Source organism: Aythya fuligula, chromosome 4 (genome assembly GCF_009819795.1).
Source record: "Aythya fuligula isolate bAytFul2 chromosome 4, bAytFul2.pri, whole genome shotgun sequence".
NCBI classification, from domain to species: domain Eukaryota; kingdom Metazoa; phylum Chordata; class Aves; order Anseriformes; family Anatidae; genus Aythya; species Aythya fuligula.
Window position 1 is genome coordinate 31356155 of NC_045562.1, and position 64950 is coordinate 31421104.

The 64950-nt window shown below is 36.1% G+C and overlaps 1 protein-coding gene across 1 annotated transcript; it reads right to left on the minus strand.

Annotated features, from left to right (window-relative positions):
* Positions 1 to 1306: 1306 nt before the first annotated feature.
* On the minus strand, positions 1307 to 57460 carry LOC116488587. The gene is made up of 20 exons (XM_032186245.1): positions 57298 to 57460; positions 57086 to 57186; positions 56728 to 56797; positions 55840 to 55970; positions 54634 to 54722; positions 51864 to 51963; positions 50540 to 50583; positions 49283 to 49360; positions 40412 to 40608; positions 37395 to 37459; positions 35645 to 35751; positions 33483 to 33594; positions 29141 to 29240; positions 17536 to 17575; positions 17247 to 17298; positions 14141 to 14252; positions 9554 to 9637; positions 7916 to 8039; positions 3063 to 3153; positions 1307 to 1920 (listed from the first exon to the last, which is right to left on the minus strand). The coding sequence occupies exons 1-20, from the start codon at positions 57458 to 57460 to the stop codon at positions 1846 to 1848; spliced, it is 1935 nt and encodes a 644-aa protein (XP_032042136.1). The 3' UTR covers positions 1307 to 1845.
* Between the last annotated feature and the right edge of the window lie 7490 nt (positions 57461 to 64950).

Sequence of the window (64950 nt, forward strand, 5' to 3'; positions counted from 1 at the left end):
AATACATTTTTATGTTTTGCTAAACTAACAGGCTTCCAAATTATTAACAAGTTTTCTGTATGAACAATGAATGTAAACATGATAAAAACAGCACACCCTTTTCCCTTTAAAATTATAAAGTTGGATATTTTTCTGCAATGAAGTACTGACTCATTTTTCGTGACAAATAGACTGAACCGTGATGATTACACAGGTAGAACTTTCAACTGGCTAACAGAGTAACATGTTTAGATGGATAATGCTTTCACTTATACCTTCAAGTCAAATGAACAAGACCACAGAAAAAGGTGGGAACAATTCCTTGTGCAGTCCTCATTAAAATCAAAAAGCAAGGAAATGAATAATAATAGCACAGACTGAGATTTACTAAAACTGAAGCGTTTTGGTGAAGTTTACAAAATACTTATCTTCATATTTTTTCCACGATATTAATAATAACACCTCATTTTGTCAGCACTAAACAAGTAATACAGTCTCCCCAAAATAAAGGGAAAGATTAACTTCTGAATAAAATACATCTGAACATACGGAGTAATATTCATATGGCTTTTGTGGAGGAAATACAGACAGCTATTAGGAGAGAAGTTGCATCCAGATATTGCCATAAGCAGCATGACGAGGATCTCAGAGTTTCTGCTTGCTTATTTAAGTGAAATGGTCTAGGAGTACCCTAGTTTGAGCATGGTAGTAATATTTTGCTGCTATGGAGAAGGTTGGATGCAAAAAAGGAAATGGTGGTAACCGGCAGTCAGAACAGAAACAAGAGTGCACTTCATTCAGCACAGGACTCCTTCACAGCAGGAGACAAACCTTTCTGTAGAAGGCTTGCAGACCATTCTGTGGGAAATGCAATGCAAATGACAGCCAAATAGACTTAATCCAGACAGGGCTCTGGTACACAAAATAAAGACTTAGCAGGCCTGAAAGAAAACAAGGCACACCTGCACTGCCTGGTCCCCCCTTCTCCCTGCTAGAACTACCTCATCACAAGAGAGAGCGAGCAGATAGCGTAGCTCACACCGTTCTCCTGTCTGCATTTTCCAATTGATTCCCTTACCAAGGATCACAATTTGTTACTGGTTAGTGCTTTTCAACTGATGGATTCATCACTGAGATGTTGGGAATAGTAAAGAAATCTGTCATTAATGGGACAAAGTGCTGGCAGTTCAGTGAATCACCAGCAAAGGTCAGTATTTACCATCAGTCAATATGTAATTGTTACCATTACATTTCTTTACTGCCCTATACTGCCCTTGTGCTTAGGGACATGGTTTAGTGGGTAACATCAGTGGTAGGGGGACAGTTGGACCAGGTGATCTTGGAGGTCTTTTCCAACCTTAGTGGTTCTGTGATTCTATAGGGAAAGCTGTTCTCCAGTGCTAACTTCTTAGCGACGCACATCAGCTTACCTAACTTCGCTTTATGTGCAGGTCAAATACAGTTGACAGGAGTTCAACTATATCAGTCCATTTAGTTTTTAAATAAAGATTTAGAGAAGGAAAAGAGATGAACGGAACAGGAGGCAATTTTCATCTTGGAACAAAGATTATCTTGTCTCATAATTAAATGTTGCAATTTGTTTAATTCTATTTTACAGGAAATAAATTAATTCTTCATCCAATGTATTATCTAGACAGGAAATGTTATCAGTCACAGACAAAGCTATTAGTCTGCTATTACTCAAAACAGTTGCTAATCTGTGCCATTTAAGCTAAGCCTCAGAGAGAATTGTCACTACTTTATCCTCTGTGACTTTTATAAGTCTGACTTAAGAAGCCAGTTCTTGCTTATAGTATTTTTATACTGCTCAGTGTTAAAAAAAAATATATATGTATCAAACACCTGTTATTCTATCAGTGATTTTAAATCAGGAACATTTTTAATCTGGAAATCCAGCAGCATCTGCCCGAGTGCTTTGCCCTGTAAGAAAAAAAAAAAAAAAGATAAGCAACACATCATCATTCTATCTAAATATATAACCTTCGTAAATCAAAACTGTTTCATATGGGATTTATTTTTTTTCCTATCAGTGTAAGAGTCCTTTCATCAGTGTAAGAACTCAGAATGTTTTGTATGTTTAATGTGTATTTACCTCTATATACCTTTATACAGATTTTGGGTGAGTTCTTCATCGAGACTTGGATTATATATTCACTCAAATTACACTTTTTTCCATATGCTACGTTTACCTTTTCATTTTATTACATTAATTCACAAGTGAGGCAAATAAGTAAGAAATACTACACAGTTGAGTCTTCAAGCATTTAATCCTTAAGACTGAATAGTTCTTTCAATTTGTTACCTACTGCTAAAATCAATTTATTGATTATTATTCAGCTCTGCTGTCCAATTCATACCTAGCATCATCTCACTTTGTGAACAAACCTATTGACTATCCTATTTGTACACTTGAGCATTTCTCAGCCTGTAGTGGCAGAACTATGCTTTACTGTAGCTATAGGACTGCCATGTTAAGAGATCTCATCATCAGGTTCAGATGTCTCAAATATTTAATAATCAAAATGTACACCTGCAAAAAAATAATTTGCATAATAATCCGCATAATATGGTCAACACAAAAGATCTATGTATCTATTTCAGATACGTATCTATATATCTGTATCTCTTTCAGATTTATATTAATAATAATTTAACTATATTAATTATGGTTTAAGCTAGAGGAGTCAGTGCATAGCTGATGGTTTCTGTGTACTAGGAAACACCATCAGAATTGTGCAGTAAATTTGTATTCTCCAAAACAGCCTTTTGAAAAGCTAATTTACTTGGTCCATCTAAAACCACAGGTAAGGACAAACTATTAAGAGAATCTTCAGATCAGTTATCTTGTACGTACCTTTTTCACCAGATATTCTACATCAACTCTCTACTTCACTATGCTGTTTTCAAACCTTAAAACAATGATGTAGATAATGTACACTAATAGGAAATGAATAGGAACTACAGAGTCAAAAACAAAAGCTTACAGTTCCAGCTCATAAAGCTGGAAGAGACTGTGTGATACCTAGTCACAGAAGATAAAACTGCATTAAATCAATACATGCCTGTGGGTCACTTCTCAGGGATGCTATGCCACCACCACCAAGGGAATTCTTCAGAACAAAATTTAATCCATGGACTCCTGGCAACTCGTACCTGTAAAATAAAGTTTACTTTTTTCTTTTCTTTCTCTCCAGGAGATTTTGGAGGAAAAAAACCAAGAAAAACAAACAAACAAAAAACCACCACCACCAACAACAACAAAAAAAACACCCCCCAAAAAAAAAAAAAAAACAAAAACAAAAACAAAAAAAAGACAACATGCAAAAGTTTGGATGCTCATGGTAGCATCCTCACTGATGAATCAAGTCTAAAAGTTAACTGATGGTTAACCATGGCTTTCCCTGACTTCTTGTTCCTCACCCTTACCCCAAATCAACTGTATCTGACAGTTTTAAAAGAGGATCATAAAGCAATCAGTCTCTTATTATTCAACTTCAAAACTCAATGATTTCTAGGAAGGTAGTTTCCTGCTCCTTCCCTCTTTCTTCTCCATATAGAAAGTTCCATAGGCAAGAGGTTCAAATCCAGTCAGTGTGAATTAACAAAAATGGACAGAAGGAAGTATTTTTAATATTTCCTACTTCCAATGCTGAAAAATACAATCACGTAGTTCCCAGAACTCAGTTTTGCTGACAATGACTGCCAGCTGATTTGGAAGTCATGCTCTCCATTACTGAGAAATAACTATGAGTCACTAACTCAAACTTGTACAACTAACAACAGAGAATTTTATAACAAACAACAAGTAAAGCTACACTTCAACACTCTGCTGGAGCCATGTGCTTTGTTAAGATAAAATTATTTTATTTTAGTGTAACTGACCCATTTTTCTGTTCCACCGCCACTGTAAGCGTTTTTCCATCCTTGCTTTTGGCTAGTGCAGTTCCAATTCAGAAACTTTTGTGGAAGTTTGTCAAATGGCTTTGTGGTTTCCTAACAAAGCTATTTCAAATTCCATAAATAGGTCTATATCATATTTCTATTTTCCTGTCCCTTCATAGTTTTTCAGTGTTTTGTCTACTTCCTTGTACTCTTCCAGTGCTTCTTGGTTTTTGCCTTCCTGCAATATTTTATTTATCTAAGGACTTGATGGTTTTCCCTTTTTCTCCCTTAGTAAAAGATTTCATCAGAACATCAGCAAGATGAGTGACTGAAAAAAGACCTTATCTGACTCTTACTGTGTCTCTGAACGTTTGACTGCCACAGTTTAAATCATATTTCCTCCAACGCTGCCCATATTTCTTTAGTCATCTATCTGATAATCATCTGTTTGCAAAAGATTCTTCAAAATCTGTGCTCCAAAAGAGATGTAATTTCTTGAAGCTCTATTGTACAGCAGATTCTGTCATTCTGAGGTTTTTCTCCAATCCCTTTTTTAGAGCTGTGAAAATTATTGCTGTTGCTGATACTCACTACTCAGCATGCCCTTGTGTCCTGGGGAGATGCCCTAAACCTTTCATGGAAGCAAATGTGGTCAACCTATGATTCTGTTGAACAGCCTGGCAAACACTTCATTCTCATTATGCTCTTGCAAGCACCAATCAGTATATCTGCACACAACTCCCAGGAAGTGATTTGTCATTGTTCTTTCTACTCTTTCATTCTTATTTATTATTAACATTATTAGCTGTTATTAGCAAGAAATTTGCTGCTCTCATTCTGTTGACCTTCCTTTAAATCTGGTTGCCAGGCAACATTATCATGCGTAAAAGGCATATTCACTGGGAAAGCAGGATTTTATTTTATTTTTAAAAATTATTTTTTAATTATTAATCCAACAGTGCTCTACCAAACAGGCGGATGAAAAATAAAGCAATTTCAACAATAAGTCATCTATGGAACTGATTAAATTTAATAACATAATCAATCACACAGCAAGGATCAGATAACCTTGCAAATTTTTTGGTTAAAAAACCCTATGCAAATTACAAATGACAATATGCTATGAGAACTAGAGGTCTACCAAAACAATAGACTGAAAAGTTTTACCCTGAAAAACCTACAAAGAAACAACCATCATAATAGTCTTAAGCAGCAACAATACACCAATCATACTGCCATGCATTTACCCAACATCATTAAACAATTTAAGTTAAACTGAGTGAGATCTAAAAGGAAAGCTTTTGATTGAATTGCACGATTGCATAATGTTTAAGAGCTGCTTCTTAAGAGCACAGAAAACAAACTTTTCGAAGAATAAGACTGTGACAGAAACCAATAAAATAATGAAAATTCACCGTTGTAGCTAAACTCCTACACTTATTCTCAACAGGGGGGACTGCTTAACTACTTCCCCTAAAGTGCTGTCCATACTAATTCAAAGAAGTTATGTTTCCCTGTGAATTTCCTGTGAAAATACACAGAAATTATAATGTTATAAAAATTGTTTATTGCATTTGTATTGATAAAAAGACATCATTCCTCCTGTATGAAAGAAGCAGAAGCTGAATACATAGACTAAAAAAGATGCTTGCAGATGAAATATACTGTAGAGAGCTACATGAGGTGTTTTTTTCCCCGCATAATAAATACATATACAAAAATCTATTTAAAAGCATCTGTATCCACAGAGAAGTATTTTGTTTCTCAGCTCCTAGTAAAAATATCCCATAGAAAGCAATCAGCTGTCATATTGTTTTTCTGAGCACTAGAATGTTCTCAAAAGACAGAGAAGATAACCATACTTCAGAGAGAGAAGACAAAAGCAGCAAGTTCTGCCATGATAAATGGACAATCTTTCTTAAATAACTGACCTGAGACCAGAAATGAAAAGTTTCTTATTCCGTTTCTTCAAAAATCCTCAAAAAGAAGTGTATCTGTGAGAAGTTTTAATAGAGATACAACCCTATATAATGGAAATATGTAACTGCAGAATTGATGATGAAAGCTGTGTATAATTCCAGTGCTGATAAGAGATGAGCAAGTTATCAGTATGGAAAATGCTATAAAATAAGCTAGTCAAGTTTTATCTATTGAGGAACTTTCCCTTCTCCAATCATAGTCACTCTCTAGTACTTCTTTAGAATGACCACCTCTCCATTTCTGAAGACTCGTATATGCAACACCACACATAACCTAGTCTTAGAAAGAGACTGGGCAAAATGCCTAAAGAAAAAGTCTTTCACATGCATTAAAAAAAAAATGTCTTTCACATGATCTTGTGGCTACCCTGCACCTTACTGTAGCATTGATGTTATTTTTAAAGGCAGTACCTGTCAGAAGACTTGTATGTGCATACGCAGAATTCAAGACTGTCATCCTTTTCTGAATTTAGAGCCAATTTCTGTCTGCATTCAACTCTGTTCCTTAGCTTCACTTAGATTAGTCTAACTTTCCATGCTGAGCTTGCACGTCACTGCTATGCACCAGAAAAACTCTGATTAACTGCTGAGAGGTACAACAGTTACTCTCCATGGGGTGAGGGGGAAGGCAATTGCATAGACTTGTCTTTATCCCTGAATGATTATGTTTTGTTACCTTGTTACCTGAAAACTTGGAAACTTCCAAGCTTTCAGTGATCTCTATCAAAAATAATCTCCTCTTTTACTCTGGTTTGGTATATCTATTTAAATAGCCTTAAGGAAAAAGAATGAAAGGTAACTGGCTGACAATGTCTGGTCTGTACTGAGGCAGAACTGCGGCTGGTATGTTTTTAATATCAAAAATAATACATATTTTTAAGACACTCACACTTGAAATGAAGAAAAATGAAAGAATAGGATAGGCCTTTTTATGACAGTAAAAACTAAAAATAAATAACTCAAAAGCAACTACAGAGTCTGAAGCACGTGAGCATAATCATAGTTCTAAACATTTTCACATAAGGATCTATTCCCCCCCTCAGCATCCCAGCAGTTTTTCAATTCACTCACAGAACTCCATTATCACATCATTAAAGGAAGCCAAAACCAGGAACAGGTTAATTAATTAATTAATCAAAATCAATTGGCTTTACACAGACACAGCAAATTTCAACTTCTATGTATGAACATAAACAGCATTAAGGAACCATAATGTATCAATTTCTGTATGTATAATTAGGAGGCCTAACTTTTTTTCTCCTATCTCCACTCTGTTTCAGAGGAAATTCAATTCTTTCTTGATATTAGAATTCACTAGATCCATAGATTTGTTAGCACTTATGAAACAGTGGGCAAGTGCATCAAGTGCATTGATCTGCTTATCAAGAGAAAGAACAGCACAACTAACAAAATCAAGAATTAAAATAGCACCACACTCTGAACTTTGAAATGCACCCTTCTGACTCAAGCTCTCTGAACAAGCAAAAAGACACTTAATAGTTTCCCAGCACCTACAGAAATACATGATTTTGGCAGAATGTCTATTGTTGCAGAGTAATTGACTCTATATCAAAACAGGTTTTAGAAGACTGGAGAGTTTATTAGAACAAAGTTCTTGTTTGTTTTTAATGAGACACCAAAGTTAAAACCTGTTGACTTTTACTGGACATATATGGATAAGCACTATTACCTCATTCTACAAGAACATAAGTATGTTTTACTTGCCAGTCCCCAGAAAAGATCTGAGCATCATCCCACAGTAGCATGAAAACAAAAATGTTACGTATGCTGTCTACTGGCAGAAGATTAGGATGCGAAATGTGAAATGAACTGTTTTACTCCCTTTGTCCAACTTTAGGAGGGAACTGAATTCATACATTCATTTTCTTTTCCCATGACTACCCCTCAGGTGGTTATTTAAAAAAAATGCAAAGGAAGACACTTAAATGTTAAATATACACAGGTTTGCAAAACTTAAGTTAATATCCTTTAAAATAATTTCTGATACCATCATGTATTTATTTTACAACTGAACTGCACAGCTAGCTACTCACCTTGTTACTAGTTCTTCTTCGGGTTTTTCTCGCTCTAAAAGGTGCTGGAAGTAGTTCTCCAGGGCTTGAGCAGTTAAAGTTTTCTTTAGGTATGGATAGTAGAGGGGATGCCGTGCTATGACACCTGTTAGGTATGATTAGCATGAGTTAGAATATGAGCTATTGAAACCAAATTGAAATTATCCTTTCAAAACTGACTTGAAGTCATCCTCTCAATTGAAACTGTATATATGGATCCTCTTTAATGAGCTCCTGAATAAAGTAGCACAACAGCTTTCCCTCTGTCAGCAGAGAGATTGTGAGGAGCATGATATGGAAGAAGGCTCCAAGACTACATGATAGTAACCATTATTTTTCTGGATGCAAGTGGTCCCAGCCACTGGAAAACACCTGAAGAAAAACCAACAAGATACCAATGAACAACCCACATGCAGTTCTCTTCCCCTAAATGGCTTGTGTGATTTCGAAAAGTAATTGCAATTAACCGTAACAAGGCATAATCTGATCAGCTGTGAGCTTGGTGACTGAAGCTTTGGTTCTTGCCCCACTAATGATTAAGTGCAAGAAATTATAATTAAGTTTTTATTGCTGTAAGTATGCTTTGATAAGTTTCAGATAACTGTATGTTGAAGCCAAGGTTCCACAGCATGGTCATGAAAGCAGATTTGCGTCACAGATCTTTTTATCTGAGAACTTCAAAGTTAATTTCATCTCATAGGTCAAGTTTGCTGTTGTTCTTTAATAAAGGATTAGTTTCTTTGTATCTGGGCAAGTCTATTAGCAATGTATGCATCGTTTATGATTTGCAGATGATATACTGCAATAATGGTCAACTACAAATTGAACAAAAAACAAAAACAAAAAAATCATTTATTCTTCAACCAAAAAAGGTTTCAAAAACAAGGACAAGAGAACTGTATTCCTTAAATATAAATGAACAAACTATCAGTTTTTAGCGTGACAGCTGATAGCAAATCAAATCCCAAACGCACCTTTTAATTCATACTGAGCTTTGAACACCACACGCTCTCATCTTCCAACAAGTAAGAGAGCCAATTGTTGCATGCAGAAGTAAGGAATAGAAGGAATTATTAAATAATGCAAGAAGCACCACAATCAAATGTAAAGACTTCATACTGAAATACACCATTTGGATTAACTTAATTAAACATTCTCTTACATGCAAGAACAACTTTGCTATTTCCTAACACTATTGATGTTTTAGCCATATACATGTTATAAACTTCACATGTAGAGATATTACACATGTTCAGACAACCAAGAGATTACATTACATAACAGATACAGGAAGTAGCAGCAACTAACATGTAAAGGAAACCTTAAAAAAAAAGTCATCTCCTAACTTTGGGATGCTTGATCTTTGCAACCCTAAACGAAGCTTTGAAGTATGATAAAGATATTATTTAATACCCCAGATTTCAAACAGTTACTGAACATAGACCTACAGATATTTCATCATTAAGATCCTTGTTTTATATGGATTACATTTTCTTTGAGTACCGAGGCAATAAAATAATCAAGTTCTGTAAGAGATTTCCCCAAAATTAAGATCACTTGATGCCTAACTCTTATTTGAAAGTCTTACATCACTTTAGAAAGAAAGATAAAGCAAAATACCTATGTTTGCAGAGTTGCCTTTGTCTCCACTTCTAGTATAGGCAAGATCTTCTAAGCGATAAGTATGGGGACCACTTGGCAGATCTATACAATATATATAAAAAAAAAAAAAGGCATATTAATGATAGCTACAAATAATGGTACATTTTGAAGTAATTGCCTTTAAAGTGTTGGCATTCTGCATTGTTTGTAGTATTTTCTTGAGAAAAAAAATTAAAAGCTTTCTTCCTACTGGAACACCTATAGGACAAGTTGTGAAGCTAGGGTGAAAATTACGAAAATTGATCATTTTTGACCTTTCTTCTAAATCCGTTTTACCTTTATACAGCTGAACATTGTGCCATGCATCCCCCCCTTCCACCACTCTTGAATATGAAAATTCCTCTCCATTTTAACAGTGTGGTATCCATGAAGGTGGCTTAGCAGCTACTTATTTCTTGACTAGCTGACAACTGTTGTCCCTTTAACACACAAATCTCTCTGCTTCCAGTACAGATGGAAAACACATGCAGCTACTGATGTCTTGATAATTAGTTGTGTGTAGAAAACTGTCCTAACTTAAAAGACCATTTCAAGACGTGTCTCTCTCACTTTCATACGTGCTGCTATGAAGGGGGATTATTCAGTTGCATAGATGAAAATTTATTTCTCAAATAGCTGATTTTGTAAATATCTTAGTGTTATATAAGAAAAGGTATTTCATGGTCATAAATGCATACGCTAGGAAGGCAGTCTTGAATTTTTATTTTTTAAACTTGTCTGGAACATTACATTTTCAAGTCTTCATGAAGATTGAGTATCATTGTACTTTACTGAACACAAAGTGTTATTTTTATCCATTTATATGAAAATAAAAGCAATCCTACTCATGCCCAAATCCAGAAATTCAATCCTGATGAAACCTTAAACAAGGTTTGATGGTTTAGTTACACACTTACAGACCCCTTGCAATTCTTGATTAGTAACTAGTAGGCTGCCACCACCTCTGTTCTCAAAAGGAGAGAGGTGAAGTGCTTACCTTGCTACCAAGTTTCAGTTATTCACTGATAGCAGCTCAAACACTGAAACTTGAAGCGTAGGTTTTAATATTATATATATCTATAGATATAGATCTATAGATATAAATCTATAGATTTATAGATCTATAGATATATAAAAGCAGAGAGAATCCAGGCATTTCCAACTTGCTTTGCTTCTGATCCAACTTCGTCTGGACGTATCAGCTCTCCTGACACCCCTGTGCCAATATCTGTAATACATTCTACACTCTTGCACGTAGAATTCCCATTAGAGTGAATATTCATGCAACAGAAGTGGCATCCTTCCTGCTTTCTGTCACAGTTTCTGGTGAAACAACTGTTGGTAGCAGCCACAAGAAGAAACTGACAAACATCTAAAACTGTCTTTTATCTGTTGTTTTTTGTTTGTTTGTTTGTTTGTTTAAGAAAGGAAAATTTAGCCCAGGGCACACAGTTATCACATTTTCAGTCTAATGCGTTAAAAAATCAAACTTCAAGGAAGTGAAACAATGGTCTTGAAAATCAAATATGCTGGATAACCTTCAGTTGTCTGTAATTGTCTGTCAATGCAATTTGAAAATCCGTCAGTCTTCCTTGTCTGTATCATTACTGCTTCTGCTGAGAATAGCAAACAACTGCTGTTTTTTGTTTGTTTAATTTTAGAGAGTAAAAGACCCAATACTAAGATGTTATGCTGTAGGTGTGCCACAGATGGAGTACTGGCCAGAGGCACATTGAGAAATATTCACCAGTGTAACAACACCTGTTAATTTAAATTCATCCTCAAGATACCGATGAATGTTTGAATTATACTTAAGTTTAACACAGCAGTAAGTTCAATTTAAAGTGTACCTACTATTAAGGCATGGGTAAATGTGCACTTTGTGAACTGTGGCAGGTAACGATGTAAAACCAGCCTCAGGCAAACAGTCACCACCTTCAATTCCACTCTGTCTACAGAGAATTACTGAATGCTCACATGAGCTGAAAGTGATTATAGCTTAGTCTAGCATAAGTTTCATGTATTACCAGCAAAGAATCATTGAAATGGTAACAATATACAATAAATGAGTTAACGTAAGAGGTTTGTTAAGAGCTCAATATTTTCCATACTCACTTCCATGAAAAAAGCAAGCAGAGGTGTGCAATGAAGCTTGCCAGGTAATACTAAAGGGTGTATTTATTTAACTGAGGAATATTATTTATGATTAAACATCTACATCAAAAGAGGATCTGAAAGAGTCCACTTAAGGCTCATTCCTTATTTTGAACAAGCCTACCATACTCTGTACACCACAGATATATATTTTAAATAATTGTATTCAATCCGTAATTCAAACAAAAAGTGTTTCTTCAAAGGCTGAAATGTGAATGGCGTTCAAACTATGTAAGATGTAGAAGTCATCAACATTTCACACAGTCTTTGACAGTCTCCATTTAAACAAAACTAGTTCAAGATAGTGTTCTGATGTTCTCATTTATTATTATCCTAATTGATTTATCCTCCATGATCTGTTTATCAGGAAACTGTTTTCATTTAATAAACATCTTAAATCTACAGAAGAATTCTCTTCGAAGCTAGGGCAAACGGTAATTTCAAATTCTGCCCTCCCAGAACCACATCTAGCAGCATTTTTGAAATCCATTTTCGCATATTTCTCTTATCTGTTCAAAGACAACTAACAGTCCCTCACACTTGAGATAACAACAAAACCAAGGAAAATACTTCCCCCCTTACTAAATGCTGACAAAATGTTTTAGCAGAAGTTACTTCTCTCACAGTCTAACCCATCTGTCTATTTCTCATGCATGTTGTCCATGCGTTAAGCCACATAAGCAGGTACTTTGTCACAGGCAGAAAACATTTCTATTTACAACTAAGGGCAAAAGTTTAGAGGTCTTTCTCAGGGGAATCAGAGCTCTGCTGACCCTCAAAACAGGAGTTTTGCCTGAATAAAGCTTGAAGAATTCAGTACTTAAATACTGATGTCAGGCACCTCAGAGAGGTAACTTGAATGGTAAGAAGGCATTTGAGAAAAACAAGGAGTCTAAGAACTTTTTGTTTCTCCAGTATTTAGCAATGCAGTCGCCTTGAGATAAAGAATTAAAAAAAAAGAAAAAAAAAATCAGGAACTTTGTTAACCTTCTGTTAAACACAGCAGTGACTTCCTACTCCTTAACTCACTCAGTCTGATGTTACTCTGCCCTCACTGGACTCCCATTTAGAGATTTCGATACAAACTTTGATTTGCAACAGAAAGAATCAAGAGCTGAAAACATACTGAAGATCTACAATTATTTGTGGGTACACAAAAAACTTCAATGAAGTGATGCGTGAAAAGATCATGCATCAGGAGAAAAAGAATTCACAGGCTGCAGGCAGGCATTCAGTATCAGTGACTTTCAAATTGCAATAAATAGCCACAAATGTATTTGAAAAATTCTCTACATGATACAGAACACCCCCAACTAAGTCACAGTTATCAATCCTATAACAGTTTTGAGAAATACTACTCATCTGGAACAGAGAATAAATTATATGAATGCACCAAAATGCTACAATCTAATTCTTTTAGAAAATATATATTTTTGAGTATACACATAGTTAAATACCTAAATTACTTTCAACATTAATATATTTAACTATTTAGAAAAATAAATCTTTATTTTAAGTCAACTGATTTAGGTTTGAAACTGTCTATTCAGAGCTTTAAATTAATTATGTAATTTCTCTGATGAGCAGGAGTAACAGTTCCCTTTTTGTCCAGCCAGAATCTTTATTAAGAAGTCTGCTATAATGTTAGGAAATACAGTATCTAGCTCTGACATTAGAAAGGATATGGAAAATCTTAAATGTCTAAGTGTCTGTAATTCTTAAACCACCTAATACCTAGCTTCTATGAACAACTCAGAGTGAACACATCCTTTTTGTTGCAGACATTCTCACCTGCTCATTTCAGCTCACCGGTTTACCCTTCAAGTTTTCTCCTTTCCTTCTTTAGAGAAATTGATTAGAAAAGACAAATAGGACCGATCATAAGGGATCATTATCCTAATACGTTTTCTTTTAAAGTTATTATTTCCAGATAGTCCCATTCTCGTTCATTTTTATAACACCTGACTTATGTAATATAGCTGAATTTATTTACCCAAATTACAAGGTTCTGTATGTCTGCCCTCCATTCTGAACACAAGTATATTGATCTAAGAGAAGATCAACTATGTCCTGGATTAACAAAATTAACTTGCTGTGTACTCTGAAGCAATGTTTCAATTTCAAGTAGCATTCACGTGTTTTCTTGGGTCTACGGCTTTGGTGGTTTTTTTGTTTGTTTTTAATTAACAATTTACTTGTTAATTAGTTGTTAGCCCTTTTATAGCCTCAAATACATTTTATATTGCTTGATGCTAATCTTCATCCTTCCTAAACTACTTTTCTTAAGTGTTTTGCAAAACGAATTAAAATGAATATTATAAGGTAAAATATATTTCATGGACAAAATTTAGTACCTGATTTTATAGGACAAAGACTGCAAATGATACATTGACAAAGAGAAGATGAACATACCTTTCAATTCACTGTCAATCTTGGGTGGATTATAAGGAACAGGTTCATCTGATGTAAATGTGAGATCTTCCTCAAATGTCTCAACATGCTGACCATTTAAAAACAAGCTGATCTGGAAAAAATACCCATTTCCAAATTGTCGAATTACACAGAAATCCAATGCAACACACAAATAAAGCATTTTTCTAATGAAATATTATCTAGCACAGTTTTAGTAACAGCTTTGTAGATTAAGGTTTACTCCTGCTTTTTAAAAAGTAAAAACAACAATGATCCATTCTAATCTTAAAAATATCTTTGCACAAGGAAGAAATCGTAAAAATCATGTGCTTTCATAATAGAATAAATTTAACATATTGCTGTAGTAGATCAAAGAAAGATTAAGAAATGTACTTTAAACTGGTAAAGTGACTGTTCTGTATGCTCTGTTGTAAGGAAAAAACTAAAGTGATTCTGTAAGGGAACACATACAATGGCTGAATAGTTATGGCATTCACCTCTAGCTCTGGTAAGTCCATCTGATACAATATTTATAAAGTTTTGGGTAATTTAGCTTTGTACATTTTATTTCTGTGACTGCCATGTTCCAACATTTTTCCCCCCTCAAAATCTATTCCTACACCCCCACACTAAAGAAATAACTTTTCTCCTTCATTTCCTAACAAGGGAGATTTCTCAACCCTGCATCATCAAGCAGGTATGACCTCTATCAGTCAGAAATACAGGTGAATAGGTAGCATCAGAAACAAATTAATACTGGGTGTTTTATTTTTATGTTGAGATGAAACTATGAACTAAAAGACACTGTGCTGTTCATCTTGCATGAACAGAACACAAGAGGAACTCTTCTTCCTCAACACCAAGTAGTCTGAAAAAATACAGCCTGAAGTGTATTTTGTTAGGTGATTGGGCAATTCACACACATTGCAAGCAAAGGTTCCTTTGGTTACATCATACAGCACAACCACGTAGAAAAATTAACTGCATCTATTTCATCTGCATTGGAGGATGCCCAGTGGTAAGTACTCAGACATACAGCCAGGTTATACCGCTACAGCAACCCAGTGCATACCAACTTGTTTGCAGCAGTTTCTACCATTTGTTCTCAGTCCTCAGCAAATGCAAGATCATTTTGCTCAGCAGTCTGAGAAAAATCTTATGAAAGAACACAGCTAATAGCAACAAAGGCCTCCAGTGCTCATCCAAGGAGAAGATAAAAATCAGTATTTCAGAAAAGTTCTTGCCTTCAGTAGGCTTGCTAGGATTCTTCTTCCTGGTGAAAGTTCTAGGTTACATTTTAAACAAGAAAAAAGCACACTTGGAAAATAACTAGTGCTTTCACTGTAAAACCACTAGTGACCTATGGTAAAATCACTGCTCTTATGCAATTGCCCTGAAAACAACACACAACAAATGTAATATTGAATCCAACCTGAAATCCAGAACAGTGTTATCAAACACAAAACAAAAGAACCCACTGTGACAACATTAACATATCTGAAAATCTCCTTACGTGGCATTTTTGGTTTTAGGTCAGATACTAGGTTATTTCAACAGAAATTCCAATCTAGAAAAGCAGTTAATTCATACCTTATTTGCTCTGTAATCTCTAGCTAGACTTTTGCTGTTAATACCCAGCTAAAACTTTGAACCAAGGACTTGAATTACTTACACCATGCTTTTACATAACCTTTGCTGCACTTCAACAGCAGTACGTCACAAATTTTTTTTACTAGCATATCAGTGTGTTCATCAGATTAGTTACTTAGAGCAAGGAATTTGATTTTCTGTATGGAATAAGAGTAAGAGACACCACTTTCTTCCCCTGCTGAATTAGGTTACTATTTAATCTCAGCAGGCATTTTACTAAGTCTGGAACACAGTGCTAATTAATAATTTTACATTTAGTTTGATAAACAAAACAGCAGGCTAAACTTCCATGAAGATAATTACATATTAAACTTGGCAAAGACAAGCCATTCATATAAAGCAAAACATAAACTGCCATAAAAATGACAAGTGCTTGAACTTCACAAAGCTGCACCAGGAAGGTTGGGGCCAGGTATTAGGAAAAACTTCTTTACCATGAGGGTGGCCAAACACTGGAACAGACTTCCTAGAGAGGTGGTTGATGTCCTGTTCCTGTCACTGTTTGAGAGGCGTTGGGATAATGCCCTCAATAACATGCTTCAACGTCTGGTTAGCCCTGAAGTGGTCAGGCTGTTGGACTAGATGATCTTTGTGGGTCTGTTGCTGTCTAACACAGAACAACATTCTGTCCTTTGGTCAGTTTTTCAATTAAGTGAAAGAGTGAGAAAGCTCTTGCATCAATTATTAGGATGCCTTAGCATAAAGATGTACGCAATAACTGAAAGTCAGTTAAAAGCCTCAGAAAAGGAAGGGCATATAACGCATTTTTGCCTGCAGTCTCCCATTAAAATACTTAATTTAATGAATTGTTGGATGAAATTCAGAAAAAGAGGGACTGACGTTTACAAATCCAAACATTTTATATTTTCAGTAAAGCCAGTTTCTGCCTCTGCTTTATCTTGAAGACTTCAAACTACACATAGGTACAAGCATAATGGAAAAGAAGTAGGGCTCTAGCTTAATGTTTCCTCTTACACTGTACTTTCTCACCTAGGATTGCTGTCATCCAAACCAGTGTTTCAGGTTGAAAAAAAAATATTCTTATGAACTGAATAGGGTCATTGGAGAAATTTTACACTTTCTCCAATACAAGTAGAAGTCTACTTCCGTTTTTATAGACAGGGTAGTCAGAAGGAAAAGGTTCAACCAACTCTGTTGATAAAATCTGTGTTAATCAAAGGAAGATCATTGAGTTTAACAGCTACTTCCAGTAGCATATACAAAGAGTAGAATTGCATCAATTACAATGCAAGGTTGGCAAGTTCAACTGTTCTAAAAGAGTGAATAACACTCTGGAAGAAGATCTGGAAAGATATTTTCCAAAGTTACCATTTTATTTTGCAGTTTTAGGACTCAAAGTTGCTGAAAAAAATGCCGAAGTTGGCTTTTTTTTTTTTTTTTTTTTCAAATGGCTTCAAAAGAAACAGAGCAGGCTTTAAAAAGTAGCAAGTCTTACCTGGACATCACTTTTTGGATAATGGAAGAAAAATGGCTTCAAAACTGGAGACCTGGACACACAAAACAAGAATCATAGATGCATCTTATCAGAAATCAATGAAAATATCAGATCATTTACCTTTCAGTTATTCATATACCTGGCAAACACTTGGAAACTTAGAAGCTATTTAGCCATGATTAGCCATCATTTTCTAAACTATTTTGAAAAGTCCAAGAAATGCAGAAATTCCTTAAATTTCATTATTAAGAAAGCAAGACTTTGATTTAAAATTAAAAAAATCACTTACACTCTAGGGCGCCCTCCAACTATTCCAGTGAGGCCGGGTGCTGGAAATTGAAAACAAATTCACAAAAATAACTGTTAGAAACATTTTCAGAATATCGAAGCTTATAGCTTAACATAATTTGAATTATTCCTATAATGCAGATTTAATAAATACTAGACAACATCTGTCAAGTTACAAATAGTATCAAATTAATACAACCAAACATTTTATACAGCAGTGAAAAAGGCAAGATGTGTAAAAACTACTGTGACTTAAAATAAAAATACATGTTTCAAAAGATCAAATCAAACTATTTTGGAAGAACCACCTGAAGATTTTTCCTTTTTTTTTTTTTTAATGCCAATGTCAGTCAGATAGTCTGCATTTGGTAGAAGAACAACGGTCTGGGGGTTGGAGGAGGTGGTGATGGTTTTTTGTTCACTTTAAAGAAAGCGGAGAAACAACTCTGATCCAATCCATATACTTGCTTAGTACAGTTTTATTAGATTTACTATTTTAGATGCATCTCTCAAGCATTTTCACTGGCTAATGTAGCTGGTTTTACAGTACTCTGTACTCTAAATCCCATTCTCTCTTTAATACATAGGCAATTTTGGAGCTTCTGACATTTTTACTGATTTACTGCAAATCTAGGATCGTATGTTGGTCAAACTCATCTATTCTCAACATCAGGTTGCCAGACTTTACTGCCATTAAATCCACCTAACACATCACTATTTCTGAAAGAAACAGTTCTGCTCTCCCTAGTATAGCTTCTGGCCCTTCTGTCTGGCATGAACAATATGCATACATGATACATCAGAAATGCAGAAAAACAGAACTGCAGGGGAAGTGAGTATGGTAAATCTACGAATTAACACCCACGTGGTGCATTTACCCAGCTTAATCCTGGCTAACACAGGTTCACTTTGCTTCATGCTTCTTTCAGGTGTGAATTCTCTCCACCTGGGCTCCAAAGAGACGAAATGCCACATAATTGCACTGTTGGGGTACTAAGTTTGCACCAATAACCTCCACCTCTCAGCAAGCTGCCTTAGCTTGGTTTCAGTGCTGTGGTAATACAGACATATTACAGTGGCAGCCCTGGTTGGTGCAACACAGCATAGGTCCAGAATAGAGAATCTAGCCATATCCACATTCACCGGATGAGTGATTTCCCTGAAATTGTGTTTAATAAGATCCTTTATTGAAGTCTATGGAAAGACATGCAATCACATAGTTCTTACCTTGATTTCACTGTTCTACAATCAGAGACATATTTTGATACAACAAAAATTAAAGTCAGTGCACAACTTGAACGATCTGAACGACTGATTCGGGGATGGTTGATTACAGTATGCAAGTCTTAACAGTTTCAGAAGAGATCTCTTGCCTGAAGCTAGTCCATAGTAGCTCTGCAAGCTTGGCCAGTGTGCTACTGAAGTACTTGCACATTACAACTAGAGTTAGTGAAATATGGTTATCTTGTGAACTATTTTTAGCTAGAGGCTGGAAATAAAAGCAAAACAAAACACACACACACAAAAACAAACAAACAAACAAACAAACAAAAACACAGCAAGCTTTAGGAGGTGATACATGAGAACAATCTGAAGGGATTGGGGGTCAGTATCAACTCCCCTTTCTCCCTCAAAAAAAAATTAGGATTTTTTTCAGCACAGTCTCTTTCAAAAAAAAGCCACAAATAACACCTCTCTACCTAAAGTTCTGCTGCAAAGAACACGGCAGTAGTCAGAATAGGAACTAACCCCTTACGTTACAGTTACATAATGTTAAATGACACAGGGAAGATTCAGCCCTACACATATTACCTTTATGCTCTTTCAAGCAGAAAATAGCCATTCAACATTAAAAACTAACTGGGTTAATTTACTGATGGAGTTATGCTCCTAATTTGTTTATTTAGGTTGCCGAGGGAGGAGGCTGAATATGGTAAGGTCATGTTGAACATAGGTTCAGAAAGTTAATTATCTGTGGATAGTCACATGGCTCACTTCCTGCTAGGCAGCTGAACTGCTCATTAAGGGTACCAGATTTTGCTCCAAAATATATTTCAGCTTCGTGAAAGCTTTCAAAGAAAATTGTTCACTTGCCTGCTCTCAATACAATGGAACTCGGCTTCTACAACGAAACCGTTCTCTAATAACTAATAAGGAAGTGATCCACCTAAAAACATCGACTACTCACACCTTGAGGCTACAATAACCTTGTACTGCTACTTGCTATTATTAGTCTTGCAAACTTTGGCAGCACAAAAGCTTCTGTTACAGCAGATTCCTCTATAAACACATTACAGCTACCTCTGCACATAAATGCAATTTCAGAGCAAAGCTACAACAACATTATTCATTTCTATCTTACAATTATTCAATTCATTGTTCATGTTAGTGTAACTAAGTTGGGAGCATATATAATTTTATTTTTTTTCCCTACATAGGGGTGTATGTGTATATATGCAACACCTCTTCCACTTCTCTTCAGACAAAAGAAGAGGAAACAAATCTTAAATTGATCATGGCCTGTGACTGGTGATTTGTTATTTCTGTAAACAGATTGCACTAGAGCTCAAAACCTCACCTGCATCTCAGGGCTTTGATCCCTATCACGTTTCTCAAATAAGACTGAAAGAAGGTAATGGAAGTTTAAGCACAACTCTGTAAGAGCAGGTTTACTGCTGTGGCCAGACATTTTTCTCCTGAGTTACTTACAAATTCCTCAGATCAACTGTTGTCACAAGACACTTTCCAGTTGGAAAAGGAAAAAAAAAAAAAAAAAAAAAAAGATCTACTTGTGCTGTACTTCATACTTGCTTGGTTGGTTACTTAAGCATCTGTGCAGATGCTCTCCCCTCCTTCCTTTCTGGAGGAAGGTCTATCTCAAATAAAATGAGGTATGACTAATTTGTCATACTTGTAGAGAACATCCATCAGGCTGCACCATCAAGTAGATAAGATCTTCAGCTAAATTGAAGTTGTTGATCTCCTTTCCCAGAAACTTTACATGAGCACCTTCTGTTATCGGAACCCCATTCATTAGTCCCTCAAGGCAAATATCTGGTGGCAGATAAGGTATCACTAAGCATGGTGTCATCCTATCTGCCTCCAGTCATCCACTTGAACAAGACCTTTCACTTGAAGCTGACTAACAACTCACCATCACAATCTGGCTGTCAGCTTCTGTGCGCCTCAGAACAGCACAAAATTCACATCAAAAAGGAGCTGAATGCCTTTCAGTTCACAAAACAGCTGGAGACTTTTTTAATCCATCTATATTCTGTTCATGTTCATCTGTAGGTATAGAATTTGCCTAGTATAACTGTCATACTGAATACGATATTTATTTTGCCTCAAGAGTCTGATCAGGTAGCTTGCCACACCCAGGAGCATTTTCGCTCACATGGCTGAGCACCTAACCTGACACTGCCAATTCCTCAGGTGACTGGACATTTAAAAGCAGTGAGTCAGTATTGGAGATCATGCCACTTAATTCCACTGACTTCATTAACTCCTAAATATATGGCATGATTGGAGAAGTGTCTGGCACTATGTCCACTAAATTTACTTCTTTCTAGGTGACTAAATACTAGTTTAGTACCCTTCCTTTGGGTATCAGTGCTTAAAAAGGTTTGGAGAATCAATTATTATTCAACAGATCCTGCTCTTCTGTTGATCTGTGTAAATCTTTACAGTATTACCATGTATTTTCACTTTGACACCTTCTTCTTAGCCCATGTTCAATTTTATGAATTTTCAGCCCAACTACAGTAGGAAAAAAGTCATCCTCCCTGTGTACCCATATATATTTTATATTTATCAACATTTTTCTTTTGTGTTCATGATTCTCCAGCATACCTGCAAGCTAAATTTTGGGCCCAATGGACAGTTTCTTCCAAATCTGAAGAACCTCGAGTATGTCAAAGTATACTGACGCTCCTTCTCCACCCCTATGTGATTCAGCAGCAGTATGCTGACGGATGTGCATGTAGGGAACACGAGGTGAAGTCCACTTAAGATATACTTCCTAATACAATAATTCCACCATTTCTGATCCCCTGTACATGTTTTCACTCCTCATCTGCCACTGTGTTTACTTTCTCACCCAACAGAACTTACAGAAGGAATGCCTTGCAAATACCAATACTTTTAAAGCTCATGTGTTTGAAGGCAGCAAGTTTCCAACTAATTTCATGAACACTGGTATCACAAAACAAATGCCATGACTTACGAGAATTACAACCATCTGTGGCCACCTTCCTCATTGTTTGTCACATGTTCTTCTCTCTTCCCCTACACCACCTCTAGTTTTCATGCAAGCATTTGAGGGAGTGGATCCACTGAAAACCAGCCATGGCAATAATGAATGCTTAACACAGGCCCAAAGGAACACCTATTTCAACATGTATAACAGCCACGTTCTAAGATATTCTAAATGCATGCCAGAGATATGACGCCTGTAAGACACCCACGGCAGGAAAAATTTATGTTGCAACTTGCAATTAGAGAGAGAAATCTGCAGCAAAACAAGCTTCATTAATTACAGCTCTCATAATTCCCCACTGGATTTTCTGATGGCAAGACAGCCTTATTATTTAGCCCTCTTTAGTAGCTCTGTCCTATTCAAATCCTACCTTAAAGGCCACACCTAATTTTTGTTTCTTATTTCTTTTTATCCTTTACTCTTGTCAAAAATACAATTCTGCACAATTCTGTGTATTTTTCAACAGAAAAGAACATTACACAGTATATGAAAGAAAGATGCTATACTGCATGACATTTTTTGTAAAATGTTTTGAGTAAAAAGCAATAAAATGGTCTCACTAGTGGAAGTTTAACAGCTTTAAGTAGTTTAAATGCAGAAGGTGACACTTTTTTCTGGAACTCAGTGAAGCTTCAAAGAAAGCAATCTTGTCTCGTGTTCACCAACTTACGTTTTTTGACCTTAAACTGTTTGTCCCTCATTTTTCTGGTGATTCAATTAGTTCAACCGAAAGCTTATTAAATGCATTTACTCCATATTCTAAGGAATTATGTATGTGGCATATATTTGTAACTCAACTGTTCCTACAATATAGTTAAGTACAAAATACGTACTTCTGCAATGTGGTCAATTATACATTCTAATTATTCTATGTCCACTGAATACAGCAGATACACTATCTTCTGCAATGTTATTCTCAAACAAAAAAAAAAAACAGGGCCTGTAATAAACCGCTAGGACCAGGACATTTCTTGAAGTATCTTCCAACACACTTATGAGATCAGTCATAATATTTACATACACTCAAGCACTTTAAAATCTCAAGCTGTATTAACCAGCTGTCATCTTAGTGTCAAACTCCGGTCATTTTAATGTGAAATAAGGGTCAGCACATGATTTTAGCTATTAATAAAACATTTCTTAGCTACTGAACTATTAAACTATAAATGACAGTTTCCCTCATCAAGGCTTTTCTTAAGCCTCTTGTACACCAGGCTTTATTCACAATGATCTATACAAATAAAAAAAATACAATATAAAATACATTGTAACAAAAGAGACTGTTTAAATGCTAACCATAAGGCTGATTGGACCATATGTGATTTTTGCCAGTACTTTCACTGAACAGTACAAGCCTGGTCTCTGCCAACTGCCTATTATGAAGTGAGGATGCATTTCTATAGACTGGGCTATGCAGGACCGTGCTGAACTCCCAGAGGCTACTACTGACTTAAAAATCTGTGCCTATGCATCTTAGATTCTTCACTGCAAAGGATAAAACATAGAACAAGAAAACAGCTCTAAAACCCTGCTATTAAGGCTCAACATTAAAGACAAACTTATTTTTCAGGAGACTATAAAATCAAACAAAATTGCTATTATTGTTAAAGAAACATCAATTTTCAACGTACTGAGAAATAAAACCTAGTAAACTGAAAGCATTATTTCACCAATTGGAAGTTTAGCAATTTCAGGTGCTACTTGTAAAAAAGACGAGATCGTTTTCTTTTAATAGTAAATATCACTTCAAGCCTTTTCAATGTGCATAATCCAAATGAGAACTGATTAAATGTTTAAACCGGCAAACTAAATACCAGGCTCAAGAGAAGTTTACAGTGAAAGCGTTCCATCCCAAACAGAAAATAAACAACAAATCACTCTAATGTATGGCATGTCTATATACAGTTACTTCAGATTCTTCTCTAGGCTTAAGAATCTCATCTGCAATTTGAATAATATGAACTAGATATTTGTACTTTAGAACAGTAAGCACGGTGCAAGTACGCTCATGTGCCTCAGTAGTTTCAATAAAAACAATGGAAATTTAAAACACATTAGTAAAAAAAAAAAAAAAAAAAAAAGTTATAAGATTGCTATAAAAATCCTTGTTTTCTTTATTATGTAAGCTTGTTATTTTTTAATGCCACCTTACCAAACTTCTCTCTTGCAGATCTAACGCCTTGTATATATTGCAGAGCAGAAAACCACACATGCTTCAGCCATATTCCAAGCATTCCAACACATAAAAAAAAACATTCCTTTATTTTTCCTTTCTGATTCTCATTGAGAATGAGAGTTCATAAGAAACAGGGAATTTCAAAACGGCACACTGCTTTGGGACGGTTGTCTTTCTACTGATTTTCTGAAATAGAAATCTACCATAAAGGGGAAAAAATAATAAACAGCAATCCCAAACTGATCAAAAATTATACAGATCTTCTTTTATGAGGACTAAGTTCTATTACTCTTTCTATATACAACTATATAAAAATATATCTAAAAACATTTTAAAGTAATCAAAGTCACAAAAATGAGTCAAAATAAAATAAATACGGACATTAAAGTCTTAAGATTCATTACAACAACTAAAAAGCATGTCAGACACAAGATACAGCACACAGTTTTAACTCTCTGCTGTGAAGCATTATGAAGATCATTCTTCAACAACATTGTTGCAATATGCCTTTTAATCACAGCAAGAATTTATTTTCATCTTGCTCTTGTTCCCTGCAAGGACGGAGAAGTTAACTGAAAATTCCTTGAAAATTTTATCGGGCAAAAAGAATTCAAAAAGTTTTGACCAATGTAATTTAAACTTAGTCTAAGTGAAAGCCACCAAAACTAGGTTTTCATTACTGGCCACTAATGAAATTAATACCTTTATTAACTACAATTTGTAACTCCCATATTATGGCATTATTACCAAACTAAAACTACCTACCAGGTCTAGCTCAAGGCACCATAAGAAATGACTAGCAGGCTGAAACAACCTGGACTGACAGCGTTCCTGGATTCCATCACAAAAGATATCGCTGACAAACACCACTGAATTTAAGAGCCTGGGTTTGACACTGCCTTCCTCTGAAGATATTAAAAAAACAAAACAAAAAAACAAACATCTCATGGACTGGAGAAGGAACTCAGGACTCCCAATCCTTATTCTGACCTATTAAAGCTCCTCTCTCTACTCTTCGTTCCTAGATGAAGAGTATTCAGCTAATCTGGTCCCCTGAAATACCAGTGGAGGTCCTCTCTAGCATTTTTTACAGGGAAAACAGAATCAAAGATCCTGACTGAAGTTCTTTTGTGGTCATGCTTCCTTCCACTATCTCAGGAAACCATCTGTACAGCAGACAGACCACCTTGCAGTGTTACTGCACTACAAAGCTTTTTTGGTCATGTTACATAGCCTTCTAAAGATTCCTGGAAGAAAGGTGGTATATACTAAAATTATCTCTACAACTGTTCACACATCACGGAGTAACAAACACCAAACTGCTATTGAGGTGAAAGACGAATGAAGTTATAAACCATACTGCACAGTCACTAGATACAGTCCAAGTAGAGGAGGCAAACTTTTCTAGTTGCTCATTTCCCCCCCCCCTACTTTTTTGTCTAGTACAGACCAAATGTATGTTGTTTCCTTAAGTCACTCAAAATGTTCAAAAAAATTGAATTGTTTTAGTTCAAGTGACATCACCCTGCGATTCAGCAATTCCCCCTTTCCCCTTATTGCTGGCTATGATGGTTAATTTGTTCCTGTTTCTTTATTTTTCACTGAAAACGCCTACAAAAGAAGGTGTTTGTCCCTGCCCACCCCCCAAGTCAATCACACTTAAAATCACTACCTGTCCTCCTTGAAGAGGCAGAAGAGCTCAGGGGCCCATGAAAAAGCTGGAAGGCAATCATTGAAACCCAGAGCTTTGTTGCTTAAAGTGCAAGCAAGTACTTCTTTATAAGAAAAATACATGTTTAAAGCCCCAACTGGTGTGCAGCTCCTCAACTGTCACCATTTCAGTAGAATTAAGTCACTCATTCTACATACATACACAGACCCATGTGGGATGTGCAAAACCACATCTGATAGGCATGCTGCACACACACAACAGGCAGCATCCACAGCTATTTTCATTTAATGTCCAGTAAGAGAAAGTGAAACAACACTGTGTAACACAGTGCCTCAGGTGCTCGTGCACAGAGCCCTTACTCAAGGTACAGGAGTTTTGAATGCTGGGTTCTCCTCTGTCCATGGACACTCCTGCCCTTGAGTGAAACAGAGGACAGAAGCTTGGAGAAAGGGGGGAGGAAGCTATGAACATCAGGTCCTGCTATTAGACAATTCACCTATGGGAACATCAATCTGAGTTCTGGCTTCTGTTCTCAGCATCGCTTGTACATCTTTCCAACAAAAGATCAAATTTAAGTCTTGTTAATGGACTCGCCTGGTTTAGGACACTTAAGCAGCAAGCATTCCTTGTTCTGCTCTTCACAGCATGTTCTGGCAGCCTACACCACTGTCAGAAACTAAGCATCAGAAGATAATTAATTGATTAGCACACTACTAGTAAATGTCTGGCAGTGTTGCATTTATTATTCTCTTTCGAGAGATTTAGCAAAAACAAACAAACAAAAGGAGATGCTTCAAAACCACTGCTTTAGGAGTATTCCACATCAACAAGCAGCCCACTAAACATTTTAAATCCCAAACCTGGCTCTTCTCTACACATATATTTTATCTGTGCAAACAGTATGGAAATCTGCTACATCACAGCAACTGAAAGCATTGACTGTATGAAGCCATCTTAATCTTTATAAACTAGAAAACTGACTATTCATGGGTTTGTGATCAAGGATTTGGAAGCATTCTAGTAAACAGCTCTGATGCCCTCTGATACTAGTAGTTTACTTCAAGGAGGCCAAAAATTTTGTTGGATTCTTGTACCTGGCAAGCAAAAGTGCTATTTATCGCCGGATGCACCAGATAATTCCAGGAATACGCTCCTTCCCACTACTGCTCATTAGCAGCAGTCCTATGAAGTAAAGGAGACTTTTAAGTTAATAAATGCTGCAAGATATTCCATAAAGTTTAAGCTGTCCATTTACAAAACAAAGCCAGCATCACCACAGTCGCACATTCAGGCTGTCTAACCTGACAGTACCAGAAAAAACATCTGTTCCACCAAGAGCTCTGAAAACATGAACTGAAAGCTTGCCAGCCACCTTAAAAATAGATGTTCACATACTATGGTAACTCAATTACAATACTATGCTATACTATCCAAGTTGGGTAGCACAGATTTTTGACTTTTTCATTCTTTAGACAATTTAGACAACAGCAGAGAAAAGAAAAACTGAAACCTTAACAAACCTAGCACCTTCTGACATCAAACAAGGCTTATTTGCACAGTAGTTGCTTGTAAACGAGGAGGCACACATTAAGAATTTGGAGAGACAAGTACATATGCATTAACATCAGATCCTAGAAGTAGGCACTTGTTTTAAAATCCAGCCAGCTTTCTTTTGTTCACAAAGATACCTGCTAGGGATTGTCTGTGCATATATAAAACAAAGAATAGATCTTTACTTCCAGGAATGTTACATAGCCTACATAAATAACGACAGGGGAGAAACTACTTCAATTATGAATCCTTAACTAATTTTAGAAATGGTAGCTTGGTCTAACTGTGAAAATACTACTTTTCATTCATTAGAAAACAGCGTGGAAACAGTGTGTATCCGTGGTAAATGCTGACCTGCTAACCAACCTTCAAAAATGCAAAATATTTTAAAATCAACTCCACAAATATTCCTGATTACTTCTACATAATTGTATTCAATCCTTTAGAAGGGAGAAGGAAAAAAAAGGAATGTGACCATACATCAACCCTGCCTCCATAAACATAGCTTTTAAAAGAATACTACATCATCTACAGCCCTGATACCGCTCTAAAAACTGCAACACAATGTGCTTTGTTCCATACAATTTTGAATCCAATAAAAATAAAGCATTGACTAATTTTTTAATTGCAAGGCAACAAGTAGCCCCCATTAATCAGGATCCTCGACGTGCTATAGAAGTTGACATTCAGGTTAAGCTGAAGTAATTCAATTTTGAAGATTCATGTAAACCCTCAGTGCATTTCTCCATAAGTTACAGAGAAGCAACTGCAACATATCTGAGCTCTCATTTTCAAAACTAAGCTGCCCAAATTTAAAATGGATTTTTAAAAAATGGGCTAAGTATCTATAGTGTAAGCAGCAGTCAAATCACAACATGTGAATGTGCTACTTAAAACTGAGATGGATATAGTAGTGACACTTAGGTGCGACTTGGAAAGAGAACAGAGAGGAGATTAAAAAAAAAAAAAAGAGTTTGCTTAAAGTGATCAAATAGTAAACCTCTCTTGAAAGCTACAAGAACACAATGAAATTTACAAAAAACAAACGTGAAAATTTTTGGAACAGACATCTAATAAACGAAAGAAGCATTCATCATTCACAACTTCATGCAAATACTTGAACTACATATACTTAAAACTAAGACTGGCTTATAATTAAATCCTGGTATTTTACCTTTCTCTCTCAAGCCCATGGAAAACATCTTGCAATGGTTGCCTGACATCACGTTCATTCAAAGTCAAATGTTAAAGCCATTAATTTGAGGTTAGACATAATTGTGCAGAACCAGAATTTAAGCTGGGGAGCTAATATGCACAGTGTGAATAAAGAATTAGATGCATCCCATTAGCATTCTCACTGCAGTATCATATTAAAACACTTTTAATTAGATCTGGAAGTTTGACGTCTCTACATAAGCAGCTACACATTAAACAGCTTAGAAGTACAGTAGTATCTATAAAAAAACACTACAGTAACATCAGATAACTGTGCTGAAGAGTACCTTTAAAACCCTTAAACTATACAGCATCTAATGTACTACAATGTTATAAAAAGTCATTGTGATAGATTTTTGCCAGCTGATTACCATTCTTAACATTTATTTTTGGTGAGTTCTAAATAGGATTACTGAGTTTTAATAACATAAGACAGAATAAAAGCATTGTCACGTATCAGTGCAACCATGAGTAGGAAAATAAAACTAAATGATAAGAAAAAAAGTTTTCCTTTTACTATTTTACAATCTTTTACTATCCATTTTACTGTTTTTATTTTTTGTTACATGTCTGTACATCTCATTTCTGTAAAAAACAAATACACTGAAAAGGAACTATGGTTATACTACTATCAGTACAATGAAACTGAATGGAATTAAGTCTTTAGGTGCTTGTCAGGCTCAGGAAGAAGAAAAGGTAACTTTAAGTTCCTAGAGAAAGATTTGAGTATTTACCCATGCCAGTTCCAGCTGGTGCAATCTCTTTGGAGAAGATTTCTAAAGCTTCTTTTCGTTTATGATGTACAGCAAGCCAAATAACAGCTTCTCGAGGACCCTGCTTCAAAGAAAGTAGAAGTAAGATTTGCTTTGAAGAACATCTATTATATTTGGCAAATTGAAAAGTAACTCTAGCTCAGCATTCAAATTACATCTAGTGGGAACATTCAGTGCTTATCCAACATCACTAGAATTTTTGGTTAATGTTTTATTATCTTTTTCTTTTGCTACCATGAAATCAACTACTGGAAACTTCAGACTGCTACAACACGAAGTAATTTCTCCATCCCAAAGAATCAAGCACTATAACAAACAGTAATTTATAAGAAAATAAATACTTTGCTTCACTCAGTGGGATGAGCAAACCAACTGTCCTCTTATTTTTAAGCACGTTGAGAATACTTTGGGGGTCAAGTAAGCCTGCCAAGTTTACTTCTCTTAGCATCAAAAAGCAAACAGATCTACTCAGGAAAAAGAAGTCAAATCTAATCCTTGGGAGTTAAACAGGAGAACGGAACTTTTTTAAACCAGCAGTTTCCCAACAAAAACACTGGATGCCCTTCCAGGTAAACCCAACCACTACTGTCCCTACTCTACAGCCAATACAATTCCTTCTGTAGATAAGCACTCTCTCTTATGATTTTTCTTCTGTAAAAATCTTTTTGCCACTGAAAAAATTCACCACTGGAAACCATATACTGGCAAAAGCCTTAGAGTGATCTTCTAACTCTAGTATTCTAAGCAGGTTTCAAATTCTAAGTCTATCCCTAAGCATCTCCTGCTTTTTCCCTAAAACAAACATAGCTCATACCATCATATACAATTCCAAAATTACTTAAAGCAATTGCCAATATACACAGCTTGGCATTGTGAAAAATGCTAAACCATTATTCCTAAAAAAAAAAAAAAATATGAATTTATTCATTAGAGTCCTCTTAAATTTAACAGTAGCATAAGAAAACCTTTTTCTTTTCATATTTTAAGACTTAATAAACATTTTAAACTCAAAAACACACACACGTGTATGTATGTATGTATGTGTGTGTGTGTATGTTTTCCTCTTCAAAATAACTACAGAAACTCCAAGCTGGATCTGAACTCCAAAACTGCCTTTTAACACATTTTCTAACTCTAGTGCTGTTTACCTGAATTGCCCACATTTCTGCAAAGCTACATTCTTTAAAAATGTTATATAAAATTAAATAGCAAACTTAATTTTAGCTTTTGAAATGCTGATATCTTGTACATTAGTATCATTTTCTGTGTGTATACTGTTACATTTTCACAAAAAATGATACTAAAGAACTTGTCAGCATTAGAAAATCAAATCAATTTCAGGAATTTAAGTAACTTCAACAATGTAAGAACACGGATGCATTTCGTATTGGCAGCTGCTGAAACGGTGTTTATAATAAATGCTGGAGTACTCCACACCAAGCATTCTGGATAGCGTAAGATTATCCCAAAGAGGGGGGTTATATTAACAGACTACTAAATTCTGTATTCCAATTCAAACATATGGTAAAATCCCTTAATGAACAAACTCACTGATGCCAGCTCATACCAATGTAGGGAAATTTACCAGTTTATCATAACTGGTGACCAGCTAAAACCCAGTTAATGAAGGGCCTTCACAGAAAAATATGGCTATGATACAAATTCAACTTTTTTTTTTTAAAAAAAACATTCCCATACTATCAAGAGATTCATTAAATTACTATTAACAAGTAATAGGAAATACTCTTGCAGAAAGCATGCTTATACATTCACATCTGCTTCCTACTTCTAAACTGTACCATGTCTTCAGTAGTCTAAGTTCTGTTTACCTCCATGTCCACAGATGCAAGGTAGTGAATGATACTACAGTCTAAGAAAATAGTAAGTTGAGTCCCGTTCTCAGGTGGTGAATCCAGTATCAGAACTGAAGATGCAGACTATTTTATAGTCATTTATCTTACAGTATCATAAGTTTAAAAAAAAATACATACAAATAGCAAACCAAGGATATATTTCAAGTTCAAAGATGTGTTGTAAAAGGGTTATTAAAAACTAACATTTTAATTAATGAAACATTCCTGTTGTACTGTTGAGTAAAACAATTTACTTATATTCATATTTAGCAGTTTTTATATAACGAACTAAAATCTGATGTACTGTTAATATGTCTCTTTCACATAAAACGCATCCAATATTCTCTAAATCATGAACTTGTTGATACTGTGACATTGTCATAGACCCCTTCCTCCTCAAGAACAGAAAACCAGAGCAGGAGGTATTAAAAATTATACACCACCAGGGCTAGTCCATGCTGATTCAGGTCCCTTGCTCCTGCTGACAAAGCAAGCTATTAGATTGTCAAGGAACAACTATGTAAACAGGGGGAAGAAATAGAAAAAGGAAAGGCAGCAAGCATTTCTGAATTTCTCAAGGCTACTTTCTGTTGTCAGCAATTGTTGATGCTGTACACACTAGCTCAGACTACGCTATAGTGGTCTACCTAGGTCTGGGATATACAGAACTTCACAGTTACAGAGGAATACCTTTGCATCCAGCTTGAAATACCTGTGTGGGAATTCATTCAGCCATACCAGACATTTACACTGAGCTCCAAATACTGTTTGGTACCCAATTCCTGTCTTGGTATTCACAGACATATTTCTCTCTCTTAAGTTTAGATGGCAGAATCTTCAAAGCAGGGACTGTTTCCTTGGCTGTTAATACATTGCCTAGCCTAATGTGGCTCTGGTTCTGAGCACTGTTATTTGCAATCCAAATAACTGCATTTAATTTTGTATGGAAATACAAGATAAGAAAGTGAACACATGATTCTCAAACCCCAAAGGGCAGATGTTTTCCTTAGGAGCCTACAACTTCATTTGAAATGGCAAAGCAAAGCCCACTCCTCCCCCATTCTTCTCACACTCTTTCCAAATGAAAACTCTTCTGGTTAATTTCTTCTAACTCTTGGTTTCTTCTAATTGTTGAAGGACCATGGTGAAGGGGGTACAGCAATAGAGCATTTTCCTGTATTTCAGCCTTAACTCTCACATCCTATTGCTGGCATGTATGTGCTTTCCATACAATGTAGATAATGCTCTGCTCTAATTTTATAATAGATATAAGACTTAGGAGCAGACATGCTCAGTGAACTGTAAGAAAGGCAAACTGAACAGTAAGGACAGAGAAACTGTTCTTTTCCAAGTCATTATTCGCTCTATGCAACAAGTAATACAGAAGACTTTACATAATGTAACATTACTGAATGTAATAGAATTCATAATCATAAGGAGCTAGTACAAAGAGAACACATAAAAGTTCAATATCTGGAAAATCTGTTCCTATGTTCCACAATTTTGATTCTGTATAGCAGGGTTTATAGTCCTAAAAGGAAAGAGACCACATCATACAGATGGCTCATCAGGAAGCAACTCCTGCTGCTGTGCAGAATGAAACTGAAGTCCAAGCACTAAAATAAGCAGCTGCATACGTAACTTGCTCCATTTACACAAACAATTTCTATAATAAGAATGTCTCTATCTTTTCCAATATTTTCTATACGTACAAATTTTCAGCTATTTTACATGTTGGCATTCCTAAGATCCAACTCAGAGCTGAGTTATGCCAGTACCTTAATGGTTTTGCAAGACTGCGGTTAATAAAAAAGAATTAAATCCTACTTTTTTAGAACAAGCAAAGCTGTCTAAATATTTTAAGTGTATGTAAGTGGGGACAAGATTTACAGTCTTCTTCCTTTAAAAATGACTTTCACATTCTAGATTAGGAAAACGAACTGGGTATCACAGCTGCAGTAGTTACAGCCATCATTCATGTTCTTACAGATGAATATAACAAGTCACAAAACATGACACAGAATTATGTAGTTGAGGATTGTTCCACAGATAGGACCCACCGGCAGTTTTAAAGTTGCACAGGCAAAAAAAGTTCTGCCATTTCTAGACTCAGCAACCTTTATCATGTAGTCTTTTAAATTGCATTAGACACAACTTTAAGTCTACTTTGTAAGAACTTTTATAAGACATTTCTTTAGATGAATAGCATTAGAACAGACTACAATAACATTTTTGTAAGATTTCTTATCAGTGCTTCTGGAAGATCCAAAACTGTAAAGTCTTTGTCAGTATAATTTTGTACACTAAGTATGACACTGAATTCTTTGCAAGATGGTAGGGTGAAATTCCCAAGATGACAGTGACTTCCTTTAAAGTTATGGAAAAGATAACAATATGGAAAGATTAAAAGAGGTCAGTAAAAGTTTAAGAACACTCCACTGAATACTTACACCATCTATACTCCTTCTAGCATGAGGTCCATATGTATCTTCAGACCCTAAAACCTGTATGTTAACTGCACTGTAATCTTCATACCCAAGCTGACTGAAAATAAGACGAGTCCTGCAACAAATGATTGTTTTTTAATTAGTAAACTGCCTCAAAGTAATTATCTGGAAGTAGCCCCATACAGTCCACAGAGGTTAGCTCTGATGTAGACTGGACTATGAACACTTTTCACTAAGAAAATGCATCTGAATACTGTACCAAGTCATGCAGCATCAATCGTATAATCAAGTGATAATTACAAAGTTACACCTCTCAATTTAACCCTAGGTTTCAATTTGAGCCATTTTTCTATTCAAATTATTTTTAAAATGACAGGCAGAGACAAATCAATTTCCGTTTTTTTTTTTTTTTTTTTTTTTTTTTTTTTTTTTTTTTTTTTTTTTTAATCTTTAAAACAGGAGCAGCTGAAAATGGCATTACAGCACATGCAGTCTTTCTGGTTTTCACACTGGTAATTCAGCCCTTATCTTAATTCCTACTATAAAGTATTACGACCTACCAATAAACATATGAAACTACCTCATTACATCACAGGCACCAACAAAGGGAAATCTAACTGAAGAAGGAATTTGTATTCAAACCTTAAAGGTAATTAGTTGGGATTAATGAACATACAACTCACATGCTAAGAATTAGATAACGTTTTTAAAATAATTTTTTCCTCATTATTCATGCCTGCCATCTTGTGAAATCCCCAGAACTCATTCTGTGAGTTCACTTCCACCAAAAGCATATTGTGTCAAAAATGCCAAGTTTGTCCGGTCATGATTAGTAATGGGGATGACCATTACCTTTTTTAATACACTACAAAAATACGTACTGTTTTAAGAGAGATAGCAGTTAACACTTTTTGACAAATATTATACTCATATTAGCTCTAATATGAGCATTATCAACAACTTTTAAAAGACAGCCCAATTTGTAAGCACTAAATAAACTGTGAATGACCATTATGGTCTTTTAAAATAGTCATATGAAGTCCAAAAACCAAAATAGTCACAGTAGAAAACAATAGAAAAAAAGCGTTAAAATACTCCAACTGTTAAAAGTATGCAAGTGTTAGTATGTTGGATCACTGGAAAAATAAGTTAAATTTTGAAGCACAAACTACTTTTCCAGTAATCTTTATCTGGAAACCTTCTAGCTGTTTCAAAGATCTAATCAGTTGAAATGCTGGAATTCTGTTAGGATGAGAAAAATATTTTCCATCAATGGAACATTTTGAAGATCCTGATAATATCATCACAAATATAAATATTAAACATGGCACCTGAAAATTCAAGCAGTATATGGGACTTAAATACACAACAATTAAAGAAATGCATTTTAAAGAGGTGAAGGTGATCAGTGTACTGCAAATGAGGCCATTTTATTTCAATTAATGTGGAAAAAATACTTGATTAAAGGTATCTAAATTTGCAAAAACGATATTTATAATAAAGTAGAATAATTTATCTAAAAACATTAGAGATCCCAGAGTCCAAAACATATTGTGGGTAGTTTTTAGCCTTTTAATGTGTCTTGCTACTGTAATAAAGAAGCCTCAAAAACAAAATGAAGACTAACAGAGTTCTTAACAAGCACAAATGCACTGCCAAATTTCTCCTGCTTTCAAAATTAAAAAGGGGAATAGGTGCACACAAAAGATGTGAAAACTTGTAATACAAGTTGCCAAAGCAGATTAAAACCTTAGTCTACCAATTAGTTTGACCTCTATATCCAAAACACCTTAAACTTATGAAAAAATTATGAAACTTACCTTCATGTAGGTTTCTCTCTGGCATCTAGTAAATTTTAGTCTAAATCATAGCTTTTCCTATATTAATTCGGGTTTCCCTCTGCTATCCAGCTGTCTATTTTTGAACAGTTTTTGACAACTTTTTCCTCCCTCCATCAAACATAGTTAAGTTATAGTCACAGGTTGTTTAGGAAACCTGTTGTCAGACTGTTCACACCTTTAAATGTCCTCCCAACAGGACAATTATAATTTTCTATGTTTTTTTTTTTTTTTTATGATGTTAATGATTAGCATCATATCACTGTTCTATTTCCATTATCTCTGAAGTTAAAAAGCCAAAACCCCTTCCAAGCCTCAAATACTGACCTTTTGAGAATACTTTCTGCAGTAAGTTTTCCTTTTTGTACTGCCTTTGGACCTCCCACAGGACAGACAGCAGTAGCTCTGAAACCATCAAGGTAAGTGGCACTTACCTAACGATAGAGGGATTACAGAATTAATATGGGATTCAATATTGATATACTGATATATTGATACATTGATAAAAATGGTCTCTGACAATTATTTTCCTTGTACTCTCAGAAGTGGAATAATAAGAATCATTATCAGGAAACTTATTCTATTATTTAAAATTCAAAATGGTATTATTAGAGGAAGATTCAGGTTTGCAGAACTGTAAAACTAAAAACTAGAAAAAATAGAAGGCTTCAAAAGTAGGTGTGCAAAGCATTATGTACACTTGTCACTAAACGCCAATTAGCAGTTTCAAAAAATGGAAACATTTCACAGCAAGTCTATCTTTCATATTTATGTTTAATACATTGAACATTGTAATAAGATATATTCAAAATGATTCCTGAACACATACATTTAAAATTACCTACATAAGAGATGATGATAAAATAATAAAGACTTATTTTATTGATATATAAAAAAAACTTTCTGCTTATTTATTTTATTCCATTTCATGGTTCATTAGCTGAAAGTATCGTGTCTCAATTATTTCCTTTACTTGTGCAAAAGTACACAAACATATAGTCAAAACCAAAAAGTACAGGTGAATGAGGCTGCTGGACAAGACAGTTGCTGAAGTTTGCTTAGCAGAAGCAAAACAGTCTTGCTTCAAACTGCATGCTTAAACCAAGGAAGAAAAGTATTACCTGCTTAATTATCTGTAATGCTAAAAATCCTTTGTCAATATGTTCCAGCTACAGCACCTTTAAGGAATTCTTTCATGCTGACTTTACAATTTGTCAAAACTAAACCTTTTTTGGTGATATTATCTTTGAAATATTCTATTTTTTAAGATAAGGTATCATTTTTTAAATAAAATGTATTTTTAAAGTGTCACAAGTATTTTGAAATGCATTAAGCTTTTTTTCTTTTTAAATTATACCCAGGCACACATCATATTATTCAATTAAGTATTAGTAGATCTGCACAATTCACTACTTAAGTTAACTCACTTTTGATATGGCTATAATAAACAGTTAATTGCTGAACTCTGCCTTGCTCCTGGAAAAGTCAGATTAGACAGGAAAAGGATCCAGCCCCCTACCAGTACATCGCCAGAAGTGTACTATCTTACAATCCAATTCAGGGAATGGAGACCACTAGGAAAAAAAGAATCTAGTAGCAAATCTAATAAAAGTGCAAAGTTTTATGAGTGCAGCTTTCTTTCAACAGATATTTCAGGAAACTATACAACCAATTACCTCTTTCATAATTATTTGCTCTCTTCACATAAACCCCATTATTTAACTTTTATGTGCTAGGTAGTTTTCAAATTTCATAATGAAATGGAGTAAGATTGGTATACCACTAAGTATTATGAAAGTGACAGTGGGCGAACAGATTAATTGTTACTGTATAAGAACCATTTCAGCCCTCTCTGGCTGTTTTTGCATGTACCTGTTACACAAATACACATGATTTTAAGAATCAAATAACATTTGTTTGGTCTTCAGCTCTGTTACTCCCCACCCCCACCTCCAGCTGAGCATGAAGATTTTAAAAGTGGCAACAATTTTGGGCACAAAAATATCAAGTATTTTCTCCTAAGTAAAAAAACAAACAAACAAAAAAACACTCTACACTCCATAGAAAGAGTTAATACCTTATAAAACGTCGAAGGAGGTGATCCTTTTGCTCCATGAACTTTCACTGCCCCACCTTCAAAACCTATAGCGGTTAAAAATCAATACTTAAGCTTCTTCAATATAACTTCAAAGACATTATTTTATGATACGTCTTAATAAAATGCACTTAAAAATAGTAATTGATAGCTGTACTGCCACAGAAGAGATTCTTTTACATAACAGTCCTCAACTTAGAAACACAAGCAAACTGGTGACTAAATTTATGACTTCAGTGAGCCTTTTAACAAAACGCTTGAAATGTTTATTTGTGTACTTAAAAATACTTGACACAGAATATAGCCTTAAAACTACAGTAGAAAATAGTTATTTTCCACTTACCAACCACCTATTGCACACACACAGCACACATTTACTGTATCTTGCTTGGCAAAGAAACAAAATTAGAAAGATGAGAAACCTGTGACAGCTTCTTTACTGATACCTTAGAAAGCAGTGGGATAATTTAACATTAGCCTTCTTGTTGATAACAGAAACAGAACAGACTGAATGCCTGCTCCAGGGCGACTATCTTGTTCAGTATTAGGTATATTAATGCCAAGAATAAAGTGGAAAAAACACTGCCTTGTCATCAGGTTCAAGCTTGAACTGGAGAAAAATCAATAGGTGCAATCTCTTGAAAATTAGCAGCACATGATCAACACTGAGCCAAACAGAATTACTCTATAGTTCACCTGCAGCTAATCTGTGACCGCAAATATTTACAATTTTAAAGCTTTACACAAGTACTCTGAAGAGATTAAAACAGCAATTCCTCCAGAACATATTTGAGAAGTGAATCAGACTGACATAAATTTTATGTATCACTCATAAATAACATCATCACTCTCTCCACGAGGTTGACATAAGGTTAGCTCGACTCTGTCAATACAGAACAATATCCCTACAGACAGAGGGAAAATCTGGAAGAATTTCATATGCCTGATTAAGGAGTAATACAAACATAAAACCCACACAACAAAATGCATGACATCCACGGACCAAAAGAAAACAGAAGCACCTCTCAGTGCAAACACTGCAACTAACTCAGCAGGACAATAAAATCGGCAATGTAAACAGCAAAAACAGATAGCATGCCCTGTTTTTACTGGTGTACGTGTCAAAGCACTTCAAACTACAAATATTTAAGAAATTTGTCTATTTTCCATCTGTTATATTTCTAGGAGGACTAACTGAAAGTTCATGTGAAAGTTCATTTTAAGTTCAAACATGTCATATCGGGTCATTTGCAAGCTAAAAGTTCACAGGAAGGTTAGGGTTCTCTTCCCACCCACCCCCCTTTAAAAAAAAAGATGAGCGGCTAAGAGGAGCAAGCTGGCCTTATCAGAAAGCCATTCTGTTACGCTGCATGAGCGGAAGGTCCACTGTTCTATTTTACAGGACTTTTAGTAAACATTTTTTTATTTTATTTTATTTTTTAAAAAAAAGTTTTACAGAGGGGATCAGCATACTGCCACAGCTTAAGTTCCATGAGAATGAGGAATATATATTATAATACAGGTGGAGTAAAAAGCAAACGTCAAGTAACTGTAGCTAAACATTTTAACAGCTTGATAAAAGCTCTTTTACCCAACTTAGAAATTTTGAAGTTGCTTTTGCTGTTCTGTTTTCATGCTATGCTTTCAAGATCAAACCCATAACAGACATCATATGTATCTTTAGTTTGTTGGCTGTTCGTATGACTGTTTGAGGTTTCGAGGATCTCTAGTGGATATCGTGTACCTAAGCAAGCTTCTACCACTTAAGATGATGCAATTAAATATGTCTATGAAAACCATCACTATCAAATGATGTTCTGAAAGATACAGCTATCCAGTGTTAAATTCCAAATGACATATGAGATAAAATGTATTAAAAATACACCTTTTTGAGCAAATAAACTGCTGTTGAAGTTCACAAAATAGTGAAGTCATAGTGGAGCTGTCTCAATGTTACTCATAAAACAGTTTAAAAACTTAGTAGGTATTAGTCATTCCTTAAAAGTAAACCAAAAAGAACAGTGATAAAAGATTTTGATGAGTCAACCAGCAAGATCATGGGTTGGAAAGGACCTTAATGATCACCCAGTTCCAACCCCCTACCATGGGCAGGGACACTTTCCACTAGATCAGGTTGTCCAGGGCCCCATCCAGCCTGGCCTTAAACACCTCCAGGGATGGGGCATCCACAGATTCTCTGAGAAACCTGTTCCAGTGCCTTACCACCCTCTGAGTGAAGAATTTCCTCATAACCTCTAATCTAAATCTCCCTTCTTTTAGTGTAAAGCAATTCCTATCATTGTCTGCCTCATCATTGTCCACCAGAACCCCCAAGTCCTTCTCTGCAGGACTGCTCTCAATGAGACCTTCTCCCAGTCTGTTCTCATGTCTGGGACTGCCCTGACCCAGGTGCAGCATCTTGTACTAGGACCTGAACCTCATCAGGTTCACGTGGGCTGACTGCTCAAGCTTTTCCAGGTCCCTTCAGATGGCATCACTTCCTTCCGTTGTATTGACTGCACCACTCAGCTTGGGGTCATCTGCAAACCTGCTGAGAGTGTACTCGATCACAGCATCTACGTCATTGATAAAGATTTTTAACAGTACCAGCACCAAGACAGACCCCTGAGGGACACCACTTGTCCCCAACCTCCACCTTGACATACAGTCATCAACCACAACTCTGGGTGCAGTCTTCAAGCCAATTCCTTAACCACTAAATGGCCCACCCTTCATATGCATCTCTCTACAACTTGGCAATCAGGATGTCATGTAGGACCATGTCAAAGGCATTACATAAGTCCAGGCAAATTATAATTAAAATTCTTAAAACAATTTCTAATAAAATTTCTTGGAAAAAAATATCAGTTTATTACAGCATCATGCTTTGAGAACTCAACAAGGAATATGCAGAAAAAAAACATGGAAATTGAAGTAACAGCTTTAGATTGATAGCCTATTTCATTGACACAGATTTCTTAGCATGTAAGCAGACTAACCTGGAATTTCAGTGATGGAAACTTCAGAAAAGTCACATGTGACATCTGGTAAAAGATAGCGCTGAGGATTGCCCACTTCATACACCAACTGTTCAGCCACAGTGCCAAATGAGATTAGCCCCCCTGTATCCGGTGGTTTGGAAATAATAAAGTCTCCTTCAGAGGAGCACTCTACAATGGGAAAGCCTATGTTATGCCTGCAACATTAAAAACATTGAAAACAAACCGTAAATATGAAGGGAAGGTAGAAATAAAAGAGGTAACAATTTTATGTTAATGAATAATTAAATAAAATTGATCAAGAGTTAGAACATATCTGGTTCCTTCCTTAGAAACATGCACAAGAAAATACACTGAATAAGGTAACCAAAATAATGAGAGGATGCATTTTATTGCCTGGAGAAGGAGTGCACAACATCAGATACCAACAGCAAACAGACAGGAGCAGAAAAGGACACTAATGGAATTAATAAAAATAGAGCAGAGTCTGAAAGAATTAGAGAACTATGATTAAGAAGGTAAATCCTGAAGAAAAACATAATTGCTAATTCTAGCCTAGTTTGCTATAGCAGTACATACAGCTTTGAAAGCGAAGACATGCAAACGCATCCTGCAGTTTGGATTTGTATAAAGGACATCAAAGTGGGAAGAACAAACTGTGCTGGAGGTCTAAGATAAGAAGTAGGAAACAAATCATGTATGTTAAGACAATTTCCTATTTATGATAAGTTATACGTACAAGAGTTATAATCAGAAAACAGAAGAACACATGAAAGTAAGAGCAGGAATTAAAAGGCAATTATGAAGCATAACAAAGACAACAGCAGTAAGACAGAAAATTACAGAACTGTTTGTAAATTAAAACACTCCTCCTAATCATATTCTCTCTATGATCAAATAACTCAGAGTAAGATGTTCGTGCTGGTTGTTACAGTAGTAGGGTAGGATTTTCAGGGTTTTGTGGAAGCTATCTAGGTATCTGCTTTCCAAGTTAAAAGGTTTTTATCCACAGATAATTTCTTTAAGCAGAAGTAACAAGTGAAAATCAAGAAGCACCAGAAAATTAAAGCAGAGTACGATCTCGTAAAAAGGCTACCTGGCTCACTCCTCTCTCAGATGCTGGAAATTTGTGGAAATGAAGCAAATGAGTGAGAAAAAAAAACATAGATGGGAGATAGATCCAGCCCCTTGTACAAGCAGAACTGTTCTGAAAAGGGGCTAATAAAAAGGTACTCAACATCACCATTCCCAAAGTCAATGATCTTCAGGTCATTCGTACACACTTAAAATCAGTTCATCCCTGAAATTAATTACTCCTGGGTGCTAAAGGGAACCATGTGCTGAACATACAACCAAATTGGTTATTAACAAAGGTTAGATGAACATAGTTTGCATAACATACATGCACAAAGTTTTAAAAGGAAGTAAGCAAAGAAACCAGTGAACTCTTAAACGACATTAGCAAAAGTTCATGGGAGTTTGAACAGATTCCTTATCATTGGGAAGCTTAAAACTTAATCCTTTATTTAAATAATGGAGTTAAGAGAGAAGCTCTGTTACCACAGATCAGCAACTTTAATGCCACTAGTATACAAAACTTTGAAATTATGGTAGCTGGAGGACACCTAGAAAAGCCCACCATGAATCAGTAAGGATTGTATTTCATTAGTCTGGTCCTTGAAACTATTTAAACAAAACAGAGGGGATAAAAAAAAGACAACACAACCAACCAAATCCTGTGAATAGAAAGAACTGAATGCATAAATTGTTTATTCTGAACAATTAGTGTTGGGGTTTTTTGCTTGTTCCTTTGGAGGGAAAGAAAAGGGATGAACGTTGACAGCAAGAAGTATGTAACACTTGTCATTTAAAAGCGACACAAGAAAAAACTATAACCAAAAAGCCATCTCAATTACCCTACAATAACTTTCAAGACTGATAATAACCTAACATTTTTAACGATCCCAATTTTACAGGTAGTGAGAAATTCGGGAAGCAAAGTGACTTTCCTATTGCTACACAGCAAGATCAGCAACTGAACAAGACTACAATTAAGGAGTTTTAAAATGCTTAGTGCTACGCTTGCATGCTTTTATCCTACTTCCTATTTGTCTTTTTTAAACCAATAGCATCAGCTGCCTTGCCAGTAAGCTGAATGCAGCTTATTTGTATCACTTACCCAGAAGTGTAACCTATCTGGATGGAAGTGATTTTCCACTGCAGTCAGTCCTACTGCACTGAAGACAAATGTCCTTGTTACAACCCACTTTAAGTCATCAGCATGGACAACTCTTGGGACACGTTCCTGTACCTTCTCCCCAGTGAACTTTGTTTTGAAGTAAAACGAGGTAAACTGCAGACACTTGATTTTCTAACATTGGTTCTAAACTACTGACTAAATTTCAGATTTACCCTTTACTCTCTAAAGACCTGACCCATTAGCAAACAAAACACAACTGGGAAAAACATGTGCATACTGTATTACTTCATAACAGATGCCAGTAACAATTTACATTAAAGTGTACCTTCTTAAAATAAAAAAAATATTTTGTATATTGCCATAAGACATTACTTAAAAATTAGTTTTTAGCTTGGAAACAAACTAGGCTATGTCAAGTGACAGCTATCTAAACTAATCTAAAAGGGAGTTTGAGCTCCCTAGCTGCAAATTTCTGCACGGGGTATTCTAGCACATGCTGCACGTACTACCACCACACCATCACCTTTATCACTATTTCCACTAAAAGAAGCAATTCTGACCGATTTACCACTACGCTGAATAATAATGGACCATGTAACACTTGCTCTGTAGCATGCAAACATAAACCTATACAACCCACAGCCAAATTGTCATCACATCCAAAGTGGCAGTGGCCAAACAGCACCCTTCGATGACAAAAGGATTGCATCAGTTTAGTGATAGCACCATAAAACCATTTCAGTTAGAAGGGACCTTATAGATCATTTAGTTCTTACTCTCCACCACTGGGAGGGACACCTCCCACTAGACCAGGTTGCCCAAAGCCCCATCCAACCCCGCCTTGAACACCTCCAGGGATGGGGCATCCACAGCTTTATTGGGCAACCTGTTCCAGTGCCTCACCACCCTCAGAGTAAAGAATTTCTTCCAAATACCTAACCAAATCTGCCCTCTTTATTTTAAAATCATTACCCCTTATCCTACCACTATGCTCCCTGACAAAGAGTCCCTCCCCAGCTTTCTCGACTGCGTCCTTTATATGTACTGGAAGGGATAAAGTCCCAGAGTAGGATGGGGCAATATCAAGGAATATAATTCTGACAGGAAACTCCAAAAATTAATTCTAATTAAGTTGTATGATCATGTAAGTAACAGAATAAAGTAACAGAGATAAATATGAAAGTACTACTCTTAAGATATTTTGAGCAGGTCTTTTAAATGGTTAAAACACAGAAGTAGTAAAATAACATCAGTTTGTAAAAGGAGATGACAGCATTTTTATTTTTTTTTTTTATCTAAAATATGTGTTTTGAGTTGTGGATTTGGTATCTTACAGTTAAGTTATATGCACTAGTAAACCACAGAACTGAATAAATCCAAGCTAACATTAATCCTCAGAAACCCCTTCCAAACTGGTGTTAGGTGAGGGGTTAACAGTTAAGGTAGGTCCTCGCTGACTACAGGAGTAACACAGTCCAAAAACTGTTTTTGCTGTAGAAGCCACCTTCTCATCTACCTACATCTCCAGCTGCTGTCCAACTTGAATAGGAATCAGGGCTCTGAAGCTAAGTCTCCTGTCAGTTTTCTGCCCTGCCATCAATGTACATGTATTCTTGGGTCGTTTTTCCCCTCCCATGAAAAATACAGCTTTTTTTAATTTCTGGCTCTCAGAAATGTTACACCTTATGGGCATGTCACAGGTGATTAACAGGAACCATCTACACAGATCTCTTCTCAGTCTACTCGTGGACAATACACTGTTCAATCTCTGGACAGCTGTGAAGACAGCCTTCCCTCTTGTTTTGCTCAGTATCTTACACAGCTTGCATTAAAAATTAAAAAGACTAGTACTAGGTCCTGGGTGGCTCAGGGGGAATAGGATTGTCTGAGATAAGATGGGTATTTCTTTCATCGTAGTTTTTTTATAAGGTACCAAACCCCTGAAGTATGTCACTACTGGTAGACTGGACAGATTACTGGAACAAAGGATGGGACAGTGTACTGTATAATTTCTACTTGCAGAGGAAGATACCGCAAGAAAGAAAACAAAGAACCAACAATTACGCACGTGACACGTAAGTAGACTAGGGGCCAAACAAGCTGTGATATGAACTTTTAGCTTTACAGTTAATGTAGTTTCCTGGGATGCGATTTGACCAACACCATGCTGAGGAAAGCTCTAAGCCACATGTCTCAACTCCCCCGGCACCTATTTGAGCATAATGTTACTGGGCAAAAAGTAGGAAATGCTATCATTTCCAGCAATGTTTTTATAACCCATTCAAAACTGTTAACATGTGTCAGGCAAGGTCAGCATGTACTTAGGGATGGGTAAGACATGCATCTCTACCTGTTGGTACCAACACGTTCTGCAAGCTCTGCTGCAATTCCAGTTTCAGGTGATGTGATCAATACACTTTGCTATCTCCTCTACCTAGGGTATTCCACAATATACGTACTACGTGAACTCCAAATGCCTAGAGAATTTCAGGCCAGACAGATTGCCTGGCATTTTCAACTGCCTTGAATAGATAGATGGTACTACAGAGAAAAACGCGTTCCACATTGCCTAACTGGGGACTTGGAACAGAATCCAGCATGCAAGTCCCAATCAGCAATCTGGATCCAGCCCTTAAGAGACTACAACTACTGACTTACCCTTTTGGTCATCCCAGGCCAGAGGATTATGCAGTCTCAACCATTGTACACTCCTGGCTTAGGGCAAAATGTCAGTGTTTACCATCTCCTCAAAATGATTACTCTACTGATCAGCATTAGTTTATTCTCTCCTGCATTTCAAAACAAAACAAAACAACGTACTAGTCACCCACTGGCACTAAATAATAGTAAGAGACAGCAATGTCTGGGGTTAATGAAAATGAAATACAGAGCTGTGCATTATCAACATACTTCTGGCATCACAGTTCATTTTGACTCTCTGCATGAATCCCCTATTTGGGGCCGTGCACTGGATATTAAATAGGAGCGGTGATGTGTTAATCACTTCTTTTCTCCATCTAATGTATATTACTGCACAAAAAAAAACAGAAAAGGATTAAGTGCTTTTTTGGATAACATTTACCTAAAATCAGTAACTTAACAGTTGATAGAAGGCTAATGAGCACTCTTAATTGTTTTTAAGAATTGTCTGCTAATTAGAGAATTCACACAGGGAATCCACTCAAGCAGCCTCTCTCTCACTGGAAAACTGAATAGCATCTATCGCCTCTAGCTCTGTTTTCATTAAAACTGGAATAAAATTTTTAGTTTCACAATTCCTGCCTCTAAGTCAAAAAAATAAAGAGCCCAGCACAACTAGAGAAATTCTGCCTTGGACAGCAAAAAAAAAAAAAAAAATCAAGCCTAGTTTCTACTAACTAAAGTAACTTGGAGAGTCATGAGTCAGAATAGGCATTTGGCTTGTTTTACACTAAAAATCTCCTTTACCAAGACAACAAAGTAGGATTAACTTAAGTTTTAATAGCTAATCATTCCATTGCCACAATATAGCCACATGTACATTCCTTAACTTAATTAAAGCATCCTTTTGCAGTGGGATTAAGTTTCCAGAAACAGTCTGCACCAAACGCTTAAAAACCTTTAAAAAGCCTACAGTGGGTGAATGAAGAAGGTTCAACCCAGTACCTCAGTCCTCAGATTTATGATAATGTATACACGGAACATAAGCTCTGACACGCATGGCTTTACTGAAGTCTAAATTAAAGTGTTCTTGTTTACATAGTTATTTCTTTTTACTTATACATAAACAATAGACAAGTTTTATAGGCCTAAAACTTGATAATTTCTCCCTTTTTTATTTAAAAATTAGAAAAACTCCTAATCAGTCTTTCTTAGCAGTACACTTAGATCCTTTTCAGCAGCCAAAGAACAGCAACACGGACTACTGGTCTTCGTAACACAAAAACAAAGACAATCAAAAAATGACCTGAGTCTCATCATAATCCAACCTACCTTCTGCAATAAAATACGAGGAAACAAGACCGAGATGCCCTCTAGTGTTCAGTCACCAAAGAACAGTATAAATACTGTGGAGGGTATTCTCAAATTCTAGTTAGTGTAAAGGTCCAGTAAATGTTTGCTGAGCTGAGTGATAAGTGTTCTTGGCTGCATAAATGCATTCATGGTGGTAAGAAATTTGTATGTGAAAGGCACATTAATGACAACAGAGGTTTGACCTGGCTTTCTCCTCCCTCATTTAATGACTTCATTGGGTTAGTATGGACCTAATCAAACATATTTTATGATTTACTGAAATTCAAATTATATAGCTTTTACTTTTAGAAGACCTACATCTTTAAGTCTCTTGAAACTAAGCAGAAGTTATTAATATAACATAGTAAAGTAACTTCTGCAAACTTTCAGATCTCTGTTGACCTAGTGGCTATGTAAATAATGCTGGAGATAGCAGGTACTACGGGTTTTGATCATTATTGAAACTATGAATTATCATATGATCACATGGATTTGCACACACTGAGAACTCATTCAGATTGTCCAAATAAACAGAAATATCCATACCATCAAGTTTCTTTAACAGAGTCAGACTACTACTAACTACACTATCAAATGGAAAATCCAATTATCTGCAAGCCAGCTTTCATAATATTTCCTCTTCATGTATTCGGACCCAATTATAGCAAACAACTACTGGAAAAGCTGTGTAACAAGTCTTCCTTCTCTCCTCCCAAAATAGACATGCTAGAAGTCCATTTTAGTCTATCTTTTACTCTGCCTCTCCAAATATATAATTTTAGAGCTTACAGGTTATTTTTAACTAGTTTCTGTTTTATCATAAAAAACATGTTACATCTCTGCCGGTATTTTAAGAATTTCATCGATTAAATTCCTAAGACCTTTTGAAGCTGCAGACCAAAACAGTCACTAGTTTTAAGGTGCTGTAATTAATGCTTCAGTAGACTTAAACCAAAGGCAAAGAAATTGTTATACTACCACAGACACAATTATGCATGATTTACAAGTATGCATAGATGGGGATAAGGTGACAGTGCAGCATTAGGTGCTACCCTCCTATATTTGCTAGCAGCAATTCAAGTTAGCACTAGTCAGTTCTAAATCTCTAAGCTACATGATTACTATTTAGATGCAGCTTTCTTTTTTTTTTTTGGCATATGTGTGTACATATATATATGGGGGGGTGTACATTAGCTATCCATATACAGCATATGCATATTTGCCTGTAAAATTAACTACTCCCACTCTAGTTGCTTATAGCTTAATACACTCAAACATCCTCTTTTTTTAACCAGTGACATTTTTCATGGAAAAAAAATCTTAAAAACACAGAGCTACCAAGTATTTTAATATGAGAAAAGTTATTTTTCTTTCATTCTTTTATACAGCAAGTTGGAGTCACAGTTGCAGGAGACTAAGAAGTTTAATGATACTGCATAATAAAACCATTAATGGATATATCAGAATAAGAATAAAGTTAGCACTTACTTTCCAAACTGAACACAACACCTCATCATTACAGACCCTCTCATTTGATTTCCTGTTGAACTCCCTAGTGAAGAGTGAGTGCAATTTGTTCAGGGGCAGTGGCCTGAGAAGTGCCTGAACCCGTTTCCTTCCACAGGCATGTGCCTTCCCTGCATTTCACTGGCACTGAGGAACTAAGAATGCCTCTTCCAGTATCACAATCTGAATCAGAAACTGACAATAGAAGGAGGAGAAAAAGCTTGGCAGCCCTAGGGAACTGACCCAATAGAGTGGTGGCTACTTCATGCACCTAGACTACACGTTGCCTCCTTCTTACGGAGAACTTGGGAGCAGGAACAGGGACAAATGAAAGACACCCTTCACTCCTCCATCTCTCCTACCGTTCTTCAGCTTTTTTCTGGATCAAATCAAGCAAGTATTGCCTTTCTCTGACAAAGCACAGGTCAAGATTTTTCCCTCTTATCCCACGGAAAATGAGAATAAATTGGTACCAGACTCGGTCATGATGTGCCGAACAGGCTCACTGACTACTATTAAACTACTGTTAAAAAACAATCTGGTCCAAAGCAGACTACGTTAGTCCTTTCTCATGGCAATTCTCAGCAGGCAGAAAGACCCACCTACATGAAGGTCTAATTCAGTATGTCTGAATGAGACATATGCAACACTTTTTGAAAGGACAGTAATGTATATGCAGACACTGACAGCTCAACACGTTTATGAAGACAGGGTCATACAGAAAGAGAGTATTATATAATACAATTATCCCTGCCAAAGCAAGCTGTGTAAAGTTTTTAACTCAGCAGTAGTCAACTCTGATCTGAGAAAACATGACCTAAAATATCTGTATTGTCTTATACGCAATCGTATGTTAGAACAGTAACAAGTCTTTCAAAAGAAAAAAAAACAAAAGCAGAAGATAAAGAAGGAAACAGAAAAAAAATACATAAAAGAAATATCGAAGGGATAAAAATTGTTTCAAATCATCAGCTGCTTAAGTAACACAGGAAGTCCCAGCTGACCAGAAAGGAAAACTGAAATAGGGAGAATAAAACTTGAAGAACAACAATGGGTACATATTGCCTCCCCATAAAGAACAAAGTAGAAACCCATTTTACAAATGCAAAAACAGTAGGAAACCTTATACTTGATCTATTACAAACATACATGCTGATGTCACAGATACCCACCAGTCTGGTACCGTGTGCCAGTCAGTGAATATTCCGCCAGTACATTGAGCACCACATTCAATAAGATGACCTGCAAGGCTGGAAAAACAGCAGGCATTCAAACAACCAAATATTCTGTAAAACCAAGTATAACAAACCCAGCCTAAAAACAGTAAAAGTAATAGTACAATGGAAATAAAGCTAAATAAAAGAACTTTCTAATTTATAAACAGATGTCTATGGAGTAAAAAAAAAAAAACAAACAAACAAACAAAAAAAACTTTGAATTAAATGTAAGTAGGGATTCTGAAATGAGTAAGAATTTGAAGGAGTGGACTTTTACATGAAAAAAATAGGAGTTTGGTACATAACATCAAAAATCAAGTTTCATTAGTCATTTCAAGAAGTTTTGATCTAAATTCAACACAGTACTGTCTGCATTGTATCTAACTAAATATGCAAAGCCCATTTTCAATCAAGAGTTGTGTCTTCCTTCCAATGCGAAGGACATCATTGAACAGAAGGTATTATGATTTTCAAGTCTTTTATTGAAATATTCCATAAATGTGCAATAGAATTATGGGCAAAATCCCGATCCCTCTAAATTGGTTACACATTTCTAGTGCAGCTCAGTGGAGCCCAAGTTTCTTTCCACATTTTTTCCCCTCAAGCATTACAAGGTCCAAAAACACTACTACTAAGTGTACTTGGCTTACTTAAGTAGTCACTCATTTTTATGGACTTCAGTGCAGTAATATGATGCAGAAAATTAAATTAGGTGCCAAAATTTAACCTAGTGCTTTCAGTAACAACTTTTCAACCTTTTGATTTTCAACTAGGGCTTGCAAATGGGGCTATTCATACTCAGCTTCTGCAAAACCAGACAAGAATGCTGACATATGACCCAATCTCCTTCTGTACATCTTTGAAGACAGGAGTTGCTCAACTATCCACGTTGATGGCCAAACAAAAAAAGCTGGGTATCACTGGTCTGTACCTTAAGATTTCACTTCTTGACACAAAATGGACAGAAAAAGAAAGTGTTAAATAATTCACTGTCTCCTCTCGTTTTAGGTTGATTCCAAAATGAACTTTCTTTCAGTTCCAAAGAAGAGAATATTAAGTGAGCATCAAAAACAGCACCCAAAAGCTCTAGTGAAATAACTTCCAAATAAATTAGTTCAGTAACAATATGCAAATCCCTAAATTATTAAAAAGTTATCATCCTGTCATTATACGAGATGAAATATTTATTTACCCATTTCTTCTATTATTTACCTTCCTGCTGCTAGCAAATCAAATTCATCCCTATTCCAGCCAAACTAGAAGAAAAAATACAAATATATTACTTATATAAAAGTCTTACACAGAACAGAAGACTGCTTTGAGTAACAATACATTGGTCATACTTAACTGCAGAAATCTAAAGAACAATCTAATTAATCACCAAAAGCTGTAGGTGGATTTGAGCTGCTAAACAGTGTATAAGTAAAATAGTTCTGACATGTTTCAACTTTCCTTCTTTTTAAATACACGCAAACAAACATAAATTCTCACAGTCACACCCCCTTCAAAAAAGTTTCAAAGTGTAATATACGTCTTACTCAAAACTTCCATATGCTGGAGGTTTAAAAGTCGTGCTATTATTTAATCATGTAAACAAAGCACTGTGATTTTCCAACTTTTGGGGATTATCAGTTCCTGGACTATTACCAGTCATCCTTGTGTTGTTTTCTGTTTAACTACAGGTTATTTTTACCAAGTTCAACATATAGCAATAAATAAATAAATAAACAATGCCTGTAAGAGAAACCTGCCTTAAACTTTTAAATAGATTTGACGAGGAATCTCTGGTGTAAAGAACACATGCTAAATAACATAACAGCATTTAATTCATTTAGTTTAATTACACACCAGAATATTTTATAGACATGAAGTCAGAAGAGTGTTAAGTTTTAGAAAGCACATTTTTAACTAGACAGTAATGCATACTCTCACGTATTTTTGAAATATGCACCAAAAATAGCTTTCATGTTCCACAGTGTGTGGTCATTCACAAAATGTACAACCTATTCAAACCACATATCCTGCTTATATTATTTGTTGAAACTCCTGGAATTTGAAACATGTTGCACTGAAACTCAACTTCTTAAAATAAAATTGCTTGCCCATTGAAAAAGACAAGCACATTAGACCACCCAACCACCAACACAGCACAAAGCAAGATCTACTACCGCCACCTTGTGGCAATGAAAAGACAGTACTTGTTTCTTAACCTTGCACCAAATTTTAAAGTTGGGAAGGAAAAAAAAAGTGAAATAGTGATGAAACATGGCAAAATTCCCTTAACCTCATTGACTGAAATTATTTCCATTTTCATTATATTTAAATGACACTTAAGGTCATAAATATCGCTGCTACAAATTTAATAGAAGTGAAAGGTGGCAAAGTTCATTCATATAGACAAAAAAAAGAAACAAAAATTAAAGAGTTCATCTTTTTTAGCTTAGTATTGACAATTTCTGAAACACTAAAAAAAAGGCTCACAGTGATACCTAATTATAATATGATGAACACGAGTGAATATTTAACCTGTACTTACAGAATGAATGAGTGGTCCTAACACAATCCCACTGTCAACGCATCTGCCAGTAACAACAATATCAGCTCCAAGGTCAAGAGCCCTGCTTATTGGTCTTGCTCTAAAAAGAAAACAAAACAATAACTATTCTAACTTTTTAATGTATCATTTAAAAGTCAGTTCCCTGCCATAAACAGTATAAAAATCACTTTAAAAATCAATGAAATCGACTTTAACTATTCAGTCGTTGCATAAATGAGAATTTTGAAAAGCAAGCATCAGAATACCCAATCAAATTCATTACATGATTGAAAGACTTGTCTTGATGTTCATAGAAAATGTCTTGAATGTAGTGCAATAGAGGGTCACTTATTATCAAAAATTGAAAATACCAAGTGTTTTACAGAGAAATAAATAATCATATTTCATTTGTGGATGAGTATATAATGACCAATAGCAGGGCCACCTGCTCTACGAGGTCCTTTACAACCTAAACCATTCTGTGATTATGTGTTATTCACAAACAAAGGTTGGTGACTCTGCCCTCCAAACTTAAACCTTTCATGTCAACCTCTATTAAGTGTTTATATTTGCAGTATCAGCCAAAATCAGTTTACTTCAAGTAAAACATTGTGCAATCATTATTTCTGAAGAAACTCAGGCAACAGGTTTTCCAGACTGGCCAGGTAGAAGTTGGCCCAGACAAAATTAACCAGGCTAGCTTCAAGCAAAAGGATCCACACACTCTGGTCAAATAATTCCTCTATTTTTTGCGAATTAGACAGCTTCAAAACTCAAACTGCATAAACTGTATGCCTTTAAAAACAAAACTAAGAACAGCATTTTTCTATAGTTTCAATAAACTTAGTCCTGCTTTTGCCAAGAAAAAAAGTGCACAGAGGTTCTTAACAATTTAAAGAAATTACATATCAGTTAATATATACAGCATATATATATAGCACATATATCTCAATACTACATAAATTAAAGGATGCTAGCTAGAGAAAGAATCATATACAGAGCATGCAGAAAGAATGCACACCTGTGGGCATACTGTTAACTAAAAGTTACACCTAAGAAGCACAAATGGGGTTTCTGCTTAGAAATACATAGGATGCTGTTAGAGCTGTGTAGCTACCTTTAAAAAGCAGGAAATTAAGCAGTTTGCATCTTCTTACAATAAATTCAATCCACAGAACTCATCTCAATTCAGAAGGGACAAAAGAAATACTTCAGGGTCTATACTTCAGTGTTAAGCTTTCAGAGGCAGATTATGCACTGAACCTAGAATCAAACTGCAATTTGATAAAACTGTAATTCCATAAATCACTAGATTTATGGAATTAAAGAAAAAAAAAATCAACTATCTAAAGAACTTTGTGATTTTACCCAATGCACCATGATGTTGACTCCTTTTACAGATTTCCGTAAATTTCTCACTCGGTTTGTGACAAAGCATCCACTGCAGATGCCATCAACAGAAAATTAACAGTTTCATAACTTGCATTTTAAGAGGCTGGTTAGTAGCTTTACATTTGAAGGCATCCAAGACTAATGAGCCCATGCAGAAATATCACTTTTATTAGAAAAGCAAGCTCAAAACTCTGCTGTTCCAGCTTCCAGCAGTGAAGCACAGCTAGACATAAAACATTTTTAAAAGGCACCCTTCTCATATTAGTCTGCTTTCATTCCCTCTGCTTCGAGTTACACTTCCTTAAAATTGTGAATAAATCATGAAACACCCTCTTGTAATTATAAATCTTAACCATTATTTCTTAGTCTTAACGTACAGTTAATTACTCATGATCTACAAATCTTGCAAATCAAAGGTTAAGAGAGAGTTTAAAAGAAAATTTAGAAACAACTACAACAGAAAACACTAAATATAAATTTAATGATACATCTATTAAAAAAAAAAAATCATTTTACAGAGAAAAAATGTTAAGTACAGCCATACCCTGCTGTTTTGCACTGATGCATTTTTTGGAAGTGTAATGCTACTAGAAAGAACACAGCATTGTTTTGGTGATGTTTAATGTAAAATAGGAGGGCTGTGCACACAGATTTCAGAAATATACAGGCAGATAATATATACAACACAGAAGATGGACAAGCAAAACCATGATCACAGGATCATTAATTGGAAGATATGCTTGGCTTTTGTAAATACTTGGTTTCCCTGAGGAATTTGATGGTGACAATGAAAATGTAACTGCTTTCAAATAGGGAGCTACAACAACTGTGTTTAGAGATTCATTAAGACGCACTTAGTTTCATAAAAGAAGCAAGGGAGATCTTTCAGAACGGTAATCTGTCCCAGAAAGCCAGCTTTTGAAATTTCAGTGGTATGAACTCAGACATGTAGTTCAACACAGCCTAATCAGACCTCCCACAGCGTTTAAAGCATGTCATCACAACACCTTAATACCTCTCTACACTACTCTAGTGATGACAATTGTTAACAACAGCTCCACGCACTGGTACTATTAAAATATTTACAGACTCCACTTTCAAAAAAGGATTTTAAAAATTGTCATAATTAAACTATTTTGGCTTGAATCAAAACCTGAGAATTCACAAGTGATGTAATGCTAGTTACAACTGGCAAATTTTTAAAATAAAGATGTATTTACAGGTTACAAGAGGCATTTTTTGTTTTCCTTATTGCTTGAATCCTACAACAGTGAACCTTAAGTACCTAAGTACTACTTGCAAATCAAAACAGAATTTTAACATGTTGACTACATGAAACTTGTTCCATACTAAAAACAACTTGTTAAAAACAACTCACCCAAGATACGCATTCATGCTATGAATGCTCTCTGGAAATTGTTTGCCACTCTCTAGATCTGTGATACCAGCTCCTTTCAGGTTTTCTTTCTGTTAGAAAACACACAAACAAACAAACATTTTAGAGTACCTACTGTAAACCTTTTATTGATATCAGACAATAGATCTATTTCATAATCTTCCTTTTCCAGCACACAGAAAAATAAGTCGGTCTTCAATGCTGTTCCATTCACAGATGATTAACTACAATGAATTGGTAGTTTAGGCTTTCAAATCATCTTTAATTCCTGTAGGACTGAGCAAGTGAAACCCTGCCAACAGAAACGTCTGCCGTAACAGCAATGGTGGCACAGCCAAAAAACAAGGTTAATCCTACAGCTCAAGGTGATTAAACTCAGTATGTCAAGTTACCAAGGAGGTGTGGGTATAATTTGCAAATAAATTTACTCAACCTTCATCATTCAGTAGCATGCAAGGCCTGCACAAATTAATAAATTTCACATTGCAGGTATAGATTAAATTATAATGCAAACCTAACCCCTTTTAACTATCACCAACATATAAACTGTTTTCACAGTATCTTTGCATGTTTGACAATTTTTTTTTTCAGAAACAGACATTTTTTTTTTTTAATAAATAAATAAATAAATAAAAAGCTTTCTTGTAATGCATAAAGACAGACCAGAAAAGACATAGTTCATCCTAGATCTCACCAACAAAAAAGTCAATCTTCCATCCTCCTAGTTAAAGATACCTTACAGACCATGAAGGTAAGAACAACTACCTGTAAATAGAGTAACAACTTGAAATGCCTGTGAACTACTAAAAAAAGCTAAAAGGAATAAACATTTGAGGTGTAACCACACTTCATTAGGATGCAAGAGATTTAGCATTCAGGGTTATTTAACTTAGCAATAACTTAACTTAGCACATCCCATCTTTTCCTGAAGGGAGAGCAGACCTTAAATCATATTTAGTTTGCTTAAAGAAGCTAAATAACAGCAGATCCACAGTCTTATACAATTCACCCCCTTCACATATGAAACATTTGAAAAGTATCAAGAATTGTTTTCATGCATTAAAAAATAAACAAAGTGAAGAAATAGTTTTAAATGCTTTTAACAGTATAAAGATACTGTATACATGTGCAAGAAGTAAGCACCTATAGGACAGTTTTCACTCCATATAGATTAACAAAGTAAAATACCTCACTCATTAGGTCATCTCCAGCAACAACAGCTATTTTCATATCAACATCCGCTTTCTTCGCCACCTCCTGAAGGGCAGCTGCACAAGCGAGGGGATTAACTCCACCAGCATTACTGATGATACGAACACCTAAACAAAAGAGATGTAATCAAGCAAAATACTAGAATTACATTAAACTACGAACCCTATCAAGTCTGTGAAATGAGAGGATCAGGCTATGCCAAGGAAGGATTGTCTATGGAAAAATAATTGTTATGGATACATCTCATCTATATTCTCCCCTTCAAGTAAGGGGAGAGAAATTGACCATAAACATAACAGAAACTGACAGCATTACAACAGTTCCTATAGATAGGCCATTTGAGACCAATCACTCCAGGCACCTGTGCTTTCCAAACAACTCCATTTTATCAGAAATATTCATTTATCTCTATAAATTCCAGACTGTTAGCAAGGTATTGGGTGCTTCATAGAAGTAATTCCCATCTTCCTCTCAAGCTCAGCAACTTGTGAACATATATGCATGTAAACAGAAACAATGCAAGTTTTAGGAAAATAAACAAGACTGCAAAGCTGTTTAGGAATGCAAATTTTTATATTGCATTAAAAGTGAGATTTAGATTTATTTTTTTTTAAACCAAGATTTGTGAAGTGATCTTCCATTCACAAATCAAAGATACATTAAGAATTATGCAGAGACATATAGATGATGTATGTATATAATTACAGGCAAACATTTAAATTGAAGTCGTGACCTAAAATTTGGGATTTTTGCTAACATTTCAAACATTACACACAGAAGACAGCAAAACACCGGGGTGAAAAACACCTATCCAAAGAGCTGAAGGTCATTAACACACACACACTCAGGTGAAGGGCAGCGTACCTTTCCTGTGAATATCTTTTATATACGGAGCTATGGCAGTGGAGACGAAATCCGGAGTGTAACCCAAATCCTGAAAGAGTTAAAAGCCGTAGCTGTTTGTCACGAGTGAGTCAAACCCGAACCCCTTTTATTGGTCAAGGGACAAAACAGGGAAGAACAAGCTTTCAAAGCATTTAGTCAGTGCTACAGGAAGGGAGCCCTAAAAGCCTTTTATGCTGCAGGACACTGACAACACGCGTCCCCCGGGCAGCAACAGCAGCTCGCAGGCACGGGGAGCAGGGAAGCGGGCGCCTGGTCTGTCTCAAGCCGCAGATTGCGGTGTTTTAGGCTGGGCAAACAACTCAGGGCGGCTACTCACCGGAGACCGTGCTCTGGCGGCCGTCAGCAGCGACATGGTGATCTCGGAGAGGTAATCGAAGACGAGGAAATCCAGCTTGCCGCCGTACAGCAGCTGCGGCACTGCCGGGGCAGGGAGGAAGGCGCCGTTAGCTCCGCGCGGAGCCCCCCGGCCCGGCTCCTTTGCCCCGGCTCCTTCCCCCCCGGTTCCCCCCGGCTCCCCCCGCCGCCTACCTGCGGCCGCCGTGTCCCCCCAGAAGCCCGAGGCGCAGCCGATGCGCACCGCGGCCCCCGCCGGGGGCTCGCAGCCGCCGCTGCGCCGCCTGCTCCATCGTGGCGGCCGGGCGGCCCGCAGCAGCCGCGGCCCGCGGAGCGCCAGCAGCGCGGCGCAGCTCATGGTGGTGGCGGCGGCGGCTCCGGGGAGGGCTCCGGGCACCGCCCGGCCGCCAGGCCCCGGCCCGCCCCGAGGCCCGCCCCGGCCCGAGGGGCCGGGCTGAGAGAAGCCGGCACCGGGCGGGATCGGGCGGCCGTGGGGGGCAGCCCTGGGGAGAGCTGGGGCAGGGTTGTGGGAGCGCCAGGCGGCCCCTGCAGGGGGGTTATGGAGCCCTCTCCCCACACACATTAGGGCTGTCACGGCCTCAAAGTTCCTAGTTCCCATCTGTTGGTTAAAAAATAAGGCTTTCTGTGTGAGTCCTGGTAGGAAAGGTTCCTTGGGCTGAGTTTCTAGCCAGTGGCTGTGGGTAAATCTCAAGGCACAGGACCCTCAGAGGCTCCCTGCTCAGGGAGAGCCCACGTCATTTCTCCGATACAGCAAGGACTGTGCCCAAATCCAGCAGTTTTGCGTGCAAATCCGGTGTAATAACTGCTAGGCCTGCCCCGACACATAACGCTTTGGTTCGGGGTGGTGGTGAGTCATCTCCCGCAAATGAAACACTAAGAAAATCTGGGGTCTTTGGAGGAACACCAAAAAACGTGTCATGCGGTGAGACATTAACGATTCCAAGTATATAATGACTGAGGAGGTAGATTTTGCTGATGGAAAAAGCCACGTTAAAAGTATTTAAATAAGTACTTTTGAAAACTGTCCATAAAGCATTCAGTTAGGCTAATTTCTAATTGCAATGAGAGATGATACAATTGAGATAGAAAATAATCATGCTGTGATCTTAGGATTTTGTTCTTTATTTAGGGAGGTGCTGTGTTTTCCCGTTGCAAAAAGGCAGAAAAGCCACATACTATCTAGCACAAATCTACACAGATACATTTTAAAAAAAGACAAGATGTTGAAAAACAAACCAACTGGAGTACAGTACAGGGGTGAGGAGTTAGTCTAGGAGATCTCCAAAGACTCCTTCATTTTTGTAATTCATTACCTTAGTTATTAGGAAGCACCACCTTCTAATTTTCAATTTTCTCAGTGCCTAAAAAAAAAAAAAAAAAAGTGAACAATTATTAAACAGACAAGTGAACAATTATTAAACAAGGAGAGGCCACAGAGAGACACACAGAGATGAACTACACATAGAGAGGAACCAGTTCTTGAGTATTAAATTATTAAAGTATTTAACTATTACATTGAAAACTTGAACTAGTAAATATCCAAGTAATCACAACAGGAAAAAAAGTAATCCCTTGTTATGTATACATAACTAACTCCATAGAGCTTTCTCCTAAATATTTCAAGAATCCTTAATATAGGTGACAAATATTTTCACACAGTTGACGTCAATATGCCAATGTATATTTATTGTAGCTCTAAATAAATAAATAAAAACACCAGCTTTGCAGCAAGAACCAGAAAGACCACCCTGGCACAAAATTCACAGTCATCAGTACAGCCATAAAGCCGAGCACTCCCTGTAGCTAAATTTTAAAGTGTCATCCATGTGCATTTCAGTACGGAATACATTCAGTAAAATTCCCACACAATTTTAATGTAGCAAGGAGTGAGGCAAAAACCTTGGTAAGGTCACCCTAGGTTGCAACAGCTCAGACCCTGCAGTGAAATTTAAATGAAATTTACCTTGGTTGAGACTCCATAATCAACCAGGAGTGAACGTGCTGCAGTCCTAATTCACTTCTGTCCTTAAAGATATGCAAAAAGGAATGCCAGTCACTGACAAACATAATAATTTATAGCCCAAGAATGTCAGTAAAACTCATGCCAAAATCGGTTGGGCCAAGCTTTCATGCTACAGAATCGGATTTCTGGACGGGGACAGGCTGACCCTACTGACCGAAAGGCACCGAGCGCCCTGCGGCCAGTAGATGGCCGTGTCTGCCCGCAAGCAGAGCCGGTCCCTGCCCCGAGGCCTCAGTGAGAGCTGTCCTGTCCAGCCAGCATCACCCGTGCTGGGAGGCAAACGGGAGCATTTCTTCCCAGATAAACCTCTGTTCACACTGTTTTTTTTGTTCGCACATTTTACCTGTGTTAACAAATAAATATCCACACGCACATACACGTATATACATTGGTATAACACTCTTGGTATCTATTCTTTCAATTATGTTTCAGATATTTTTTCTGTCATGGATTTTGACAGCAACTGGCTCAGTGATGGGCTGGATTGTGCTTTGCCAAAAAACATTTTAACGCCCTCGCAAATGAATACAAGAAGATTACCATTTCATCAAATTTACATATGAATACTTGCACATGTGCTTGAGAGAATTAATATACAGCATATATAAGATACTAAAACCCACCTGTCAACTGATCTGTCAAAAATATGAGGAAAAGATTTAGGATTGTTTCCATTATTTGAAATGGCTCACTGGAGAGATGAAAGAACAAAGGCCCCTGTTCTGTTCCTTTCCTCAGTTAAAGATTTTTTTTTACTCAGCTTAGACTCACTAGCTGTTTAAAAGAGTTCTTAAGGCTCCAACAAAATCAACCATTTTCTTGATGAGAGTAATTTATACACTCCCTGGATTCTCTTCATTTGATTAGACAGATGGTTTTCTTAAAATCAAGATAAAGTCCATGCGGGTGCATGTTATGTAGGGTAGTATGAAACTACTTCATCCCATGTTACCATCACATGGGGTGTCTTAGTTTTGTCATCCAGAAGCAGTTATATGGTGGCATGTTCCTCACATTGGGAACACAGTTGTATCCAGCTGTGGTGGCATGCATAGTCCTGGAGACTCTCTTCTTCTGTATATTTAACACAGATGAACAAAACTGCATTTTCTTGAGGTTTACTGCAGGTGACTGTGGGCAGCTGCTGATTCTACGGAGTAACTGGCACTCTCTAGTTTCAGCTGGGCTGTTGTTTATCTGTTTATTAATCCTCAATTGTGCTCCTGCAAACAATTTGTATCCCGAAGAACAAGCTTAAGTTCTACTGGTCTGCCATTTGTTGCAACAGAACCTCTTGGTTTTATTTTGAAATTGACTCCTACTAGTTTATTTCACTACCCTCTGTTTCTCTCAAGATAAAACAGTCTGAAAAATCACCCTGTGCCACTTATCATTCTGGGGACCCCAGTCTTAGCCCATCTAAATCAGAGCTAACTCACTGTTCCCCATGCTGAACACCTGTGGCCATCCTCACTGCCCTTCATTGAGCCTTCATCAGTATATATATATGAATATGTATTTATATGTAAATATACATATATATATGTATATTTAAAATATATGTGTGTAACAATATATATATATATATAATTTTTCTGTAGGGACAACCACTAGCACAGTTTTCAAGGCACCAGTGAACCAGGTACACACTGGGGTGCAATAAGAATTTCTGTTTTTTTTTTTTTTTTTTTCTGTATTCCTTTCCTCACAATTCCAGTGGTTTATTTGGGTTTTGATACTAATAAGCACTGAAGCACTGTTTCCATGGAGTCACCTACCACATCACAATGGTCTCTATCGTGAGCACTAATGATCAGTTCAGAGCCCATTGCTTTGAACATGAGTTTAGGATCAATTTGATGAAAACAGATAAAAGTTATTTAGAGGACCCTTTCCATATAGACTTGGGAAACAATATCTTGTCATGTTGAGATTTTGGCCTTCATGTGATTAAACAGATTTTGGAAAAAGTTTATTGCTCTTTGAGGACATCAGATGGCACTGTGGGGTTTGTAGTGGAGCTGCTAGTCAGTAGTAATGAGCCTATGCAAAATACATATGTGGAGGTATTAGTTAAATGTCTCTACTTATAGCCTGGATAGGTGTTGCAGGCTAACACTGATAGATGCCATAGCTCTGTTGCATGGTAAAAAACCATGTCCATTGGCTCTGCTGCTTAATGTACAGCTTTTAAGCATAATACATGTTTTGAATTCCTCTCATAAATTGTGGGAAGAGAGGGAAAATAGCCTGGCTGTATTTATTTATTTATTTATTTGTTTGTTCTGGAGAAAGATAAAGATTACAGAGTTAAAACAAAAAATAAAAATATTAATAATAAAGGAATATCATTATTTTCCTGATCAGGAAATGTATTTGACTGTATTGACAAATGTAGGTCAGTCTCTGATTCACAGTTTCATTCAGTGGCCCTAAATGCTTTCATTAAATTCTATTATGTTAGTTCCATTAATATTTCAATTTCAGGCCTGTGTTTCCCTCCTTGTAAACAGATTTGTGCATCAGCATGGAGCACAGAGGATGTGTAAAGGAAACGTGAAATTAGTTGTACCATCATCCTGAAGTAATCGTAATCCTGGAAGTCAGTGCAGACAATGCAGACTACATTGTTCCAAAGCAAACTAGCTTTTTCTAGGATTTTTTTTTGGCAGACAGACGTCCTAAAAAATGACTTAAAAAGTACAAGCAAGGTATTTCACATGCCAATTTCTTATTGTGAAACATATTACATTTTTTTCTATTTTCTGTTAACACCATTGTAAATAAGTTCCTTTCCAAAACAATACTATCAGCAGATACCAATAAATATTTCAGTGTATAGAGGAGGGTCTATTTAATATATTGAAGTTCTGTCCTCTCAACTAATTACAAAATATTCAGCAAATATTTGAATTTATTACTTATCTTTTACCCACAAATTAGTGGATGTCTTTGTTTAACAAATAGAGTTCACTGCTCTTGCCCTCAAGGTAAAGCATACATTGTAATCTCTCTTTTTCAGTTAGTCTAAAAGCCAACATTTTCAAAGCAAAGCAATGGTTGAAAATGATCTCTGTAAATCAGTAAAGGGAGAGAATTTGCAATGTTGCACCTAATACCCCCATTTGAGGCACAAGCTGCCCAAAGCTAAATAACAATGTTTAACTTGTCTCAACTGATGGTTTGGGTTTTTTTAATATGTTTGGTGGATTTTCAGTATGTTGAAGTATAATGTTGTGTTCTGGGATGCAGAAAAACCTCAAGAGTGATAAAGCAAGAAATCATGTAATCTGAACTACGTTTTATGTTGCTACGTTATGTATAAAAAGTGATGGAAAAAGATGACCACAATAGCGTAAGTCACATGCCAAATGACTTTTAGCAAACATCATAGCAGTTTCCCTGCTTAGAATAAAAAAAAAAATAAATCCATCATTATTTAAGAATATATTCTAAAGTGAGGAAAATTATCTTTTCTGTATCCATGGTGTGCATGCAGCAAAATATCTTCTTAATTCTTTCCAAAACACTCTAAACGCAACCACAGCTGACATGAAACACATGGATATCATATTTGACCTCATGCAGCTTTCAAAGAATCAGAATCCTTTCCAGCACATGTTGGAACAGAAACAGCCTGGATCTGTGCTGGTTTCATAAGTGAAAAGAAATAAAAGCCCTTCCTATACAGAGCAACTGGTAGCTAATATTTACTGACTCCAGGTACTTCAGGAAGTGCGAGGAAGAACCTCTGCTGCACAGAGTGGACTGTTGAATTGGCAAAAATGTTGCCATTTGCATTTTGCCCAAGATGTAAACATTGAAAGAAAAAGTGAAAGATGACTTACACAACTTTTTTTCATTTTCACTTTTCTATTTGTAAACCAGTTAGTTTTATAGCATATGAGAAGCATAGCTTCATTAGTAGGTAGCTTTTTTATCACCTCAATTTCTCAGCCTAATTATCACTTCTAGCAAGTGTGCCCACTAATCTTTGGAGATTATTAATAGTACAAGCAAGGTAGTGCGTATTGGCAGTAAACTTTCTTTTTTTTTTCATATTTACTTTTGGGGGTTTTCAATGCTTTTTAAAAATTATTTCTACATTTAAGTTTCCATTAAAACAACAACAAAAAAAAATGAAATGCTAAAATAAATCACTGTAGCATTTCTGAAATTGTATAGATTGATATTACAAGTTAGACTCTTAAAGTACATTAGTAGGAGTCATAAATTTGGAAAACTGTTGTTTTTCCAAGACGGTCATAAAAATAATCTGATATTCAAGGAATAATTTACAAATACGAGAATATTCTGACTGGTATTTCTGAGTGAAAATGTACTGTGAATAACAGGAAGGTGTTGGATACTCTCCATGTGGTTGTTTGACAAAAATAGTAATCAACTAATTGAACTGAACAAGACTCTTCTAAATAAATAATGATTCACTTTTACTATCTGCTTAAAAAAATAAATTGGAAAAAAAAAAAAGTAAACTGAATTTGAGAAGTCCTCTTTCTGACCATGCTAACATTAATCATTCCTCATTTGTTAGCAAATCAGCAAATAAGTTTACTGGAAGGAAAAAAAACTGGCCAACACAGCAAACTTATGTTGGGCACGTCGCTGGGTAAAACAAGGTCTCTAACACGTTTGTTTTGTAAAAGGGTCAGCTATTTTGCAGCCAGGACCAACCAAGAGAAAATGACATGAAAAGGAGGAAAACTATTACATTGCCATTTCGCTAAGAACACATGCTGGTTTTGACCTAATGAAAAGTGGGAATAAGTTACTTCAAAACAACGCAGTGTGAAACCATAGAACTAAAGGGAAGGAAGCAAAGAGATGAAAGGACTAATTATTCAAGGCTACACCATGACCATGTAATCAGTAAAACAAAGACATTGTCAGGTTTAAATAGTTATATCTTCTACTAAGAAGCAAAAGAGTTTAGAACCAGAAATACAACTAGGCAGCTCTTATAAATGCAATATAGAGATATTTGGTAATCATTAAAGAAATGTTTCAAATAGATTTACATATATGTTACACACAATGTGGTGGAAATTCACTGAAAATTCAGTTTTCCCATTCCTAGCCCATTTGTAGTCACAATAATCCTTTTTTTCTTTTTTTTTCCTTTTTTTTTTTTTTTTTTTTTCCTAAATTCAAATAGCCAGTTATCTGGAGCAGTGAAACTGTTTTGTTGTTGTTGTTATCCGAGATATTGGTGACTTTAGCAAAAATTATTGCATTATAAATTGAAATTATTTCATTACAGCTATTGTAATGTATTAATTCTAAAATGTTAGCTTTTTTTTTTTTTTTCTCAGAATGAACAAATATAGTTCAGTGCCGATGTTGACTGTTGTCATCTTTTCTTAGTCCTGAAACTTTTGCCTAGAAATGCAAGACAAATTTTTGCATGTTCTGTTATCAAATATTCTTCTGAAAGAGTTTCCAATGTATATGTACTACTATTAGTAACAAAAGGGAAGGGCATGTTCTTTACTCTGTTAAAGGACAAGGGCTACCTGGATTTAGATATGCAGTTCACGTACTGTGTCACAAACATTATGTGCCCATGTGCCCTCGAGAGTACATCTGTGATTGAACCTGACCCAGTTATTGGAGGAAGTTCATTCCAGGAACATACTCGTGCTATACACACATAGGAAAGGAGTCCTGGTTATGCACAGCCACTGAAATTGAACTTCCAGGATCCTCTGAATCCCGTGTCATTCTCACACCAGCAAATGCAGCAAAGCAGGCTTGAGCAATGTGCAAGCTGTAATAGCAAGGAG

What these genes read in the sequence shown, in the direction of transcription:
- LOC116488587 (XM_032186245.1), bottom strand. Translation starts at nt 57,460, where the DNA reads ATGAGCTGCGCCGCGCTGCTGGCGCTCCGCGGGCCGCGGCTGCTGCGG. An exon ending in GATTTGCTAGCAGCAGGAAG is followed by an intron (nt 49,361 to 50,539) that starts GTAAATAATAGA and finishes CTGTTTTTCCAG; the next exon opens with CCTTGCAGGTCATCTTATTG. An exon ending in TGGCACACGGTACCAGACTG is followed by an intron (nt 40,609 to 49,282) that starts GTGGGTATCTGT and finishes TTAATGTTGCAG; the next exon opens with GCATAACATAGGCTTTCCCA.